Source organism: Protopterus annectens, chromosome 5.part0, assembly GCF_019279795.1.
Source record: "Protopterus annectens isolate FY-2018-M chromosome 5.part0, PAN1.0, whole genome shotgun sequence".
NCBI classification, from domain to species: Eukaryota; Metazoa; Chordata; order Ceratodontiformes; family Protopteridae; genus Protopterus; species Protopterus annectens.
In genome coordinates, this window is record NC_056735.1 from 831,289,080 (window position 1) to 831,361,168 (window position 72,089).

Below are 72,089 nucleotides of genomic sequence, written 5' to 3' on the forward strand. Positions count from 1 at the left end.
AGTGTAAGAGTGAAACCTACAGACTATGCTGGGACTGTGCTTGTCACAGACCAAGGGATTGGCTTATGTGTATGATACGTGTGTGCATGCATCATCCTAAGATAGTGACTATTGTTTTTTATGTTTTTAACAGAAAAATAAAATGTATTATTCAAACATAAAAAAAACTACATCTTCTGCACAGTCCTCATGCATGGCTCAGTCAGCTTTCTCCTTGCCACTGGCAAGTTACTTTAGCTTATGTATATGATACATGCATGTATGCATCATCCTAAGATACTGGCTATTTTTTTTTAACAGAAAAATACAATTTATTATTCAAACCATAAAAAACATTACATCTTCTGCACAGTCCTCGGTATGTATGCAATGATTATCTTTTTATATGAAGCTTACAAATTCAGTATATAACAGTAAATGTAATGCAGTCTGCTCTTTTCTTACTCTTTCTCCTAACAAAGGTTTATTACATCACTCAATAAGTGCATGCTTTTTCAGCAATCCTCATGCATGGTGCTATTTTTGGTTATCTGATAGCTGTTATCTTTCTATTCTTTCTGTGCATTTTCCATACCTGTCAATATATGCAATTTGATGCAAGCTGGCACTTTCCATTACCCAACAATCTTATACAATCTTTTCCTTATATTCCACTGTAAAACCTTTCATCCACATTCATAACTATTTATAATAAACTGTAACAATTAAGTGACTCCTGTTTCCCCTTCCCCTAAGTGTATATTTCGGGTACATATTATCTTATTAAACTTTTAAATGTTTGAATGTCATTAAAAGTTTGAACATTTCAACGGAGATCTCTGTATAGTGCAGAATGGGAAGATTTCCCTTTCCTGCACTGTAGTGTGATCTCTGAGTTGGCATATTTAAAGGGGGGGGTATGGGGGCACACCCCCATGTGAGGGGTGCAGGGTGGCTTTCCCCCTTTTTAAAATGGTCAGGTAGTTTTTTTCTGTTTATTTATTTATTTATTCGCTTTTCAAACTTTTAAAAGTTCAGTCATATGGCTTCGACCATATGACATTCGAACTTTTATTTCCCTCTTCTCTTTCTTCCAGGAGACTTGAGTATTCTCTTTAGCTTACATCCCTATCTCCCTTTATTACTATTCATTTCCATCCATTATCAGCTTAAATCTTTTCCTCTGTTATGACTGATGTTTTCCTTTTCTTTCCACTCCTCTTTTGACTTTTTCCATGTTTCCATTCCCTCTCTCATTAGTTAGTCTGTCTCTAGTCAGACTAATCATCTTCTTTGAAAGTTTCTTGTATTCTTCTGTTTCACTTCCCTACTTTCCTACTGCCTTGTCTCATCATTGTATCAACCTCTTTGCCTGTAGTGGCCTGTTGTTTTATCCACTTTTTAGTTATGTTTTATCCCCTAGTGATGTATCTAACCCTATTATTCTTTTCTTGTTTCTCCACTACCATGTCTTTATATCCTAGGATAAATAGTTTCTTTTAATTATCACCCCCCCAATATCAGTTGTATTAACTCTATTTTAAAATTATCTAATGCACACCATCCCAAATATGTAGCTCCATGTTCCTCCATCTCTTCCACATCTGCAGCAGTTTACATTTGACGCTGGGAACATTTGTGCTAAACTGGTTGGGTAGTAAAAGTATTTATATAAGCGCTTCCATGCAAGCATTCTAAACTTCCTTGCTTTAGTTATATATCTAGGTGACTAAATATCTTTGTCCATTCTTTATCTGTGACCTGTTCTCCAATTTCTTCTTCTCTTTTCCTTCTTAGTTCCTCTCCCTTTTGCCTCCCTCTATTAATCCAGTCTTTCCCCACTAGTACTCTTCTAATTCTCTTACGTTTCAACCTTCTGCCTTCTATTTTCCATACTATTTGTAGTACATGAGATGTCTCTATTCAGACTTCCTTAATTTTCTTCCATACCCTCTGCAGACTTTGGTATTCCCATTCTAAATTTGCATATATCTGACTTTCCTCCACTATGTTTTCTTATGTTTTCAGTCTCTATCCCACCTGCATTTGATCCCAGTATATTATTTTGTCCTGCCTTCTGCTCCATCACCATGGTATCATCTTATTCTCAATACTTCCTTCAGTCTCACTATTGCATTCTTTTTATTTTCTCTTTTTTCCATATTTTTAAACTTCTCTCTGAATTAGAATTGTCCAATCTAATTTTAATTCTTTTTATGGTGCTTCCAACAATGAATCCAATAATGTCTTTATCCTCCCCAGCATTTGCCCCTTCTGAATGATCATTTATTTCCAGTCTGCTATGTATTTCCTGTCTACATATCTTAATATGCTTAAAAACAGCCATGCTTACAGGTGTGCTGACCGTGCCCTGGCCCAGCAATCAAAGAGCCTCAATCCTCACCACTAACACCAGGGAGGTCGTCTCCTAGAAGAGGAAAGGATAACTAATATACACAGTAAAGTACAATTTCCCTTACGTGCACACATAGATCACAGTCAGTCTGGGGCTGGCTGCTCCCTTGCTTATCAGGTCCCCAATAAGACTTTCCACTGGCACAGCTATAGGGTCCAGGTCTCAGCCTAACTGGGCAAGCTAAATCCTCCAGTACCCGCTCTGTCCAACCAGTGCTTCGTGTCCCTGTCCAAGTAGCTGACACAACACACACACACACTTTGAGATAAGTATTTATACAACTTCACAGAAACTCCTGGGAAAGGCTGACATAGATTCTCCAACTCTGCCCCTTTACCCAGACTATACAGTAGTAATTACTGCCACCACCTAGTTAATAATATCAGCTACTAAAAGGCCCTTAAAAGGGTGTCCAATTATTACTGTGCAATATTAATATCCAAAGGTAATGTGGCTATACAGTCTAAGGCTTATTGGAAGGGCTTAGACAGTAAACTCGATAAATATATAATGTACTCTAAAGCATACTTCATCTCTACACAAACCAGCCACAGGTAGAAGGTTTTAAAAATATTTAATAATAAATAATTAAAACACAAGACAAATCTACTACACCACAGAGATATCTAAGAATTCACAGATCACACAGAAACTTAAAATAATACAGTAGGACGGATCTGGTTTCAAAGAAAAATACCTAATTAATCTTTACTAGCTTTAACTATTCCTACAAGATATCACTGTGCTAAAAACTTACATGTGAGCATAAGCAGAGTGCTGATAAGTTAGATGTCCACATCAAAATGCTCCAGGTCTCTTGTCAGAAATAGTATTTAAACATTACTAACAAACATGTCTCTAATGCCCTCCCAAAATTACATAATTTTTGACACTTATGTTTCCCCAGTATTCATATTGCATCATCTTAACACCTGGTCTGAGTTCTCAAGCCACAAACTGCATTATTTAGCAATCTAACACCTGCACAGAAACTTACATTAGAAGACATTTCACATGTATACACTAACAGAAACTAAAGCAATAAAGCACCTTCCACATCTAAATTCTAGTCATAAACTTTAGCCTTAAAACAATGGGCATGAAATCTTTATCCAGCTGCCCTCAGGCCAAATTCTAACATGAAAGGGTACAACATGCTTCACTAGGCCAGTAGAGTGCAATGTTGTCACATATTTTGCAGTTCCATATTTCACAGTGTTTTTTTACATTTAAAAACACAAGCCTGTATTTTACATTTATTTATACAGTTGATAGAATTATATATTAAATTCTATTTGACTAGGCTGACAGCCTTCGCCCATCTCTCCCCGATTGTCACAACAAGGCTTCTTTTAAGTCTGGAATTCCTTAACGTCTCCTCCCTTCCCTGTTAATTCTATTAATCTTTCCCAAGCCACTCTTGGTTTCTTCCTTTCCCATATGAATTCTTTAACTGATTTGTTTAAGTCCCAGAAAGCCTACCTGGACAACATAATAAACATTTGCATCACTTGGATTCATTGAGCTGTCTTTAAACTCACTATCTTACATCTCTGCAGTGTTAGCCTAACTTTCTCATATATATCTTCATAAGTGCATCTCCTAGAGTCAGCCACTGTACTTTTCAGCGTTAGCCACAGATATTTTATCTCATCTCCTAGTACATTCTCTGTATCTCCACCTAAGTCAAACTCCCCTCTTCTGTTCAGCAGCAAGATTTTTCTCTTTTCCTGATTTATCTTGTTCTGTTAATACCCTCCATACTATTTTAATGTCTTGTCCAAACTGTGTCAGAGTAACTAACATGTTGTGTATAGGGATATCTTTTTTTCTCATCCCTCTCCCATACCATTTCAGGTTCGATTTCCTTGTTATTTCTGCTAGTGGCTCTAAATTCTTATTGCAAACAATAGTGTAAATAACGAGCATGCTTCTGTAGTCCCCCTTCCTATCTCAGTCTTCCCTTATAGTCTTGTTCTAATATGAAGGTTGACACTTGATTCATCTTTGAATCTCTATTCTTTTAACCTGTCCTTCTAGAAATTCCTGTTTTCTCATTGGATCCCTACTGAAATGTCGGCACTTGAATTGTTTAGTGCAGAAAAGTAAAAAAAAAAATAGTCCAAAAACCCAGAGAAGAGCGAATCTCAAAAAATCAGTGTTCTCCCTAAAACCTGTTTTTGCAAGGTGGGGGAGACCACCTGGGCACACCCACTTGTGGGGGGCAACCAATCTACACCCTCCAAACTTATATATACCAACTCTAAAATCACCATGCCTCTGAATAAAGGGAATATTCTGAGTAATGGTATCTTATAGGATTATAGGATCATAGGAGGTTACTAGGCTAATGGCCTCAGGGCCCTTACAAGTCTAGCCAATTTCAATCCCTGTTCCCAAGAGTTTCTGGTTCAAGCAAACACTAAAATCAGCATCTATTGCCCTGCTCAAGAGGGATATAGGTGGAACCCCTGGGGTAAATTTGCTGTCACCTATCCAATCATCCAAATTACGCTTAAATAGGGCAAATGAGGGGCTTTGTTTAACATGAATAGGAAGCTTGTCCCAAAGGTGGGGCAAACTCTGTGAGACAAATCTGTCTCTCCAGCACATTCTGTTGATGTCACATACCAGGTTAAGGCCCTTTGACTGAGTGACCCATGTGCCATTTGACTTGCAAATGTGCAGCAGTTCCATTAAAGCTGGGTCACAGATTGCTCTATATGCACAGCACAGGTTGCCTCTGTGCAGTCTCTAAGACACAGAGTAAAGCGACAATGATTTCTGTCTGTCCACATAAGACAGGTCTTGAAGACCCTGAATTTTCTTTGTAAGGAACCCTTATGGCCTCGCTAATTGCTGCAGGTGTTTAGTAAGGAACACACCAAAGGGAGCATTGTACTCTATTATTGGCCTGTTGAGGGAAGAGCACACAGGGCTTATAACGTTTTTTCCAGAGGCAATGCTCTTACTTATGAGATGAGCAATATAAAATTCCCTTCTTACCACTGTGGAGACATGGTGATCAAAGATAAAGTCGCTGTTGACCTGTGTGCCCAGCTCTCACACCACTAACTGTGTGCTTAGGATATTGCTATTGATGTGGTAGTTTGCAGGAATATCACCCTTGCTTAATGGGATGATAATGCATTTTTTTTGCATTAGGTTTAAGACCATGACTTTGGCACTAGTCAATAGTCTGCATAAGACCTCTTGCAGAATGTTGACATTGCTATGGGTTTCAATAATCGCTCCCAGTTTGAAATAATCAGCAGAATTTGTCAGCCATAGTACTCTGGTTTTAGCTTGTACTTTAGACAAGTAGATTCTGAACAGTAAGGGTCCCAGATCCAATCCCTGTGGAACACCACTGGTTAGTGGTCTGCTGGAGGAGGTGGAATCTTCTATTTTGACAGTATGAGCTCTATCAGTGAGCCCACCTGACAATAAATGGGTTGATACCCAGCTGGGTGAGTTTATCAATGATACCTAAGTTGAGGATAGGCCATGGCTAAGTCTAGGTAGGCCGTATGTGTAGATTTGGCCTTGTCTAGGGCTTTGGTGTCTTGAAGAAGTCCACCAAGTTTAACAGGCATTATCTCCCCTTGACAAAGGCAAATTGGGTGAGGTCGAGTCCTTGGAGATTTTCTATATCTTTGTTAATAAGGTCCATGATGATTCATTCCATGGTCTTGCAGGTAAGGCTGATCAGGCTAATGACTCTATAGTTCTCAGGTTCCATGGATGCATCCCTTTTGTGCTAAGGGATGACAGTAGTTGTTTTCCATTCCACTAGGATATAGCCAGTGCTTAGTCTGTGATTGAAAAGCATGACCAATGATGATGCTAATTCCTGTTTTAACCCATATAGAACCCAGCCCAGGATGTTGTCTAGTCCCATAGAGGCAGTATTTTTGGCCTTGGAGATAGCATTTAAGACCTGCTCCTCTGAGATACTAGGTGGGGGACAGGTGTTAGATCTGCTTTGCGGTATATGTGTGTGGACAGGGGAATGAAGTTTTCACTGAAGCTTTCAGCTGGCAGGTTTGTTATTCCCCATGTTTTGTATATGTTGTACCAATATCTATGAGTTCAGCACATATCTGGGCCTTGATTTTGAGGTTACAGATGTAACCATTATTACACAGCAAGCTACTTGGCATCACAATTGATGACAACATGAAGTTTGATAAGCATCTGTCAACTGTTATAAATAAATAAAGTGTACATAAAATTAAGCAATCTCTACAGATCTAAACCATATCTCACTGACTTCCCTAGTCTAGTGAACAATCTATTGCCAGGGCTAATTTACTGTCTCCCCTCCTCTATGCCTCTGCCATCTTCACCAACCTGAAAAAAAAAGTGATCCAGCTAACCTAAATGCTTGCTATAACAAGTTTGCTAGATTTGCCAATAACTCCCCATACAGATCACATCACTGTATTGCCTTACAACAACTAAACTAAAATACACCAGCAGCCACAGAACGCTGAAATCACATTGTGGTAAATAAATTAAGACTGCATAATGCTTTGGCACAGCATATTACGGTGAATCCTATGTACTCTTTTAAATGTATGGTACTGTATGTACAAAAAGTGAATATAACAGGAGGGAATATAAGTCATGAGACTGAATATAGTTAATAAAATGGATAGCCGACCTACAAGCAGATCAGCCACCAGGGCTTAATGGTGTAGTACCTCTAAAACCAGCCCTAAGAAGGCATAGACCCAATACTTGATTTTGATTAGCTGTTGATTCTTTTTAACTAGATTTCAAATGCTGTTTTAATATTGATCTGATGAAGAGCTGTTTTTGCTTGAAAACCCTCATCCTTGGTTTCTTGAATTAAAGTTTTATAGTTTTATGCCGTGGTGGCCTGAGTGTTTTTTTTTTTTTTTACTAATAGTGCAGCAACTAAACTGGTTGGAATTGCCTAACCTCCATACAGTCACCCAACTTATAATAGCTCACAACATAATATACTGACGTGAAAAATGCCCAGCTCTTCAAGATCTACTTAAAACCCCATCTAATACAAGGCAGCTCAGATCTTCTGACAAGCTTCAGTTATAAGTCACTAAGGCTAACAACCTCTATGGAGATTGCCTCTACTTCAATTACATCTCCAGGGCATGGAATTTAACCCCTCAACATATAGTAACATCTACTAACCCTTCAAAATTTAAAACACTTCTCAAGTCCCACCTATCTAACTCCTGGGTTTGCTCTTGTCTAAATCCTGACTGAACACTCTCTCTATTTAATCCTTCCTGAGAAACTCCGCAACAGATCTTGAATTTACTATGCTACCCTTAAATCTCTTACTCCTACTTTTTTAACTAATAAAACATATATCTAACCATGTTTCTCTAAATATTATAATGTCCTTTGTACGTAAGCGTGATGTTGTTTCTATAATTGTATTATGTTCTTTATAACACATTTATGATTATTATTAACCAAAGGAGCTAAAGTTGATTACCTCATCATATGTTTTGTATTTTTCTTATATTACATATGTATTTTTTGTAACTTATGGGACTTTTCTCTGTGGGGTAATTTCTGTTGTCTCATCCTATGACTGTAGTTTCTTAGATTATGTTTTCTCTGTAACTAGTGGGGCTTTTCCCCTGGGCCTCCACTGAAAATGGATTATCCACTCAGTCAGATTGTCCTGGTAAACAAACATAAAATAAAATAAATAACTTAAGAACACCTTGTGGTTATCCCTAGTTAGGGAAGCTAATTTGGATTTGTAGTTCGCTTTGGAGGACTTCACTAGGAGTCTTATTTGCTTGTTTAAGTTGAGCAGGGAGTGTTTCCAGTTTTGAGACCATTCCTTCCTACTTTTAGATTGTCAGTCATCCACTTCTTTGTTTTTCCTTGAAGACCCTGCTATCAGGTACACCATAGTCAATACAACTGTACATGTGCTAGTATAAAGCATTGGTGTATAACTCAGGATAGGTGTCTGTTCCTTCAGTGGGGGAAGGGGCTATGAAGCTTTTTATGCTGTCACACAACAGGTTGCAATTGACCTTGGAAAATTATTTTAGAGTAGCTGTTTCTAAGGGGGGGGGGGGTCTTGTGTTATAGTTACTTCTAGCGAGACTAATTTGTGGTCAGATATCATCAGGAATGGCCACACACTGTGGGTGGTGCAGTAGTCCCCTATGTTGTTGAGCACCAGATCCAGAATGTTTGAGGCCCTTGTGGGGGTGGCAACCAGCTGATCCAGGGCATTGGTGTTTACAAAGTCCAGGAACCTTTTGGCAAGTGAGTTAGAACACATATAATATACATAGCCAAAGGAAGGGTAATTAAAGTCACCAAAAACTGGGGTGTTTGGTTGTTTCTTGATTGACTCAAGTACATCCAAGAAGGCTGAGTGGATGTCCTCATTCATGGAGGGGGTCCTATAGCTGGCAATGACCTGAAGAGGGGTCTTGCATACAGTCAGTTGCACCTGAAGTAATTCAAGGGAACCATGCTGTTTAAGCAATCTAGAGGTGTATTTATCTTAATGAATATTGATACACTACCTCATTGACTTCTTATGCCTTCAGTTTGTGGACTGAACTTGTGGACGGAAATGTAACCTGGTATAGCTGGGGTGGTCTCCACAGCCTTAAACCAGGTCTCAATATCTGCACAAATGTCAGCATCTTCCAAGGTGAGGACTACTCTCAGTGACTGCAGTTTCTGGGATAGACTCCTACCATTTAGCAGCATAATCTTGAGATTGTTTTTAGAGGGTATTTTTATGTCAGGAATTTTGTTCTTGTGACATTGCCTAAAAAAGGCACTATGGTGGTGGCAAGAGCCTTAGCCAGTAACCAAAATCCCAAGCATGACAGATGAAGACCATCTCTTGCAAAGCATCTAGGTCTGTTGATCATGTCATCCCAGGTTGACAGATACCGGAAACCAGAAAATAAGCCAATATTTGAAGTCAATCATTTTTTCTTTGTATTGCGGTATCATCCTAGGTGAAGGTAAAATGCTGCTTAAGACTAGGGACATTCATACCTGAGACACATAAACATAGATCTTAGTCATGTCTCTCTTCATATAGTCAAGTGAAGTATGTCTGAAGTTGTTCACACCAACATGGACTATGATGGAGTCATAACAGTGCCTGTTGTTGAGAGACTTGAGTCCGTGTGTGATGTGGTGGATCCTGGCACCAGACAGACAGCTGACCATGACTTTTTCCTTGTCCGAAGTGGTGAGAGGAATATCGGTGCATCTCATAATTGAGTTATCTATGACTAATATATTTGTTTTTATTTTATGCCTTAGGGGCTTGACTGGTAAGACACTGGTGTATGACACATTATGCGCACTATGTTCTGTAGATGATGTATTATGTGCATCATGCTTGTGTTTTTGAGGTCTCTGATGTTTAGGTAAGCTTCTGGTAAGGACATCCACATATGTAGGTTTATGTGTTGTTGGTTTGGTAGGTGTAGGAAGTGAGGTGTGCATGCTGAAAACCTGCTTAGTATCAGGTGAACTGACTGGTGAGTGACAGAGCCTGGATTCTACATTTTTGGTATAGATGCATCTCTCATATAAAGAATTTGTGTGAACTAGAAGAAGTGGGTTGTCAATATACATGAGGCAACTGCTACATTGCCTCAGGATGTTCATGTCAACCGGGCTGGCTAGAGAAAATGTTGGAAATTGTCCATCAATAATGCTAGGTAAACCGATGTGGTCAGAAAACAGGGAAAGGACAGGAAGGACCAGGTAAAGTAAAGAACAGAAGATGTGGACAAAAAAAATATGAAGGGCTAGTGGGTAATATCTGTTTTGGTACCTCGGGAACTTCGCTGAATGTATCATCTGTCAGTGAGGCACAACTGTGAGAACTTACTGATGGAGCACCAGCAGTGTACTAAGGGAAAATTTGCAATCAGACGTGTTTGCATCTATAACCACCAAATGTACACACCACTGCTCAGCAGTACATGATATGGAAACAAGCTCAAACCTGCACAAACATGGTGCTTCTGTAGGAAATGAGAGCAAACTGATTTAAACAAATTAACCAACATAAAAGCTCAAAACTGAACTGTGTTCCATCAACCTTCAATCAGATGAGTTCTAATTGCACACTCCTGCCACTAGGTTGCAGGGGAACCCTCTCCAACAAAAGATGTCCTGGTTTAGTGCTCAAGTTATACAAAAAGAACTAGATTCAGCAAGTCTGAAGCTAGTCAGTCCTACAGCAAGCAAAATGAACAATTTCAGAAAAAAAAAAAAAACAGTTCAAATAAGCAGGCACAATAAGCCTTCAACCAGCAATTCTCAGCTCAGAAGGGTAGTGCTACCCAGAGTGTAGACCGCAAACATTCTTAATGTAAAATAACTAGCCTGGAGCCCAAGTGCTTAACCAGAACTAAGACACTTTTAAAATAACATATACTCTAAGCCTTCAACTACCGATTCTCACCATGTAAGGATGTTAAGCTACCTCTTCTGCCATAAGGGTGTAGTTACAAACCTTCTTAATGTAAAATAACTAGCCTGAAGCCTAAGTGCTTAAGCTAAAACTAAGAGGCTTAGAATAACATTTATAATGTAATCAAGCTACTAACAAGCAGTAATAAATGCAGCAGAATAAATGCAATTGAACACTTTTAAGAGTAAGCAGCAAAAGCAAAATAAAGTAAAACAGTAGGAAGAAACACAAATACATTAAAACAGCTGAATAAAGTTCATTTTTTAATTAAGTGGGAAGAGAGGAAACAGAAGACAATTCAAGGTTAAGAAACTTATGATGGGTCTTCCCTAATGATCTCTCTGTACTCAGGAGAATAAGCTGATGAGATGGGACTGGAGGAGTGTCCAAAATAAAATTTATAGTATGGGTGGGCAATTCAAAAGCCACCAAGTTGTGTGGGTCGGTGGAAAAAATAAAATGCAGACAGAGATCAGCAATATTCAGGCAGAGTACAACAAGCAAGACAAACAAGCATTGTAGCTAAATAGAGATATGGCTAGGTAAATGAGAAATGGTATTTCTCAGCTCCTCCCATTAATTAGCTGATTTTATTCACTGTTTCCAAAGGAATTCATTGATAACTTTTCTAACTAACCCTATCCAAGACCTCTTCAAACTCCAACAGAACAGAAAACTTAAAACAAATGTAATACAAGAATAAGATACAAAACAGAAGTAACCAAGCCTTAAATTAAAAACTTCAATTCAAAATAAAATGCAGACAGAGATCAGCAATATTCTGGGAGAGTACAGATTACTAAGTCAAATCATTCGAGCATTCAGTCTCTGCAGTTTGGGACTCACTGTAGCAGGTCCCAGCATTTCGAATGTCACTTCTATGAGGTATTTCCATCCCACCCTATCAAATGTGTTCTCCACATCCTTCAATACCAATGCCAGCTCCTTATGTCTAAGTGGCACGTCCTGGATTAACATTAGTGTTCACATTAATTTGCCCATTATTCTTCTTCCACCCACAAAGCCTCTTTGGTCATTGCATATTAATCTAGGTACATTTTTCCACTCTACTAGCCTGTATCACCATAAAGCACTTATAATCTTAATTTAATATTGATATGAGTCTATAATAGCATTGTTTTTAGATCTTTCCCTTCCTTATGTGTCACTGAAATTATTGCTTCCTTCCATGTCTCTACTATCTTTCTCCCCTTTCAGTATGTATTTAAACAGTTTTATCCACTTCCTTACCACTAGTGTTGTTGTCTTTCACATAATTATAATTCTACTGGGACTCTGTCAATTCCTCATAATTTCCCCTTTGTTGTTCGGCCCATGCTACTAACAATGTTTTTCTGACTAATTCCATCTCCTGTTCAGTTGCCTGAGAGAGCTCTGGTAACTCCCACTGTCCCACCCACTCTTCCATATTTACTATCTCTTCTTCCTTACTATATAACATTAGTAGTACTCAGTTCTATTGCCTTACCCTCCCCTTTCTTCCTTTCTAATTCATACATTACCCATTTCACCTCTCATTGTCTTAGTTTAGCTGGCAATACTTTTATTGTCTTAAGGCTGGTTTTAAACTACAGTCTGTCTACAGCTATTTTTTTGTTTTAAAATTCCTTAAATGTCTTTTTTATCACTACTTTCCTTCTCTTCAGATGTCTATTCTCTTGTTTTATCTCTTTCTGTACTTCTGCTAGTTCCTCCTTTATTCCATCCGTCACTCTCCTTTTCTGTGTTTCACTTTTCCTCTGATGCATCTGAATTTTTTCTCATATCTTCCTTTATGGTTGGTTTCACGCTTCTTCTGTGCCCAAATCATGCTCTTTTATTACTTATTTAATTATCGCCTTCATCTTCTTTTGACCACTCTTATCTTCTAAGTAATATCCTGGGATTCTTCAGTGCTTCTGCAGCTCACATTCCCTCTCCCACTCCACCTTTACTCCTACAATAGCATGGCCTGATATTGTAATTGGGTCTATTTACATCTTTTTTATCATATGTGGGTGTTATCTTGTGGTATACCCTCAATCTCTTCTCGGCCATGTTTGATGCCAAGCTGAATAATATGTATAGGTCCCTCCTACTCTTTTCTCTTTCTGCCATCTCTAACATTTACCCAACCTACAGACTGTAAAAATAACTTTAGAAATCTCCCTTCTTTGGTTAACCTCCTCACCCACAATCTTCAAATAACCTCTTCTCTTCTTACAGACAAATTCCAGTCTCCTATACAAATAGTTTTCCCCTCTGGAAACTTTACAAACTCACCTGTTATATTCCTTAGTTCTTTAATCTTGGCTTAGGGTGGTATGTTTGCCATCATGATCCGTCATCTACACCCCTCTGTTTATCACTAAATTCCTACATATGTACGTCTCTTATGTTCAATCTTTTGTTTGTCATTGGATAACTCTTCCTCAATAACATAACTACTCCTCTCTGCCTTTTATTGCAGAAGCACAAACATGCAACCATGTTATATCCACCAACCACATTTTTATGCCCTTGTGTATCCAGATGTTTTCCTGTAGGGGAATACCCTGTGCTTTAATTCACTTGGCATGTGCTAATAGTCTATCATTTTTACTTTATTCCTTATTCCATTACATTTCCATGCCTTGAAAGCTAATATCTCTTTAGACATGTTTTCCCATGTATTTTTTTCACTCCTTTCTTTTTATGTTGATGCAGTCCACTTTTTAGTATGATTTTCTTCCATCTTTCTACTGGAAACTTTTATTTCTCCCATTTTGTCTAAATCTATTATCTCTGTGTGTCTTCCTCTCTTCTCCCTGTCCACTTTTTCATTTCATCTCTGTTTTCTTATCTCCATTTAGCGCCTCTTACTTTCTATCTTTATTGCACCCTTCTCCCTCCCCTTCCTGTAAAACTATTTGCATATATACATCTGTGGTTTCCCTCCTTAGATGCTGATTATCCCCATTTGAAGCCATCCCCTCTCTCACTCATTTCCCATCCCTTATGTTTCAGTTCTGTTGCTGTTTTTTATTTTATATATTAAAATCTGTGTATGATTGTCAGCTTATTTCTTACAAACTAAGCCAATATTTTCTAACCTCTTTAACATTTATTTTGCTCATTTATACATGCTCAAATTTGTTATTACATATTTCCTCTATCTCCCATATCCTAGTCTCACACATGCTGTTGTATTATTCCTCTCCGTATTGTGTATGTCCAACATAGTATTACTCATGTGATTCATGTCGCATGTTGTTTTCCTTTATACCATTTAGACTGTATATAGCTTTCAAGCAGTTCATTTTTACAGATTTAACAGGCAATTTCCAGCCTGATTTCTATTAGTTTATTTCACTCATGTGAGATTATTTTAAATTATATTTTAGACACTCCCATTGTTTTACTCAGATCACCTCTCACAAGAGAAACAACTGTTTTCCGGTATATTTATTACTTATCTTTTTCTCATGTTAATTGTTTTGCTGCTTATGATCAATGTACCCTTTTTTCTTCTTCAGCTCAGCAACCTTTGCTCATTTCAATATCGGCCACTCTCTTATGTGTGTCTATACTGTTCACATATTTTCTCAGTCCATTTATTCACATTCAAAAGCCCACTGTTTTAACAAACTCAAAAGTTTTATAGTTTTCTTATCATCATCCTCTTTTCTTGTACCCATATTTCAAATCTGTCTTAAAGCTGTTTTTGTCAAGGGAACATATGGAGAGATTCTGACTCCTTCTTTTGTTGCACTTGAGCCCATTTTTTAACCTGGAATTTGTAATTCCTTATTTTCTCCTCCTTCTCCTGCTATATCCAGGCATAGACTTACTGGTCTTGTCAAGAATTCCATTGCTTCCTTTGGGTTGATGAATGGTTTAAAAGTGCTCTGTGCATAAACTTGCATTCCACTGGATAGATTATTATCTACATGGTGTATTTTTCTTGGCAGGCTTTGGTAACTGGAACCATATCATTCCTCATAACTCTTATGTTATAAGATAAATCATGTCCAAATGTGTACATCTCCCACTTTTAGTTTCTTCCCTGGCCTCCATAACTCTGCTCAGATTTTTTTCTTTGAGTCTGTATGTTTGAAATTTTACTATAACTAGTCATGGCTGCTTCTGAGTTTCTCAAGTGAGGTGTCATGCAGTGCAATACATCCTTTCAATCTTTACCTCAGCCTCTGAGATTCCAGTCCATTTTATGAAAATGTCTACCATCTCTTTAAGGAAATCAGCCCCTTCATTTTTGTCTGATATTTTCACTTTTTTGACATTCTTTCTTCTTGCGTGATCTTTCATGTCTGCATTTCTTGGCTTGAAACAATCTAATCTTGTCTCTGTTAATTCAGCTTGAGCCTTTAACTCTTTGTTTTCTACCAGAATATCTTGGAACACTATGGTATTCTCATTCAGCTCCTCCAGCACCTTTTTCATCTTTTTTTTTATTTGTGGTTATATTTTCTATCAGTGTCTGCTTCACCTCTTTTATTTCATACTGTATCCCTCCAGGGATACATACTGTCCAGGCTGAATCTCTGTTTTATCTGCTGGCATCATGTCTTGAGCTTTCCTCCTCCCTGCATGTTGCCTTTTTATTGATTTGCCTCTCATTAACGGCCCTGAGTTTAAGCAGTTATTTTCATTTGTTTCTTGCCTATTTGCCCCCACTTTAACTTTTTTTTCTTACTCTGACAGGACTGTGTATTTCTAATGTGAAGCCATACGGGAAGTTAGCATGGCACCTATTGTGAACATCATAGCTGCTGTGGGGAGGGTTTAGGCCAGCATCAGCTTTTTGTGTCATTTATGTTTCATGGTTTACTTCTGATGCTTGACTCCAACCTCATCAGCAAATAATTGACTTAGACTCTTGCCTTGATCAGGAAATAAATATGCCTCTTCTCAAATTCCCTATTTAAATAACTTCATTTCCTCTTTCCAAAACTTCACATATTTGAACCATTGTATTAAAGACATATTTTCTGTTTCCAATTGCATATACAAATGACTGTCTAGAAACTCATAACTTTAACAAAATCCTAGTATTGAAACAGCATATATATATATATATATATATATATATATATATATATATATATATATATATATATATATATACTTTTGAAAATGTAAGATCAGAATTCAATCAAGATTTTGATAATCTGTTAATTTTACAAACAGAGAATGTGTGAACACGGAGATAAAAAAGATATTTAATGCAGATAAGAAATCATTCCTGAATGATTGGAATTCTTAATAAATATCAATAATGATGCAATGAAAAATAAATCATATTTTTCACACATTTATAAAATTATTAAGTTATATTTCAAATGTTTAGACAATTCCTATTGGAATTATTCCTCAGAACTTAACAATGAAAACTTCTCTGAAAAATACAAGAGAATAATATCAAAATCTACAGATAAAACCACATCTTCAGTATATTAGAAAATTTTCACTTGGAAATTCTAACACAGAACGTTTGTCATTTTTAACAAAAAATGCTGGAGATGTGATTTTGAAATAATAGCTGATTGGACGCATGTGATATATGAATGTGAAGTCATTTTTCTTTTGGAAAGAAATTGATAGATTCATTCAAGCTCTATGGTCAGATAGATGTAATATTTTTAAATCTTTAGTTTTATTTTATGCTCCAATCCCTGAGATAATTCCAAAAAAACCCACATGTCTCTTCTCTGGTCTATTCTTGCTATAGCCAGAACAGTAATTACTAAAAATTGGAAAAGTACAGTTACCCACCTGGTATTGAATTTATTAGTATGGCAAAAATTGTCTGCAGTAGTGAATTGCATGCTATAAAGATAAGAAATTCTAATATTACACAGTCATATAAATCTTGACAAACATAATGACTTGCTTGAAAAATATTAATTATTGTTGATATGTATAACGTTGATGTATTGATCAGCTGTGGACTTATGTAAATAGTTATTCCTTTCTTTTATAATTCATTTATCTATTGTTTTAAAACCAAATAATAAAGGAAAAAAAGGAAATAAATATGCATTAAGATTTGTGCTTCACTTGGGGAAATAATGTCTATCTTTTTACCAGGAAAGTCTGTATCAGGTTATAGCATGCAAAAAGGAAGGCTTGAAGGTTATCAAGGATAAAAATACAGAAAAACACTTCAGAAAAAGGAGTCACATTAAACACTTCTGACAGCAGATGAAAGTCTGTATGAACAAGTCAGTCGACTTACTTTTCCTGTTTACTTCTCTCTGCTGTGTTGGAGCCTTCCATACTCCCAGAATCAGGAAATAAATATAGATGTGCATCCATTTACTGGTATTTTTTCTCTACAAGCATAAACTGACTGAATAGGGTTCATTGAGGAACAAGAATGAAGACTGGTCAGTTTATCACTTTTCATTAAACATGCCATGGTGGTACAGCGGTAGCATTGTTACCTAACAGCAAGAGGTTCTCCCGTTCGATTCTCGGCTTGGCTTGACATGCATGCATAAATGAGCGTGCCTTTTTTGAAGGTTGGGCATCGAGCTGGCACCTTGGCATTTCATAAAAATCTACTGCCAATCATTAGCGGACTGAAGTTCTGCTGTGGCAAACCCTTACTGGGAAAAGCCAAAAGACAAACAGCATTAAACATCAAATCTAATTCTGTAGCACATCCTAAAATAATATCTAGTGGTTGTTCTTCAACAATTCCTAAAGTATACAGTTATTTATCAAATTCTAAGGTATATTACAGAATTTTGCATTTTATTCTTTCCTTAATTACAGTATAGGTTGGGATGTTTTCCCTTAAAAAAGAGCAATTTGCAAATAGATAATAATACAGATTAGGGTTTTGCTGTATAAGTATTTGTTCAAGCTTCTAAAACATTTGCACTTGTATGAATTCATCAGCTCCATTTACCTACAGTGTTCACAGGTTCATAGTTTACTGCTAGATTTTTAACTGGGTTGAACCTTTGGAAACTAACCATGTACTACACACTGCTTCCTACCCCTTTCCATGAGTGTTTGTAGAAGAATCAAAACAGAGAAAGATTGCAGTTTTGAAATAAGGAAGTATGATAGTAGAAGATAGAAGGTTGATTAGTCTGGATTGGTACAAGAGCAGAGCCAGAAGTTGTTAAGATGTACAAGAAGTTGTTTTTTAAAAAGATCAAAGGAGCCTATAGAGGTAATGTGTGAGGGGAGGTTATTCCATATTTTAAAATTTTAAAATCTAGCAGTAAACTATGAACCTGTGAAGTTTTATATAGCACCTTAGTATTGTATTTTTATTAACAGCTGCTGGAAGACTGTGCTTCTATTCTGCACTTCTATTTACACAAATAACACTATAAAAGCAGTTAATAAAAAAATTGCTTCACTGTACAGAATCAAACCCTACCTTACACCAGAAGCACAGACCACCTTAGCACAATCACATCTTATCTCTACCCTACTGTATGCCTCCTCTATTTACACTAATCTCTCCAAAAGCAACCTGAAGAAACTTACTACATCCTACCACAATATAGCTCGCTTTGCCACAGCATCCCAGTATAGAACTCACCACTGTCTAAACTTAAAACACTTACACTGGTTGGAACTTCCTAACAAGATTATATATCAACAACTCTTAATAACACATAACATTCTATATCAACCATCTAAAACACCTGCTCTTAGTAACCTCTTAATCCCCTATAATAACTTGAAACAACTACGCTCTGCTGAAAAGCTTCAAGTCAACACAACTCGAATTACTAATTCTGCAGGTAACTGCCTTTTTTCCAACTCAGTAGGCAAAATATGGAATAACCTCCCCTCACACATTACCTCTATATGCTCCTTTGATCTTTTTAAAAAACAACTTCTTGTACATCTTAACAACTTCTGGCTCTGCTCTTGTACCAATCCAGACTAATCAACCTTCTATCTTCTACTATCATACTTCCTTATTTCAAAACTGCAATCTTTCTCTGTGATCACAAACGACCTAATGACTGTTCTCAAAAAAAAAAAAAAAAAAAAAAAAAAGAAAATTGTATATACACTAATATGTATGAAATGACCTGAAGGGAGTGTAGTTTTAAAAAGAATTAATGCCTTTCTCAATACGTAGATAGCACTATATGTTTTCTATTTCTTGATCTAGACTATTAAGTATGCATGGTAACTCAAACTTATTGTAAATGTTCAATTTCTATAACCTTGTTTTAATCTGTGGAGCTTTTCTCCCCGGGCCTCCACTGAAAATGGAAATTATCCAGCTGGACTAGCCCGGTCAACAAATGTAAAATAAATAATAAAATAAAAATAAATAAAATAAAAAATCTGGGTCACATATGAAGAGGGTAAGGTACTTTGTTTACTTTTATCTAAGACTTGGAGAGGTGTGGAGCTGTGAGTAACAAGCTTTTCCAAAAAAAAAAAAAAGAGAAAGAGAATGAAATTATTTTAATTATTTCAATTCTACTTTAATAATGCTTTGTACTTTTCTGCTCTGTTCCATCTGTTTGCATTTTTAAGTTTTATATAGCACCTTAGTATTGTATTTTTATTAACAGCTGCTGGAAGACTGTGCTTCTATTCTGCACTTCTATTTACACAAGTGGGAGGAGGATGTGCTAACATTTACATAAAAAACAATCATACCTCTAGGTAGGTCAAGGAGGATGACTCACTTGAGCTTCTCCACGCACAGCTGACCATAGACAAAATCCCCCACCATGAACCAATTTAAACTACTCTGCATACATGAATTACTAGAATCACTTACCATTCAGCTCAACACAATACTCATGGGCAATTTTAACCACTCATCCATAAACTGGGAAACACACACAGCCACTAATATGCAGTGTCAGAGATTCCTGGATTTTGTCAATGCAAATGCTCTGGAACAGATGGTCTGCACTCCCACTGGTGTCTCAAATATCCTTGACAAAGTACTCACAAACACAGGGGAGGAGTGTTGCATATCCCCAGCATAATGTCCTCATTGGTAAGATTGGATTATAAACCATTCTCCTTTGAAATATATGTAACAGTAGGTCACCCATCAAACCCTAAATAATTTTTCTGAGGCAAATTACCTTTATTACAATAAGTGATAGCATAGGTAATTGCAAAACTGTCCCTAACCCTGAAAACACAAAAGTCTAAGCTGAAGTATACATGACTGGCCTGTACAACCAATTAAACAATTGCATAGAAATGGCAGAACCTGACTTAACTAAACCCAGGTCTAGCCAGAAAAGCAAGGCACCCTAGTGGACTCTTGTAATAGATTATAGAACAGAAGGAAGAAATTCTTGTTTCAAAACAAGTGGGAGGGTGTACAACAGAGACAAAAAATAATCACTCTTTACTCTTAGCAGGTAAATTAGGAAACTAATCAAGTCCTCAAAAGCTAAATATGTGGCTAAAATACCAAATCATGTTCTGTTTAGTGATGTCATAGGTTATTTTAAAGCTCCCCTAACCCTGAAAACACAAAAGCCTATGTAGAAGTATACATGACTGCCCTGTACAACCACTTAAACAATTGCATAGAGACAGCAGTATGTGACCAATCTAAACCAAATTTAACCAGAAAAGTAGGTCATCTTGGTGGTTCCCTGGCATAAATAGATTCTACAACAAAAGAAAGAAGTTCTTCTCTAGAAACAAGTGAGAGTGTGCACAACAGAGAAAAAAACCCTCATTAGTCTCGATTGGCAAATCAAGAAACTAGTCAAGTCCTCAAAATCTAAATATTAGATGAAAATATCCACCCAAGCAAAGGGTAACCACAGAGTATTTTTAGTTATGTCTGAAATCTTAAGGGAACAATGGCTGACAAGCCAATCACAGCAAGCAGTCATTTGTCTGATGCAGGTCAGCTCTGACTCAGGTTTCAGTGGGGGGAGGGGGGAAGTGGAGAACAGATAGGGTCAGAATAGGTACGAGGGCTGAGGTAGGCTGGGCGGTCCAAAGGAAGAATTGAAAAGGCTGGTAACAAAGCAAATCAGTCTTTTTGATCTCTACCTTTGCAGCTTGTCTGATCAGCTTATCTGTGGATTACTGGTTTGTGTTTGAACTACATGTGTGATCTAAGAACAAGGTAGGGGCCTTTTGTTTGTTTTTGATTTAATCACAGGCTTTAGTGGCATTTATCTGTATAATCTGTACTATGTTTAGTTAATAGTGTAGGAAGCTTAGGGTATTGTGCTTAAAGGCATGCAAGCAGTTTTTCAGCAGATAAGTGATGCCTCTTCGATTTAGTGGTAAGATTTTTAAAGGGGTAATGTTGAATTGATTTGGTGTGTTATAATTGGATTTTGTTTTGCAGGCCTGTATTTTGTTGCTACAAGCAAGGGTAGGAATTAAGGCTGTACTTGTAAGGTTTCAAGTGAAAATTAGAACACCAGAAGGGTTTTGTAAGTAGTTAACTAAGGATTTGCACTGACTGAATTTAACCATAGTTAAAAAAGAAAAATAACTAGGGCACATGCTCCATGGAAGGCCTGAGGTTATACATGAGACACAGGAAGTGTTGTACAAGCTTTAAAAAAAATATGTACACAAGGGTGTGATATGGTTGAGGCTTAGTTGCAAGCAGTTGAGGGCTACCGTTAGTCACATGGCAGGGTCTGTGAGCTGAGTCCTGCAGCTAGCCACATGGCAAGGACTGGAACTTAGGCCTGCAGGTAGCCACATGGCAAGACCTTGAGATGAGGCCTGCAGGTAGCCACTTGGGGCCTGGCCTGTGAGCTGAGGCCTATAGGTAGCCACATGGCAGGGCCTGTGAGCTGAGGCTAGAAAGTAGCCACAAGGCCTTTGGAGAGGATCAGAAATAATTGAGGGTACTCAAGGACAGTTTGCCTTAAACTATTTTATTTACATGGGACAACGATTTTGTATCAAAGAAAAGGCTAGTTATGTTATTGATGATGTTTAAAGACATTTTGTTTTAAGAGCAGGCAGGCTGATTTTTTAAGTTAATATTTGATGTAATGGTTTTAGTTTGTGCAATGCTGTAATTCAAATCAGTTATATTTTTGAAATGCCTGGAGATTAGGTTACAAACTGGCTAGAGGGTAAAATATGTACTTGAAGGTATCAGACTAGATTTAAATGACAGAATAGGTTTAAATACATACTTCAAATAGGGTTTACTATGGGATTAAGGGTCACTTTAAGGCATGAAACAAAGGCACACATGCCTAAGTGTGGCCTGGGGGTTAGGGATGAGATGCAAAAGGTTTTAGCAAAAGCTGAACTTGTTTTTCTTAGCAATCTAGCAAACAATAGTTGTGGCCTGCAATTAATTAGATGGCTGGGGTCAGTGAAGAATCACATGGCAAGGCTAGTGAGTTGGGGCCTGCTTATATGCTTAATACAACATAAATAATGCTTGGTTCACTAACTTGTTGTGCATAATGCAAGTAAATCTTGTCTGGTTAATTTCTTAGAAAATAAAATGACATTAATAATAAACATAATACTACATAATTCAGCAGAGTGGGTCATTAAAGTTAATCTAGGTCTTATGGAATCTACAGCCAGTTGCAGGTTGTAAATGAACACAATGGGTAATTGTGGATAAAAAGGTTTCGCAAAAAGTGGAAACTCTTTTGTTCAGGACTACAAAGCCTATGCTTACGTTTGATAATCCTGTGGATTTATTTGTTGTTTATTTTACCTACTAACTAACATATTACTAAACCATGGTGGAGTAAAGAGCAGTTGGTTGGCTGGGATTCTGTGGCTAAGTAGCAGAATATTGTAACCATTTAAATTTTAGTGGTGTTACTTTCTTTAAGGAAGAAAAAGAAGAAGGGCAGAAAGGGCAATCTTCAAGTGTAGTACCTCGCCCTTAGTTCTGCGCAGCTGCTTTGGGCATGCCATTAGTGATCGGCATGCCAAATGGGTGGGGATATTGAGGAAGACTGACAGGCATGCTAATTCGCATGTCACATCATGTAAATTGCTAAATATTCATGCAGACAACAAACTCCAGCCTTGTAGAAATTATTACTTTTTCTCTTTTTTCAGGGGGGCAAACCCCCCCTGCACTTCCATGTGTGGGCACTACACCCCCACACCCCCCAATAGTGGTTGCATTGGAAATAGTACTGCGGTGGTGGTGCTGCGGTAACATTGTCGCCTCGCAGTTAGATGTTGCACGTTCGATTCTCAGTTAGAGCATCTTCTGTGTGTCGACATGTGTGAATGGGCATTCCTTCATTGAAGGTTGTGCGTTAGGCCCAGAAAGCCAGCACGTAAAAATCTACTGCCAATCATTAGCGGACGGGAGTTCCGCTGTGGTGACCCCTAACCGGGAAAAGCCGAAAGACAGTAGTGTAGTGTAGTGATTGCATTGGAAATATGGGGTGGGCAAATGAAAAAGAATGGGTTGGCTTCACTCGGACAACAATAGCATAGTACACATAGTCAATAATCAGCTGGGGGTAATGGGGTAGTAGGCAGGATGTTGAGATATTTGACTTTTAAGTGCTTAACATTAAATGTCACAGTGAAAATGCAACACATTCCAGGCATTGATAACTCATTAGCAGATTCCCTTTCTCATTTGTAGTGGACCCGGTTCCAGCTGCTGGCTCCAAATGCCTAACTTTTTCTGGTTCGAGTGCCAGACCATTTATGGGCTTAATAGGCAGACGTGAATGGTGGCTAATGTGTAATGCCCTCAGTGGAAGGACAATGGTAAGGTACAATAAATGCATACAGCAATTTTTATGAACCAGATTATCCAGAGGCTGGAAACTAGTATGGCCAATTCAACCTTACCAAATCAGGGCCTACATTTTGGTAATGAAAGAAAGAGGATGGATTTTGGGAAGGGTGAGAAGCACATTGTCAGCCTTAAATTGGTTTTATCAGGTTATGGGTTTGAAGGATTTAGCTGACACATTTCAAGTACTGACAATGTTTAAGAGATGGTGGAAAAAAACATCCAAGAGGCATGATAAGAGTAGGTCCAGCTATGTCTTGCTGTTTCAAATGTTTGTTTTTCTTTCTGTCTCAGTAAGGTCTTTTTGAAGGATGTCCATGTCAGCCGGAGAGTCAATTATGGCTCCCAGTTTGCAGTCATCGGCAAACTTGTTTAGCCATAGTCCTCCTGTGTTTTCCTGTACTTCTGAGAAATATATGCTGAACAGTAGGGGTCCCAGAACCGAGCCTTGTGGGACACCACTTGTGACTTGTTTAAAGTTGGACCTGGAGCTCGCTATTCTTACCGTGTGAATTCTGTCTGTAAGCCAGTTGGCAACCCATCTTGTGACATAGGGGTTTATGTTCAGGCTGGTGAGTTTTTCTATAATACCCGAGTGAGGAATGGTGTCGAACGCCTTGGCGAGATCAAGGTAGGCTGTGTGAACCACCTTTCCCTTGTCTATGGCCTTGGTGACTGTCTCGAAGAAGTCAACCAGGTTTAGTAGGCATGATCTGCCCTTAACAAAGCCAAACTGGGTTAGCAGACCCCATTGCTTTGTCAAGGATGGTCTCCACTACTCCCTTCTATGCTTCTGAATAATGGCTAAATCTTTATCCACCCCCACAGTGTTTATTTTAGGCAATGTCAAATTGACAGACCTACCGGCATAACAAAATCAACTCAACTGAACCTCAAGATGTTACTGTTCAATGCTAGCAGCATAAACAAAAACACTGCACTTTCTCCAAGCCCTCCTCACACTTGAGAATATAGGCATCTGTGCAGTTACTGAGACATACCCCATTAGTGCAAGGTTTTAGTGCCCCCCACACTTTTAGACCAGTAGCTGCACAGAATAGGGCTAAAAGAGGAGGTGTCACAATATAAATCAATAACAAGTATACCTTTAGGGTGGTCAAACAGGACGACATGCTTGAGTTTCACCATGTGCAGATCACCATAGACAAAATCCCATACCATATTAGATTGTCAAAACTCAATGCTCCTTCAAACCCAGAGATCAGAGCAGCCTATGCTGAATGGCTATAAGAAACTCTGTATGACAATGTCAGTGGCTGCATAGAGACTGCTTTACCTACCAGAAGTAAGCCAAGGCCTAGGCCTAGTAACAAACCACCCTGATGTCTTCCCAAATTAAATAGGATATACAACAAAAGGAAAAAAAAATATGGCAAAAATCAGGAAGGTCAATTCCAGTAAAGACAGAAACTCTCTCATCAAAGTAAATGGGCAACTAAAAGGGCAGATTAGGTCAAGCAAAGCCAACTTTGAGGTTAAAATAGCCTTGCACTTGAAAGATAACCATAAGGCCTTCTTCATCTATGTCAGAAACCTCAAGGGCAGCACACAGCAGTGTTCTGAACTTGTGGTTAATGATGCCATATTAACTGAACCTGGTGATATAGCAAACCTGTTAGCTGACAAATTCAGTTCCAACTCCGCCCTTCCCTAACCATCCCCTCAAAAATACCTTCAAACATAACCCTCTAGCTATAACTAAGGAGGATGTACTGGCTGCACTCACTAAAGCCAAGGGCATGGTCTTGATGGGCCCCAATAACATCCCAGGATGCCTTCTGAATAGTCTAAAATATAACTTTTCAGAAACCCTGGAGTCATTTTTTAACTATAGTCTTAAAACAGGCTTTATGGAACGTGAATGTAGAATTGCAATATTCAGCCCCTTTCAAAAGGGAGGCCCTTCAGGAGATTCTGAAAACATAAGACCTATTAGTTTGCCAAGTCTTATTTGCAGAGCAATGGAAAGAATTATCATGGAAATTATCAGCAAAGACATAGGAAACCCCCAGACACTGGATCCATCCCTGTTTGACTTTGTCATACTGAATCTGGTACACTTACTTAATCTGGTGGACTTCTTTGAAAAGATCACAAAGGAAATTAATGAGCAGAAAACAGTGCATAGTACCTACTTAAATCTGGTTAAAGCATTTGCTACAATGCCTCACTCAGTCTTTGTCAGCAAACTTATGGAACTAGGTGTAAACCTCTTTATAACACACTGGATAGCTTGATGTCTCACTGATAGGATGCAGAAGGTTAGAATAGGTGAGTCCACCTCCACAAAGAGACTGGTCACTAGTGGAGTCCCCTATGGGTCTGTGCTTGGTCCACTCCTCTTTGGCATTCATTTCTTGGACATCAAAGTCAGTGTTAAAGGCCTTTGCTGACCAAGTTGGCAGATGATTGCAAACTGGGAGCAGTCCCTGAATCCTCCCAAGATGAGAGCTCCCTTAAGGAAGGTCTAATACAGACACACGCTTGGTGCCAAAGCCATGGCTTAAAACTCGTTACCATGAAATGCATTATTGTACCTTTTGGCAAGTCTATTACCCTGGGTAACTATGTCATCAATAAAACATCCTTAACAGTTGACTCACTAGTCAGGGATCTGAGTACTCATGTTGATAGTAACCTAGCCTTTGACCAGCATTTGTCCAAGGAAGTAAGAAAATCCTTCTATGTTGTTGAACTTATAAAGAAGCACATGGTATCTGGGTCCAGAGAGGTCATCATACCACTGTACTCATCCCTCATTAGACCCATCATAGAGCATAATGCCCCTTTCAGTATGTACCTGACCAAACACATGCAGTGACTGCAATGTCTATAAAGGTTCCTTACAAAAAGAATACAGGGAGTAAATACTATGTCCTACACTAATTACCTTAAAGCCCTGTCTCTTTACTCGGTATCATACAGACTTCTGAGAGGTGATCTTTTCCTGGCCTGCAGGACATCCCTGGACCCTGTTTTGATTAACCTTTTGGACATCCACAAAACAACCAGCATCAGAACTTCTGGATCAAAGAGATACATTTTGCTTGCAACATAAGTAAGTCATGTTGAAGAGACAGATATGTTTCTCAGAGAATTCCCATTCTCTGGAACAGGCACTCCATCCAGTGAAGTAGAATGTTGACAGTCCCAGTGTCTTGAGACGAAACTCACCAAAAAATGGCAATTCAGCAGCTGAAATGTGTGTACGAAAGCCAGTGGAACAAATGAAACAAATGCCTTCAAAAACCAGTGATATCCACAGCCAAACTCTCAGCAGTTAAATAAATGTTTTTAGAAAGCCAGTGGAACAGGTAAAACAAATATAACAAGTGTCTTCAAAAACCAATGGAATCCTCAGCCAAACTGTAATTTTATTAAACGAAACACAGAATAATCCAAAAAGTTAAGAACTTTCACTTGCTAAATGGCAAGCTTCTTCAGAACAAGTTGAAACAAACCTCTCAGCACTTAAATAAACTTTTTGGTGCCAAAATTCAAAATACACAATGCTTCATATTAAAGGTATATGACACCTAAAAATTCACATAGTGCAAAACCTATTATTATAAAAATCCTATCTATGCTAAACACAATGTGAACAAATACAATGTATAATGCAGAGTATAAAATATAGATCTAAACCTTAAAAATATTTTAGTATTAAATATTTATATGTGTAGTGCCTGGGTAATACAGAACAAATTGTTACATGTCCGTCCAAACTGTCCTATAAAAACTATAAAAATCTAAACAATACAATATACAATGACCAAAATATATATCTTGTCCTATCCACCTGTCTGTAAAAATATTGTAACAAAATTGTACCATCAATGTGATGTGAATATATATGAATATAAATATGAATAAATATAAAATTTGGTATGCCTGTTTTGTGTCTTATAATCACAAATTAACTGTTGCATATGCCCCTAAACCCAAATTCAACCCATGGCTAGCAAAGGTTTAATATAAATAACGTCATTAAGTCCTGGTGGGGTTGAAGCATCCAATAAAACCTGTCACCTACTTGAAGTCCCCCCCCATGTCAAGTTGAACACTGTCAATAATAGCAAACTTGAAATAGTACCTCTTTCCACATTTTTTAATATGTCTAAAAAGAACATTCTTTTCATCTTTTGTCCTGATACTATATAAATGAGAATATATCCATTTATTAAATTTCCTCTCAGTTTTTCCTATATAAAATCCTGAGCATGCCATGCATTTAGCCATATATACAATCATCTTAGTGCAACAATTACCTTGTTTGAATATTATTTTTGTACTATTTATATTTTCCAATGTTATACATTTTTCCTGAAGAATGTTGCTGCACTGTTTACAACTACCACATTTTTTGTATAAGAGTCATAAGATATTGGTTTTAAATTCCTTTTCTCTAAATATTTCTTTATATTGTACCCCATCTTATACACAAATCTGGGTCCAGTCCCTAAAGTACTAACAAATTCCTCATCAATGGCAATAATATTCCAATTGATAGTCAAGATATTCTTAACTGTACCTATATATGGTCCATATTCCAACGCACAATATTTCCCATATGATGGACTATCTTCTAGGGAATGTACTGATGGATGATCAGTCAGCCCTGATGCATAATATAAACCCAACAATGGTTTATATTTAAATGTCCATCCTTGAATAGTTTGCTGACTAACCCTAGCCATCATCTTGTCATCATATCCTCTTTCCTGGAACATAGTCGTAATATGTGCCACTTCCTCTATCATGTCTTTATATACAGAAGTCATTTGGATGGCATGTATAAGACTTCAAGGGCCTGTTATCATACAAAGAGTATTGGTGGCAGGTTTTATTGGATGCTTCAACCCCACCAGGACTCAATGACGTTATTTCTATTAAACCTTTGCTAGCCATGGGTTGAATTTGGGTTTAGGGGCATATGCAACAGTTAATTTGTGATTATAAGACACAAAACAGGCATACCAAATTTTATATTTATTCATATTTATATTCATATATATTCACATCACATTGATGGTACAATTTTGTTAAAATATTTTTACAGACAGGTAGATTTAGGACAAGATATATATTTTGGTCATTGTATATTGTATTGTTGTTTAGATTTTTATAGATTTTATAGGACAGTTTGGACGGACATGTAATAATTTATTCTGTATTACCCAGGCATTACACATATAAATATTTAATACTAAAATATTTTTTAAGGTTTAGATCTATATTTTATACTATACATTATACATTGTATTTGTTCACATTGTGTTTAGCATAGATAGGATTTTTATAATAATAAGCAATTTCATCCTTTACTAGTTCTAACTTTCCTAACTACACTTATCTCTATCTATCTCCTGACCTCCTATGAAGAACCCCTTCCCTATACTCTCACACTCCCTCACAAACAAACACTAATATCTCCCCTAGCTCTATCCACATGTTATTACAATTCCATCTACACTACCTCCTACCTTCAACCTAAATATCACCATCTTTCTCACATTAAATACCCAACTTTTAGCCTCAAAAAACATTTTGACTACTACTTCAAAACTCCTCAATATTACAACCCTATATTAACCCACGCATTAATAGATGGTGACATCCACCCAAACGCTGGACCTAAGCTATCCCCACCACCCTCCAACTGCCACCACTTTAAAATCCAACCAACACCTCCTACTAAACCCCCCAAATCACTCCCAATTGCCCATTTAAACATATGCAGCATTTGTAATAAAATGCCACTAATTCATGCTCTCCTAGATGTCCAGCAGTTTGATATCCTCTGCCTAACAGAAACATGGCTCAAACCTTCAACACAAGACAACAAAGTTATCCCCCCAGGTTACAATATTCTAAGACAAGATCGCTTAAAGAAAAAAGGTGGAGGGGTTGCAGTTCTCTATAAATCTGGACTGCAAATAACTAAAGCAAGCTACAACCTACCATTTGACAATAATGTTGAAATAATTATTTCTAAACTTCAGCTCAATCCCCATAAAACAATCAACATTATCTGCACCTATCTTCCCCCAGGTAAAAACCTCACTACACTAGAAGACCTACTAAGCTGGCTTTCTCTAAATCTTCTACAAGAAACAATAGTACTAGGTGACTTTAATATTGACTGGAATTTATGTAAACAAACCAATCCATCCACCCTCATTAACCTGCATGGCTTCTCTCAAACCATTAACTCCCCAACAAGAAAAAACAAACCTAATCATAAAGAAAGTATCCTTGACTGGATACTAACAAACAGTCCTCAGCAAAAATATACAACTGGAACCCTCCCAGATGACCTTAGTGACCACTTACTAACTTATATTATCAGGCATAAAACAAGTATGACCATACCTACCCAAGTCAGAGTATCCCGTAACAAAACATTTTTTGACCCCAATCTGTTTCTAAACGAGCTTAGGCAAGTCAACTGGTCACCCCTTAAATCTCTTCCCATAGATGATGCTGTTAGTTTCTTTAATATCACTTTTCTAACAATCCTTGAACATCATGCACCTACGCGTGAAATACGAGATAAATCTAAAACAGCCCAATGGCTCTCAAACAATACAAGGAAACTAATCCTTAGTAGAAATAAAGCTTGGGCTAAATGGTGAACCACAAAAAACACAACTGATCACCTTATCTTTAGGCAACAAAGAAATATGACAAAAAAGCTATACTGCAGGACAAAAAGAATTTCTATACCCAGCTACAGCAATCATCCCTTCACCAACCAAAAAAATTCTGGAGTACCATTAACATGCTAATATCTCCTGGGAAAGTGGCCACACCAAATCCTTTAGGCTCAAATCCTGATTGCCCATTACAAACAGCTAATGACTTTAAAAATTTCTTTACTTCCGCTATATTAAAGCTAGCAATCCAACAAAGCCCTGATACCTCCAAACTATCAAGCCCAAACCCAATTCCTCCTCCATTTCACCTCAAACCCATACCCACCTCTTATATACTGTCCTTACTTCAAAAATTAAAACCCACAACCCCCTCAGCTGATAAACTACCAGCAGAATACCTCCAACTAGGTGCAAAAGCTATTGCCTACCCCATCTCAACACTGATTAACAGGACCTTAAAAGAAAGTACAATTCCATCAATCTGGAAAATCTCACACATCATCCCTCTTTTCAAAGGAGGTGACTCTACTGAATATTCCAACTTCCGCCCCATAGCATTACTATCTCCTCTTGCAAAAATAATGGAGAAATGCATCCACAAATAGTTACTTAACCACCTATTAAGCCACAATCTCCTAGCTAATTGCCAACATGGTTTTCGGCCATTTCATAGTACAACCACAGCCTTACTATCATTTATTGACTCTATTAACAATAATCGCAATAAGAATACTCTTTCCTCAGCATTCTTTGTAGACTTGTCTAAAGCCTTTGACATGGTCAATCACCAACTACTCCTCCATCGTTTAAAGTCCCTCTCCCTAGACAATTCAACCTTAAACTGGTTTACATCCTATCTGGATAATCGAAAACAGGCAGTTCTTTGGCACAACCATCTCTCTGATCTCCTCCCCACCTCTATAGGTGTCCCTCAAGGCTCTATCTTAGGTCCTCTACTGTTCTCCATTTTTATAAATGACCTTCATCTAACCACTTCTCTATCAACTTGTATTCAATATGCAGATGACACTACTATCATTTGCTCAGCCTCAACACAGTCGGAACTTCATTCCCTCACACAAAAAACCTTCTCGACAATAGAACAATGGTTCTCAAATCACTGTCTCCTCCTTAACCCCCAAAACAAAACTCTTGCTTTTACACCTACTCACTTGTCTCCCTCCCCTAATTTTACTCTTATATCTAGTAATGGTACCCTTATCTCTCCAGACCAGAATACCAAACTCTTAGGCATTACAATTGATAATCAACTAAAATTTGACACTCACATTAACGCTATAATAAAATCTACTAATAGAAATCATGGCTCTCTCTATAGAATCAAATCCTTCTTAACTCCTGAAGCCAGAACTACTATAGCTAGAACCCACTTAATTTCTACCCTATTATATGCCTCCCCTATATTTACTAATCTTTCTAAGTTTAATCTGAACAAACTAGCAATAACATATAATAGTATTGCCAGATATGCCACTAACTCTCCATATAGGACTCATCACTGTCACAATCTAAAAAAACTAGGCTGGCTTGAACTACCCCACCTTATTCAGCTTAACCAACTTACTATTGCATACAATGCCCTTTATCACCCTGACAACACTCCAATGCTCTCTACCCTCATAAAACCTTACACCAATCTGAGGAACCTACCTCCTCTAACAAAGTATTGATTCATACCTCCTTATCTAATAACTTAGCAGGTGACTCTATATTTTCCAACTCAGTTGGAAAAATTTGGAATCAACTACCTCAACACCTCACAACCCTAACATCACTCCCACTATTTAAAACTAACCTAAAACTCTTCCTATCCAACCACTGGCTCTGCTCGTATAATAACCCTGACTAATCATCTTCATCAATAAGCCTGACTAATCATCTTAATCTTCATTTCCTTTATTCTCATTTATTTGATTTATTAACATTCCTTCTTACTTAATAAATCTAGGCTACTAGATTTTCATCACCACACTTGATTCTGATACTCCCTCTACTAAATGACATATATCTTAATTTCTCAACCTCTAATGAAATTGCTTTTAGAGTAAACAATGTTCATAACTCCTATATTCTCCAGTACTACACTATTCTGTATTCAAATGACTTCACATCCTGTTGGAGTGTTACAATTCTGTTTTTTTCTGTATATTTTTACCTGTTTAGAAGTATTGTAGTAGAACATAGGCTTACAGTTCTGTGTATTTTTTTTGCATATTTCTTGTATAATCTAATATCTTGAATTTTTGATATTTTGCTAAAATTTTTAATCTCGTTAGTAGTATTGTAGTGGAGCTTTTCTCCTCGGGCCTCCACTGAAAATGGACATGTATCCAGTTGGACTAGCCCGGTAAACAAATGTAAAATAAAATAAATAATAGGTTTTGCACTATGTGAATTTTTAGGTGTCATATACCTTTAATATGAAGCATTGTGTATTTTGAATTTTGGCGCCAAAAAGTTTATTTAAGTGCTGAGAGTTTTGTTTCAACTTGTTCTGAAGAAGCTTGCCATTTCGCAAGTGAAAGCGCTTAACCTTTTGGATTATTCTGTGTTTCGTTTAATAAAATTACAGTTTGGCTGAGGATTCCGTTGGTTTTTGAAGACACTTGTTATATTTGTTTTATCTGTTCCACTGGCTTTCTAAAAATGTTTATTTAACTGCTGAGAGTTTGGCTATGGATAACGCTGGTTTTTGAAGGCATTTCTTTAATTTGTTCCACTGGCTTTCGTACACACGTTTCAGCTGCTGAATTTTCGTTTTTTGGTGTGTTTCGTCTCAAGACACTGGGACTGTCAACATTCTATGTTTTATTCTGTTCAGTAGTTGCTTGAAATGTTGTTTGTGCTGGTTCCTTCAGGTTTTGCCCATGGAGTCTGATCGAGACGATAATCCAGGCACTCCCCCCAGTATGCAAAGTGTTTTTTTGGCTCGAGTTCAGGCAAAGCTAACAGAGTTGCGGGGAGAAGTAAGCAGACTTTCTGACTTGTTAACTAGATTTGGTAATTTTGTCACAGCCAGTGGTAACACTTACAAAGGTTCCAACAATGTTGCACCAGTTTCTGTAGCTCTTGAAGTTGAAACCAATGGTGCAACACATTATAGGGACTTGAGGATGTCCAACAACAGTTTGGACAATTTCAGTAATTCTAATAGTACCACACATTCACCAGGTATACCAAACGGGCAGGGGAATGGTAATGATTGTTTGGAATTGATAGATTTATGAGCTACTTGTCATTCAATCAATAAAAAGAACAGTACCAAGCTGGGTATATCAGACTTCACTTTTGACTGGTCCTTTGTGGACCTGGATTTGGAAGCGAAGCGTGTGGGTACTAAACCAAAGAAGGTGATGTCCCAAAAGACCTATATACAACAAGAACCGTGTGTTGGTAATGAAAAAAGGACTGGGACTGTTGTGGAGTCCGCAAATATGACTAACAGAGAAGGTGGTCATTCCAACCACCTTTTGAAAACATTTTTGGACAAAAACTGTGCATTTGACAACAATAACCCAGTAATTGACAATGTTAATTCTTCAGTTCCTAAAGAAACATTAAAGGACATTATATATGGCCTGGGTAAGAAATTGAGCAATATTAATAATATTAAATTAGACAATGCATATTTTAACAAATGTATGGAACATAATATAGTCCCTATGGGACTTAGATTTTTTAAATGGCCTATGGGAATTGATTTGACTGACAACACTATACAACAGTTTAACACATTTTTTGATCAATGTGGTTTTAAATATATGCAAATGTTAATTAAATATAACAATGAGAAATTAGTGAGACTTATGCAGGAAGTGGAGGAATTGAATGAGATTATCAGGAATGATTTAGTGTTCCCGCAATGGGAAAAACTGTATGTTAAACAGTTCAATGTAGCTGATAATGCTACCAAACAAATATATTTTCGCAAAAATAAGAAGTTTTGTAGAGACATGGAATAATATAAGAAGGGAAGGGCATATATATGGGAGAAATATAAAGTGGATTATAAATATTCTAAAAAAGTTTCAAGTGAAGAATTTGACAATGTTCATTATTCATATGGGCATCAAAGGAACAATCAAGACTATCATTCTTTTCACACAGAGAACAGGAAAAGACAAATAGACTGGAAATGGGGAGGGAATTGGAGAAGACAACAATAGGAATATTAGGTACAGTAGTGGAATGTCAAGTACAAGAGAATTAAGTAAACAAGGGCCAAGGGTCATAGAGACGAACAACAAGGATTTGTCTAATAATAATAAAGTAAAGATTACACAGGAAGGTGCAGTATACAATTATAAGAATTTTAAGATTTATAACTATACCAAGTACCCATTACAAATGGTACGCTTTGATTTATTTTCTAAAGGGATGAAATTCATCCCCACTACCAAATTTAGACTTGTTGACTGCATCAGTGAAATAAAAAGATATATAGGAAAACTTAATGTGTCATGTTCAAAGATTCTACAAAGGATTCTAGTAAGCAAGACTACAAGTGCAAAGGGTTAAAAAAGAAGAGCACGTATGTGCCCCCTATGCATCCGATTATTTCAATTTATGACAAATCCATAACACAACAGGGATATAGACTACAAAATCACATTGGTGGTAAAAAGATTAATTATAATTTATCCTTGGAAGAACAAAAAGTCCTTACTGACTTAAGAAATTATGACGGCATTAGAATAATGAAACCTGACAAAGGGGGTGGTATTGTCTTTTTTGACAGTATGGTATATTCTTCAAAAATATATGATTTATTACATGTCGGGAAATTATGAAATTGTATCTTTGAATGAGATTAATACTGCTTATAATAGGATTGACTTACATATAGAATAATTCCTGCTAGATAACAGAATCACTATACACACTTATAATTTTATAAAAGTGGAACATCCCAAGTTAGCTTCTATAGTGGGAATCCCTAAAGTCCATAAAGATACAATAGATCCCCCATTTAGACCTATTATTTTGGGTAGTTATTCCAAAACCTTCCCTATGGGTTTAGTTAATGACTTTCACTTGAAAGATATTTACAACAAAATCCCTCATATGATGAAAGATACATGGGAATTATTGAAGAAATATCCTACATATCTGAGAAGTAACAATTTGTTATTTGTAACCATATATGTTGTAGACCTTTTCTCTTGTATCCCTAAAATTGATGGATTAGAGGCATTTGCTAACAGCATACATAAATATGCAGACCTTGAATGGGACAAAGCATGCTTATTAATGGAAATGATGTCAATTGTCCTTGAACATAATTACATTCAATTTGAGGGTGAATTCTTTAGAAAAAACAGGGGCATTGCTATGGGAGCAGCATGTGCTCCCATCTTCGCTAACCTGGTTATGTTAGACTGGGAAGAGACTAAGGTGTTTAAGAGCCAGTTTATGCAGTATATTAAATATTATTCACGTTATTTAGATGATATATATATATATAAATATATATATATATATATATATATATATATATATATATATATATATATATTATGGGAAGGGAGTTCAGATAGGTTGGACCAGTTTATAATATATCTCAATCAGAGTAGCAACTATTTAAAATTCACTTCGTACAGCAATGATTTTGGTGTACCCTACTTAGACACGTGTTTCTAAAATGGGATCTGGGTTCAAGTCAAGAATTTATAGAAAAAATACCTTTTCCAACAGTTACTTAGAATTTTCCAATTATCATCCAAGGAACAGGTTTATCAACATTTATAAAGGACAGATCATACATGCCATCCGAATGACTTCTGTATATAAAGACATGATAGAGGAAGTGGCACATATTACTACTATGTTCCAGGCATACCTCTCAACCTGGAAACATCAACAATCTGGGCAAGGCCCATGAAAAATAGGTACAAATCTGTACACTGATTAACATATAATTTGCATACATAATCACATAACTCCACCCACTCCAATGGAATTGTGGGATACCAACTTTCAAACGCAAACTGAAGAGCAGACAACCAAAATATGGCACCACAGTCGCCCTGCAGCCATTCCAATGTCCCATTACCTGGTTATTTTACCCCATTTACCATAAACACTAATCTGTGCATACTGCTTTACTTCTACATGATTATTTGGATTTTATTTTTACATTTTACAGCAGAATGCACAGGCACTAACAGAATATGCATCTGATAAACAAAGCAATACTGTCTCACAATGAAAACAGACTTGGCATTAAAACTGCTCTGCCCTTGAAATTCACATTCATTGAAACAGCATTGATACCCACACCACATCCAAATAAAACGCATCTGGCCAGTGGTGGATAAAGATTACCTTTGAGCTGTTTCCAAATCATTGGCCACTTGCACACAAAACAAGAAACATACATGTGTTCTTTTCTTTAATACACTTTCCTGACTTTATTAAATTATATCTTCCTTGTATAATACAGCACAGTTGTTAGACAGAGCACATTTTAAAATTTATTGTTTGAACATTTTTCCAGTATGCTGTACTGTAGGCAATGAAACAAAATGCATGAACCAATAATGACAAAACTGCCCAATTCAGAACATTTCCAGCATAAAAGTCTACTTTCACACCCACACAAAGCTGAGCAATATATTACCTCTATCAAAAAAAAAAAAAAAAAGCACAATACATCAATTGTATGATAAGGAAATCCCTACAAAGTTGCCTATGGGCAGTAAACCTACTGTGACAAGTAAACTTGTCACACACACACACACACACACACACACACACACACACACACACACACACACACACACACACACAGTGATGGTGCTGAATTCCTGAATGGGAACTCACGCTACAGCAAATACTGTTATTATCATGTAATGGTAATGATCCCACCTCTGTTGTCATGCCTAATGATTCTGGTATCTTTATGAATCGCAGTCAGGGCAGAGCACAGTACAGGAGGGACATCTGTGTACTTAGTACACAAAAAGTACGTCATTTTTCTCTTCTATGCACTACCCTCATGCAACAGAGCATAACAGAGCAGCTACTGGCTGTAGACAAGACAGAGATGATTTGGCTGTGAAAACTTATGTATGCTACTGTGGACAATTTGCTTCTGTGCACACTTTATAGAAAACTGTGGACACTTCTACACTGCCATCAAGAACTCTGATCTATATCAAGGAAAGACAATCCTGGTTCGAAGCATATAATACAAAGTATGCAGAATACTTGTAAACGAGCCCATGTCCCCATTGTTTAAAAACATTGTGCTCTATACCATACATACAAGATTCTCTAGTATACATAAACCCCCTAAAATGTGAGTGAGAATTTGCTATTGCTTTTTTCCCTTATGTCATAATACATTTGTTTCTCTTTAAATGCATCAAGCCTTTCATACCTTTTAAAGAAATATTGCTGTTTCCTCCAGCAGAGCATTATCAAAATCAATTGTGCTTGGATCCAAGGAAATCTTATAAATGTTAAGAAAGTTTGTGGATGTAATTTGCTGATTATATTGTGGATGATTTGTAAACACTATTTGTCTCTCTTTCTGCAAAGGTAGAAGAGATACTTTTCTGTGTGATAAGTATGCATAATCTGTATTATGATAAGCTCACTGCACTTTATAAAATATGTTTCTTCCCAGGTTTACATATTTAAATGGCTTCCTGTGCCTCCCATTCACTGCTGCCATGGGATACCCTGCTTGCATTTCCTTTGTTGCAGATTAACTATACTTTCAAGTTTAGTGATCCTTCCTTTGAAACTGAGCATGCTAATTTACTGCTTCATTCCTCATTTAGCCTTGAATGGGATATTTTGGCACATTATATAAATAACCAAGGGTGTCACAGCTCTACGGCAGTTTTGTTCAGCTACATTTTGTAGTTAATCTTACTACTAAAATCTTAATATTTTACAAAACCAGAAACAGTGGAAGACCGACCATATAAATCCAAGATTATTATCAAACATTCAAAGTGAAACGAATCACAACAAATCAGTTCATTCTAAGATAATTTTTAGTATGAACTCAAGATGTTGCATTTAGTGGCAAAATTAATAGTTTTGAGCTTGCATTGCTCTAAAATAACAGAGAACAGTATCTGTCCTCTTGCTGTACTGATGAATCTTAGATCACAAAATTCATTCTCTCTGTCTCTAGCTTGAAGAATTTTGAGCTGTTTAAGTTAAAAGACGACTTTCAAGACTAACAAATGTAGACTAGCATTCATTGTGCTATAGCTTGCTTCTACAACTTGTCCAATGTTTTTGCAGCACAAGACTGCATGGTTAATTGTATGACTATCTAGGTTTATATGTTAAAGATCTCAAATAGTTATATGCTTTACAAGAAAAAGCATTCATTGCAGTGCTGTGAAGCTATGTCTTTGCAGCTCTGAAAAGTAATCAGTACTTTCACAAAAAAAACTTGACTGACCAGCTGATATTGGCTAAAGTGCATGTATTATTAAGTAAACTATAGTTGAAGAAAATGGAATGTGACTCGTGTAAAGGGCGTATATACCATACAACATGCCTGAAATGTCAGTTTATATCAGCACATTGTGTGCTCATAATCCTTCATGCTTCTAAGTTGTTCTGGACTCTTCACAAAAGCAGTTTAGGTGCAGTGTCCTAACCAGAAAACACATATTTGCTGTCTCAGCCAACATCTTAACATGGATGATTGTCACTTTCATAAAGACTGACATCATTTTCACACACACACACACACACACACACACACACACACACACACACACACACACACACACACACACACACACACACACACACACACACTCTCTGTCTGGTAACCTTACCCGGCCTGGCTCCCATTCTGCTCCTTTCCTCATGTTGCTGCTGCCACTAATCCCGGCTCTCTATCTGTTCCCCATGCTGCTGCCATTAGTCCCGCTCCGTGAGCTCGCTGCTGCCATTAATCCCGGTGCCCGGCTCTGCTGCCGTTAGTCCTGCCTCCGCCATTAATTCCAGCTCATTAGTCCCACTCCATGGGCTCACTGCTGCCATTAATCCTGGTGGGCTCCTGTTCCCCATGCTGCTGCCATTAATCCTGCCATTAACTTAACTGCCGGAAATGATGATGTGAATGGCCAGCCAGCCGGAAATGATGATGCGAGCTCCTTGAGCTAAATTCCGACTGGCTGGTAGCCTGACGGCGCTGACGTCATTGCGCACATGATGACGTCAGCTCTGACAGCGGGATATTTTTAAAAATTTAGAAAACAAAATGACAAAATTCGGAAATGAAGGGGTGCCATTCGGGAATCGTGGCACCCCTTCATTTGGACCCCAAAACTCGGTAAAAAACGAGTAATTCAGAACGGTTGGGATGTCTGGTTCCAGAAAATAGGATATGATGACAAGATGATGGCTAGGGTTAGTCAGCAAACTATTCAAGGATGGACATTTAAATATAAACCATTGCTGGGTTTATATTAAGCATCAGGGCTGACTGATAATCCACCAGTACATTCCCTAGAAGATAGCCCATCATATGGGAAATATTGTGTGTTGGAATATGGACCATATATAGGTAAAGTTAAGAATATCTTGACTATCAATTGGAATATTATTGCCATTGATGAGGAATTTGTTAGTACTTTAGGGACTGGACCCAGATTTGTGTATAAGATGGGGTACAATATAAAGAAATATTTAGAAAAAAGGAATTTAGAACCAATATCTTATGACTCTTATACAAAAAATGTGGTAGTTGCAAACAGTGCAGTCACATTCTTCATGAAAAATGTATAACATTGGAAAATATAAATAGTACAAAAATAATATTCAAACAAGGTAATTGTTGCACTAAGATGATTGTATATATGGCTAAATGCATGGCATGCTCAGGATTTTATATAGGAAAAACTGAGAGGAAATGTAATAAATGGATATGTTCTCATTTATATAGTATCAGGACAAAAGATGAAAAGAATGCTCTTTTTAGACATATTAAAAAATGTGGAGAGAGGCACTATTTCAAGTTTGCTGTTATTGACAGTGTTCAACTTGACATGGGAGAGGAGACTTCAAGGCCCTGTTATCATACAAAGAGTACTGGTGGCAGCTTTTATTGGAGGCTTCAACCCCACCAGGACTCAATGATGTTATTTCTATTAAACCTTTGCTAGCCATGGGTTGAATTTGGGTTTAGGGGCATATGCGACAGTTAATTTGTGATTATAAGACACAAAACAGGCATACCAAATTTTATATTTATTTATATTTATATTCATATATATTCATATCACATTGATGGTATAATTTTGTTACAATATTTTTACAGACAGGTAGATTTAGGACAAGATATATATTTTGGTCATTGTATATTGTATTGTTGTTTAGATTTTTATAGTTTTTATAGAACAGTTTGGACGGACATGTAATAATTTGTTCTGTATTACCCAGGCATTACACATATAAATATTTAATACTAAAATATTTTTAAGATTTAGGTCTATATTTTATACTATACATTATACATTGTATTTGTTCACATTGTGTTTAGCATAGATAGGATTTTTATAATAATAGGTTTTGCACTATGTGAATTTTTAGGTGTCATATATCTTTAATATGAAGCATTGTGTATTTTGAATTTTGGCACCAAAAAGTTTATTTAACTGCTGAGAGGTTTGTTTCAACTTGTTCTGAAGAAGCTTGCCATTTAGCAAGTGAAAACGCTTAACCTTTTGGATTATTCTGTATTTCGTTTAATAAAATTACAGTTTGGCTGAGGATTCCATTGGTTTTTGAAGACACTTGTTATATTTGTTTTATCTGTTCCACTGGCTTTCTAAAAAAAATTATTTAACTGATGAGAGCTTGGCTGCGGATATCACTGTTTTTTGAAGGCATTTGTTTCATTTGTTCCACTGGTTTTCGTACACACATTTTAGATGCTGAATTGTCATTTTTTGGTGAGTTTCGTCTCAAGACACTGGGTCTGTCAACGTTCTATGTTTTATTCTGTTCAGTAGTTGCTTGGAACGTTGTTCATCCAGTGAAGTAGAGTTCTTCCCTATTCCTTTTTAAGCACAAGTTGGACCAGTGGATAGGTAATTGGAAATTCACCCTGGTCTGGCTACTATCTGTCTGATGGATAGAGGCAGTCTGTAAGTCACCACCTGTATAAATCAAGTTTATTGGTCACATTTGGGTTGCACTGCTAGGCTTACAAGGGCCTTAGTGGTCGTTAGCCTAGTATACACCTATGGACCTATGAACTATAAAGGGGGAATCTGTTTCACAGTAGATAAATTCTGTTAGTATGTTATATAGTACAGCAAGAGTTTTGCTTTATGTTATGGTGATGGTCAAAGTCTTCAATACTGTGTTTATTTTGCTGCTTGTTTTGAGACTATGAAGGAGGCCAGTTAGGGCAGTATCATTTAAGGGCTTGTTGTCCAAGATGATGTCTGATATCTCTACTAATGAGTCTGTATCTTACAGAGAAAATAGGTAAAGGTCTAGGTGTCCTGTATAATATATGAAATTTAGATCCTTGATTTTCTTTGTGAGGAGGTGTTGAGATCTTTCAATGTGGGTCATATAGTTCCACAGGTCAGGTGCATGCAAAAGGAAGCAATATATTCAATTAGGCACCTAATGAAAGTGGAGTAGAAAGGTATGATAACATGCTTTGACTTGGTGGAAATATTTTTAGTAATTCGCTGTGACAAATGGAAGAATTTACTATTAGCCATACTGCATGTTATCAAAGGAAAGCTCATTATTCATAACTATACTTAGGTCTCTGACAACTATGTCTGTTTTAATAGGGGTACTGTGGTAGCAGCAAGGGCTAACCTGTTTGTCAAAGAGTACAGTACTATACCGCATGGCATTCAGCTTGAGATCATGATCATGGCACAATTTATTAATGCATGCTAAACCATTCTGAAGAATCTTGAAGTCTTCAGGGAAGTCTTTGATGTTTCTAGGTTTGCAGTCATTGGGAAATCTCAGTCAGCCAAAGGCCTTTAATGTCTGTTTGGATATGAGAAATGTAAATACCAAAGAAAAGTTGCCTCAATACTGAGCCATGGGGGCACCTCTGGAAACTAGATTTTTGGAGAATGTGTACCAGTTCCTTTTTATTTCCTGGGTTTTGTCTGTGAGCCAGTTTACTTTCCATGGTGAGCTTCAATGAGACTTGGTATGACTTATCAGTCATGAAGAAGTAACACAAGTGCTTACATTTACATTAATAAAATTATTTGCAATGCTTGAATGAGGGATGATGTTTGGCCAGAAAGAGATAACCTATGTGCTGACATGCCCACATCTGGAGCCTCAATGATTTTTCAAAGAAGTTGATCAGGTTAACTTGGTTAAGAAGACAAGATCTACTCTTGACAAATCCTAACCGATTTGAATAGATAAACATTTGTTTATGAGGTACAGAATGATATGTTTCATTGCCTTATAGATAAGACTTTTGAGGTTTATGGGTCTGTAGTTATCTGGATTGGTGATGTGGCCATTCTTATGTAGGGGAATGAACATTGCAGATCCCAACACTTCAGGTACAAAGCCTGACAACAGGCTAAGATTATCTAGATTGTGTAGCAAGCTCTAAAGGCTGTGATTCTTACTGGTAAGGAAGCACCTTAACATGTTATTGTGTCTCACTGAATTTGTATTTTTTACCTCTGAGTCTTTTTTTTAATAAACAAGAAACATTTATTAAATTACCACACATCACATAGACAATCTTATATTTATATAAATGAAAACAAACCATATTGACATAATTTTAGTTGCAAACATTATGCATTACAGACATTGCAAACACTATACATCACTTATAATCTATCCAGTCATTGTCAGTTAAGCATTCCATCGCTCATTCAAATCAAGCGTTCTTTTAAATCTCATTCCTCCTGTGCATATGTTGTTCCCAGAATTTCCATTTTTTCCTATCTAGTTTGTTAGTTCCCTTTTCTAAAAATCCCAATTCCAGTTGTTTTATTATCTCTGTTACTATATTCACTATTTCTAGTAAATTTGGTTTAGACTTTGATTTACATTTTCTAGTGATTGTTTTCTTTTGGCAGCCACAATAATTAGACATATTAAGGCCTTACTATGTCTAGGCAATTCTGATTCTGTATCAAAGCTCAAAAATGTCATGTCCTTAATTACACCAATTTTCTCACCCATTATTTCTGACAGAGCTGTCTATAGGGAATCTTTAAAGTCTGACAACTCATTACCTCCCAGAAAATATGTCCCCAGTTACCTCTTTCTTCCCCATCACAGTCTGAAAGAGTCATGCTTGTTCAGGAGTGATGTTTTGTAGGGACTGTTGAGGCAAACCTGGTGTCTGGCTTATGTAGGCCTAGGTCGTAATAAGGCAGAGATGTCTTGAACAAAATGTATCTGCCACTTGGGCAACTATGTCTTCAGGGCAAAACAAGTAGAACTGTTCATAGGCTCATATGAGATGACTAGGATATTGACCTGGAAGTCATTTCAAGCCTAACTGTTTCATCCCAATGTAATGCCATAGGAATGTTAGTTAATACCCAAGATTGCATTTAATAATGACTGCCCATGTCCAGGAGGGTTATGGGCACTATTTCTGGTAAGAAGTTATGGTGCCCCACCCAGTCATCCAGGTTCCCTTTGAACAGTGTCATAGTGGTGCCCAGTTTCACATGAATAGGTAACCTATTCTAAAGACACAGCAGTCACTTGGAGATAAATCTGTCCCTACAGTATGTCCTATTTACGACACAGACTATATGTAGGTCCCTAGAAAGGGTTGCCCTAGTCCTGTTTGATTTATGGATATGCAGGAAGTTCATTAGGTTTGGGTATGAAATTGCTCTGTTATTTGGCAAATTGGAGTAGCTGTCTGCTATTTCTAAGGTTCAAGATATAAGTGAAGCACTTGTAATTGCCTTTGACAGAGGAGGCAGTTTTTAATTCATACTTCACCTTAACAAATCCAGTTTTACTTCTAAGATGGTAACCAAAAACGAATGAACTCTAAAGTGAACAATAAAAATAAAGAGCAGAAACCAAGCAACATATCTCACTACACAGTTTATTGAATAATTCATCCTGACTTACATAAACAAGAGATTGGCATAATGGTTAAGGTATTTGCCTTACAGTAGAAGGTACAGAGTTTGATTCTCACAGGTAGTAACTTGCTAGAAATAGCCCACAAGGGCAGTAAGCCTAGTAGTAATCTAAGAACCTATAATATTTCATCAGAACAATTTCAAACATAACTCCACCTAATAAAATACTTATTGTCTACCAATCAGAATACACTGATTTACATATCATAAATTGTAAATAATAAGTATTTCATTATAGAGCATGTATATTCTAGCATTATTCCAAAGGGTTTCAGTCCTAAACTTGGCACTGTATTTTTTTACAGATTCAGACTGAAATCTCATTGCAGGTGTTGAATGTGCACTAGACATAAGGTCAGTGCTGATGGGTACTACTGAAATCAATCTTTGCACTTTTCTGTTTTCACAGGTGATTCTATAGCTGGCACCACCACAGCAGAACTTCTACCAGCTGATATTGGAGACTCCGTCGAATCTCAGCATGATGGTGATGTACAGCTTGCATGGTCAGGGACCACAATATCAGTGTTAGACACTTTCCAGACCAAGAACACAGCCACACAGGGTAGGGTATTTCAAACATTCACAGTGAGGGTACTTTTTTCTTCCCCTGTGACAAAGTCATCAATATTTGCCGCAAGTTCCTTCTGATCATGAACCGATACTGATTGCTGTCCAGGAGATTATTTTCAACTACAAAAAGTGTAATTTCTTCCCTTACAATTATCTCAATGACTTTATCTACACAACTGATGGGCTAAAGGGTATGTAGGTATTTTATGTGTGTTATCCTCTATTCTCTTATAGAAGGGTAAGCTACTTATTATGGTTTGTTGCTCTGAATCTTCTGTCAAACACAGATACCTGTTAAAGATCATCTCCAGTGAATCTGCCAATGTATTGGCCATAATCTAGTCTTTGAACATTATCCTTCATTAGGGCAGCTAGCTCCCAATTAAATCCCCTCTTCTACACTATCATTTGTTCTAACTATTTTCTTATCTCCCTCTCAGCATAGCACCCTCAAATTGCTTTTGCTCATAAGTTAAGTCTTCATTAACTCATCTACTTTCCATTTTCACTAAATTGGAAGTAACTGCTCTTCCATTCTTTTTTTATGTCTAAAACAAACCTTTCCTCACCATGTTTACCCTTTCTGACTGCCCCCTTTCAGCTTATGTCTTTGTTATTCTTATTATTTAGTTGCCTTTTGGCATATCACCATGTACTCTGTGTCTATCAGTTCCCACTCCCTCCTTTCTACTCTGCTTTTGCACCATTTTCTGGCTTCAACTTCCTCTTTTTTCACATTCGCATTCATTTTGTCCTCTATTTTCCCATTTGTCAGTTTAGCAGTCCTTTTCATAGTCCTGAATATGACCTTTATGACTCATTACCATAGCTTGTTATTTTCTTTGTCTGTTCTTCATATCCTAACTCATTTCTTGCACTGTCCTCATAATCTATTCCCCTAAAATCCCAAACTGTCACCTATTCTCTTGTAGTGTTACCCTTCCTTCCAATTTCCTCCACTCAGTAACACGATTAGAACTGGCTAAGGATGTCTTCACCTGGACATCCCTGACTCTTGCCACTTTGGATTTGGACTATACTCATAATTCTGTCATTTTTGCCATTCTGATGGCATACAGGTGTAAAACCCTGACTATGGTCCAGGCTTCTTGAGTTCAATTAATGACTCAGGTGGCTGATGGAGTGGCAGAAGATATGGGGGGAGTCTGTCCATCCTGGGATAGGAGACAGTTATGTGGCACTCCTCTTAATGTCCCAGATGTATGATTGGATTTGTGTAGAGGAGGACACGGTCTGGGAGGTAATAGGGAGCAATGCTGACCTTCACTGGAAGCAGGTCAGGATGTTGCATGCTCTCATTGCATACCCACCCCATGATACTAACATGTAATTGGAGGGAGAAGCAATAAGGAATAGGACTTAAACCTCACAACAAATGCAGGCCAACATGAACCCCCTGGACATCCTTAGGATCCATTTCAGTCTTGATAAGAATTCTGTGTTAGTTTGAGGGTAATTAAACACTAGACCCAGTGTTGGATGCATAGCATTCTGGACAGTCATGGACAGATGTCAGAATGAAACAGAGGTGCAATAGCATGCCCAAAAAAAATATATATATACCATTTTTGCTTCAGTCCACCAGTACTAGTGGCCAAACACATCATCATTGCAGACATCAGTAAATATCAGTTCTCTTTCTACCCTGTAGCATGCAGTCCCCAATCTACTTCTGGCAAATTTATATTTCTATAGTATTCTTCATCTGAGCCCAGCTATTTATTCTTTCCTCCAGTCATCTTCCCTTGATGTATCCGAAGGTCAATGCACAAGAAGTATTTCTCTTTCATCTAGAAAAACTACCAAAGTACTTTATTAGGTTTTGATCTTTTTTGCTCTCTCATGTCTTTCATGTAGTCCTGCTCCTCTTCATCTCTGAGACCCTATTTTATACCTTTCTTTATTTAAGTCATTCCTGAACAAGATATACTCAAGCACCTCCTTTATATATCACGTCCTGTCACTAGATCAGAAGTGTTTACTTTACCTTCCTGCATTACTGCCTGTAACTCCACATAATCCTTTCAGTGCATAATAACATTATCCAGCCATACAGGGAGTCAATCTTGTATGTTCTTCTAATATATTTCTGTGCCTTTTCCCTTCTATCTGTTAACTCAGTAGCAGCTGCACTCTTTTGCTTCTGTACTAACCTGTTTATCTTTTGTGACACCAGCTTTCATCTCAGTTTAAGATGTGCCGTTCAGACTTAACTGTGAGCACCTCTTTTCTCTCTACTAAGATGAAGATTATCACTGGCATAGATCTGATGTCTTTGCCATGTTTCATTTTGAATACACTGTCCATAACCTTTCCCCTGCCATTTGCCATAAGTATCATTACATGCAGTCCTGTCTTTCATCAAGGTACTTGCTGCTAGCACACTATCCCATCTGAGAATGCTCCTTTGAATCCCATATTTTGATATCTACCGCCTCCCTTACCCTACATCCTACCACTCCAGCTATCTTCTATGACAGGTCATTGGGGCCTACATGCACCAGACTGTACATTATCTTTCCCCACACGGTAAATACATTGCTCATCTTTGGCCATGTTTTAGACTAAGCTTTTGTAGTAATTTCAGTATAACCTGGTACACCATGCATCCCTTTCAAAAATACATAAATTCCTTTGTCTTTTCCATCCTCACACTTGGTAGTCATCTCTTTCAGTTACCTCCTTGTACATCACATGCTTCTCTTTCTATCTTTCCTATACATTCCTTCACATATACAAATCTTCCCATGGCTCTGTCCCTTTTGTCGTTGTCTTAGCCTTCTAGCTTATTGACCCTTCTTGACACTTCTCTCCTACTCCCCATGTGGTTCTAGTTCCTTCATGACCTGTTCTGGTTCTGTATAATCATCATTATTTGTCTCAGCATCATGACTTGTCATTGCGGTCTGCACCTCTCCCTTCACACTGGCCTCATTCATATTATCCTCTTGTTCTTCACTGCACCCCTTACTTTCAACTTTTATTAAGTAATACCATTTTCTGTACAAGCTTCAAAGGTGTGCCAATGATCCTTTGTCTTGTGCCATTTTTACATCCAATTATATTTATCAACCTCCTGTTACCTCATTTTCTGCAGTCCTACTTTGAATTTTTTTACTAAAAAGGTCAATGCACCTACCATCTATAACTCCCATATTTTCCTTCAATACTCCCTATTTATGCAGCAGTAGCATTGTCGCCTCACAGCAAGAGGTTCTCCCGTTCAATTCTCGGCTGGAGCGCCCTCTGTGTAGAGTCTGCATGTCCTCCCTGTGGTCGAGTGGCATTTGAAAGACATGCATGAATGGGTGTGCCTTTGTTGAAGGTTGGGCATTGGGCTGGCACCTCGGCACCATAAAAATTGACTCCCAATCATTAGCGGATCGGAGTTCCACTGTGGCGATCCCTAACCGGGAATAGCCAAAAGAAAAACAAACAATTCCCTATTTTCCTGCAGGCATCTGCCACCCACAAGCTTCTCAATCCAAACTACTGTCCCACATCTGTAGATTTTATCAAGCTCTCTGATATTCTTTGTCTTTGGCTATCCCATTCTCTTCTGAATGCTGTCACATTCTTGGATTCATGTCATCACATTCTTGGATTCCTCATTTTTTCTGATTAGATTATTACTTTATCTAGGCCTTTCTGTTTTTGTTGATGAGTGCTTTATGAAAATATGTATAATTGCTATCTAATAGAGAGGTATGGTATATATTTTCTGAAGGTCATTGCCTTTTGGGGAAATGGCTTACATACAATGTATTGAGTGCATTAAACTGAATAGTTTTTGTTTTTACTTATTTGCATTTTATGCAGATTTACACTGCATTTACTTTACACTTGGTCATACCTCTCAACTTTATACATGCAAGAAATCTGGACAAAGCTAAAATGAATGGGAGGACAAAGGGCCACAAATAAGGACAATTTGTAAATATTGCACTTACAAACGTAGAAAGTTGATAAACTAACAGGTTTTGCATTACCATAGATTTTACAAAGGATATGAAGCCTAAAACTGAAAATTACTGTCATTATTTTCTGACTTTAGTCCCGAATGATTTGCCAGAAAACCACAATTTTTAGAGAAGCAGACCAAAAATATGGATATTCTGAGGAAATCTGGACAACTGAGAGGTATGCACTGGGTACATGCAGTACACAGAGCATGACTTCATAAGATCATGCATAACAACATAGGCTGCACATTTTCTTTGAATAAAGTTCAGTTGTGCAAGATCTTACCATAACAGTCATGTCCTACTGATCACTGTTGCTGTATTCCTGATATATGGGTTGTCACTGTTGATGTCCAGCAGGGGTACCAAAGTTTTGCCTTCCCAAGGTCATATGGCCAATGCACAACCTCAGCTCATAAGCATATGTGTATATAGACAGTTGGATGTGCATGCACCTCAGACTAGCTCCAAGTCAGCGGCCTGAAGACTACTAAGAGAGGAAGTCTGGTCATCTGGGAGAGGCATAGATAAAAAAGGTAAGTAAACTCACCCATTTAAGAAGAGGCGTAGTTTGAATATGAAAGTAAACTACCCCTTTCCATGCAGCAGTGTAGATCTTAAAGGAGAGGGGCAGAAAAAGAAGTGAAGAAAAGTTGGGAAGGAATACTACAACAGTGATCAAAAGCATATCTACTGTTATTATACAACTGTATTGTGTCATGACTGAAATCATTGTTGTAGTATTCCTGATATATGGATGATTCCCAGAGCTGAAGGAGGTAGAAAGGAGGGTGGATGGCTAAAGAGTAGATGAGATGTTTAGCAATGCAGACAAGACAAACCTTACAATAGCAGCCATCAACCTGGAGAAGGCATCACTTTTGTAGTGTTCACAGAAAGTGTGCACAGAGGACCAAGTAGCAGCTTCCAAGACAGGCAAGGCATCAGCTCCTTTGTCAAAGCACCCTGAGGAAGCCACTGCTGTCTTATGAAATGAGCTTTTGTGCAGGAAGGCAAGGACTTACCGTAGTGAGAATAGCCAAAGGAGATTGCCTTAGAAATCCAAGTTGCAATAGTTTGTTTGGAGACTGGGTGGCTCAGCTTAAGGCTCATAAGGGTATATAAAGAGCTGGTCAGTCTTTCTGAAGGATTCAGTTTTGTCCAGATAAAATCTCATTTGTCTGTGAGTGTCCATATAATGTACAATCCCCCCCACCACCACCACAGTTTTGTGAGTTTGGAAACAAGGAGTGTAGATGAATAGCCTGATTGAGGAACAGCTTGTTCACTTCCTTAGGCATGAAGGATGGATTAACCTTGATATTCAACCTAACCTTGTAGAAAATAAAAAGTTGGATGGCCATGAGATCTTGTAACTCAGAAATTTGCAGTGTGCAGGTGAGAGAAAAGGGTGGAATACTTTTCCAGGTAGAAAGTGTTAAAGAGGCAAAAGATACCGGTTCAGGAGGAGATAATGTAAGCATTTTCAGCACAAAATTGAGATCCCAAGGAGAAGAGATGAATTTCCTTGGTGGGTTAAAATGCAGGACTCCCTTCAGGAAAAGCTTAACCTCTGCTATAACCATTAGCAGGGGGTTGAGTGGCTAGCAGGTATTGATGGCTAACAAGTGAGCTTTGATAGAAGAATAAACCAATCCTGAATGAAGTGGTTCACAAAGATATTTTAGGATAGGAAGGACCTGTAATAAGGGTGGGTCCTAACTGTGTTTGCAACACCAATAAGATTTTTTTCCATTTATTTGTGCAGAATTTACTTGCAATAGGTTCATAGGTTCATAGATTAGTACTAGGCTAACTGCCCTTTTCGGTCATTTCAAGCCTACTCAATTACCCCATGCGAGAATCAAACTCTACACCTTGTGTCTGTAAGGTAAACACCTTAATAATTATGACAACCTCTCACCCCTCCTGGGTCTCCTGGCTTCCTCTATGACTTGAACAACCTCCTCAGAGAATAGGTCCCTTTGAGGGATTAGAATCCTATCATACACAGCATCAGGCTGAGTGAGGAGGGTGGAGAAGCAATACTTTCTTGCTGAGTGATGTCTGGTTGTAGATGTATTTTCCTGTAGTTTCCCTTTATCTGGTGAAATAACAGGAGAAAGCAGTGTTATCTTGGCCAGAAGGGGTCCAGTAAAAGGAACCTTTGAGCTTCTTTTTTGATGAAAAAGTTTTGGAAGTAGAAGTTGTGGAAGAAGACATAAAGAAACTTCCCTGTCCATTGGAAGGAGAGAGCATCTGTCCTGCAGGCTGAGGGACAAGGTTCCTCGGTGCAAAACTGAGGACGCTGATGGCTGGATGGTAATGAAATGAGATTCCTCTCTCTGTGGTGTGTCACACTGCTAACTGATCATCTGCAAGACCTGTCAATTCAGGATCCATTTGTGGGGATACTCCAAGGATCAGCTTAGGGAATCTACCAGCACATTATCCTGTGAGGCGCTGTATATAGCTGTAAGAGTGATGTCCATCCGAATGGCCTAGTTCCATGCTTCCTGTGCTAAGCTGCACAGTTGGTCCCTGTTTGTTAATATACCACATGACTATGGTGTTGTCCACGTACATTTCTGTCATTTCTATTTGTTTAACCATCATAATATATTGATGTGAACAATTTTTTGGCACCCTACTTTCTCTGGGTATACATTTTATTTCAATCTTTGACCACCAATTATATCGGTGTTTTTTTTACTGTCTTTATATAACATCATTTGAGGACAAACATTACTTTGGTTTGGTTGTGTTTAATGGTTCATTCCAGATAATGTGTGTTCATAAAAACCTATTACTACTACTATATTATTTTTTTTTTTTTTAGAGCCATTATTTTCTGGGATCCAACCTCACCAGTTTAGTTATGTACTGGAGATGTGATAAGACTTATACACATTACCCAGCCTGATTATAGATTTTTCATTTTTGTTATATATATAACATTTTTTTCTGTGTTCTTTTGCATATCAATATTTCATTGATAAGATTTTCTTATTAATTGTTAGATTTTTATCATTATATATTATATCTCTTGGTGGTTTGGTTGGATCTTGTTTGTGGTTAAAAATGACGACATTGTCACCTATAATACAAGGTTTATCTTCTAGTGGATGATTTATCTGTGTTGTTTTCAACAGACACACATCATCTCATCAACGGGTCTGACTGACTGGGTTAAATAACGTGTGTACAATTTTTTGTATTTTTTGAGCAAAGGGCAAAGTATAAAGGGTGTGAGGAATGTATGGTATTTTTTATTTAAAGCATACCAGCAGCAAGACACAACATTCACAGGGGGGGCCTAGGGTAAAGGGGTACAACCATAGTCTCAATATTGATGATCAATTAAATTCAGGATGGGGGTCAAAATTCAAGTTGGCCTCTTCCAAAATTTGTGGATCTGGCTGGCCACTTTATGAGTAAGTAGTCGAGACAGGGGTCAAAGATTTGGAGACTGTTTGTTTTTGAGGCCAAAAAAAGTTTGAAAGATTGATTTCTTTCATGACATGTGAAAAAACTTAGAAAGAGCCCAAATCTATTTTGAAGAAAAATTTTGGTTTTCTAGTGGGTACATCATCTGAGGATACCTCTTCTAACACAGAAGGTGAACCTGATGAATACTATCATACATCTAGGATAGTATTTCTGGATGTTGAAATCAGTAAAAGATCTGACTCACAGATTTATCTATTCTATATATACTATTGCATTGTTGCTTTGACTTCTATTGCTTGTATTTCTTTCATGTTTGGACTGTTGTCCACGTACACCAGGATTGGTCCGTGTTTCTAGAGTTGAGAATAGGTCTGTACTACTTTCAGTACAGTCTTCATTTCCTTCAAACTGATGTGCTACTTCTGACTGATGTGTTCTTTCAAGAATGTTGGATGCCATCTGCCCTGTACCTGATGTTATCCTGTCCTTCCCCTATATCACATACAAAGTGTTTGTGTGAATTTCTTGAAGAGGCAGGGCTGATGTTAAGGAAAGTCATGGATTGAGACTGAGTTGTTCCTTCCACCAAAGTAGCTTCTTTTTGAGGCAATGTAGGAGAGGGATCAATGTGTCTAATAATCGGGGGTGTTGGAACCACACAGATTTCAGATACAATTTCCTTGTTCTCTTCATAATGACCCATTGCTACCTCCATGTCTTCCTATCTTTTCTGGCTTTAAGGGAAAATCACTCTTTCTTCTCCAGCATCTGGTCATAATCCTTCCTGTCCAACCAACAGATGATATTCATAGCTTTACCCTTGATTAGTTCTAGTATTCTGACATTGTTTACCTTATATGGCCGCCAGAACTGCAGAACTCCAGACAGAACTCGAGTTGTGATATAAGCAAGGGTGAGAAACATTACCATTTTGCTTTTGGTATATCCCCCTGTGTATGCACCTCAGTATTCTGTTTGCTGTGGCTATGTCCCCTATTTCTGCTCCTGGGGGTCTAATTAATGTGTGATTAATGCCACCATTATCCCCTTTTCTGCTTTGTTATCATTTCCACTCCTCTAGGTTAATACTTCAGCCCACTGTTGATGTGACCTAAGTGTAGTATTTTGCATTTATTTGCACTGAAACTCATTCACCACTTTTCTGGCTGTTTGTTCAGCCTCACAGTTTTTTTTTATACTAGACTCTATACCATTTGTTTTTAAAGCATAAAGATAAATCCTATTTGCTAAAGCCTCAGTTATATCTGAAGCAAATGTGTTGAAGAGGTTTGGATATATCATTACACTAGTAACTTCTCTAATTCCTTATAAATATCCCTCTGTCTTCTACCTATCAGCTACTCAGCTCTCCAGTTATTCAGTCTTGGTCCCACTACTATCCCCTTCCATTTTCCCATGAGCTTTCTGGGTGAGATTGATTCAGGTACATTCCTGAAGTACAGGTATGCTATTTCTATTTTCCACTTGCCACGTTCATAAGTGATGCAGTCATAAGACTGTATGGTTGCTGTTCTCAAGATTATTGTCCACCAGAAATGTTACCTTCTCAAACAAGGATACTATAATTGTTGTTCTCTTACTTTGGGGTTCTTTTGCACTAGCTAGCGATTTGTTGATAATTTCCATCATGGGGTCTGACAACACAAAGACCAGATATCTAGACACACTGGGTAGCAGCTCATCTGATTCCTGTATATTATCCTGTTTAAGGGCAGCCAAATATCTCTGTATCTCTTCCCTCTCTATCCTGGAGTTTGCCCACTGTTCTCCTCTTTCTGCCCTGTTTCTCTTGTAACATGGCACCTCCCCCTTGCTTTCCTTTGTAAAGATTGAACAAAGTATTTATAGAGTACAACTACTTTTTCCAACACTTCTGCTTTCCTTCTCTCACTCCTGTATTGCATCTCCTGCCACCCATTCCCCCATTTCTTGCCTGATCCATGCTAGACTCTTTTGTGCTACTTCACTGGTTATTTCTAGAATCTTCTCACTTTTTCATTACCTTATAGTTTAGATTTCCTCCTGCTTTGATGCTTATCAGTTTGACACAGATCCTTTTACTATATCCCACCTAAGTCTAACCATCCATCTATGTTTTTCTGCCTATAGCTAAGTAATCCATGCTATTAATTTAAGCTGTACTATCTCCCCTTCCACTGATTCAGTTCAATATCATGCTTTGCATCGTTTAACTCTCAAATCCAGGAACTGCACATCAAGCTCACACGTAGGCCCTTTGTCCCATTTAATACGCTGTGGTCAGTCATGCACTTCAAAACTCCAATGTCGTCAGAGTTATAGACAGCCTGGACTCTCCCACCTGTTAGAAGAAACTACCAGATACACTGACTTCTCAGTTGAAAAAGGCATACTTCAGACCGCAGATGTATTTTCAGTGATTAAAGGCATGCTCTAACTGCATTTCTTTCCCCCCGATGATCATCACTCTTATCTAGTACAAATCTACTTGCATGAGAAACACAGGTCTGGAATAACTCATTTTTGAATATTGAGAAAGCTGTGATACTCTGGAAAAGTTTAACACATAGATTATAACAAGATCTTGCTTTTCAGTTGCGAGTGTTGGAGAGTATTACTGCAAACTCTCCAACTTCTCTATTAGCCTGCTTTCACTAGACTAACTTGGGCAGCAATAACTTTCATATTTTAGTTACCCAGTTGCATTTAAATTGACCAGTACTGCAGACATGCTGGCTATTCCTGTCAATACTTCCTATAACTATAGTGATTGACTACAGCTTGCAGGAGGAGTCTGTCATCACTGCACATGTCTGTAGTGATTCACAGTCTCCAGTTTTTAGAGAGGTGTGGGTCATTACTGGACATGCCTACAGCGACTGACTCTAACTTGAAGGTGGTGTCGCTTATTACTTTATATGTCTGCAGTGATTCACTCTAGCTTGCAGGAAGTGTCAATTCTGCATCTGATGAGATTAACTGACTCCAGTTTGCAGGAGACATCAGCCATTACCTTTCATGCCTGCAGTGACTGACCCCAGCTTGCAAGAGGTCTCAGTCATTATTGTACATGTCTGATGTGATGGATTCCCGTTTGAAGGAGGTGTCAGTCATTCCTGCAGATGTCTGTCATGCTTGACTGCAACATGAAGGAGAGCTTGTCTGCTTCATTTCACTACTACTGTCAATTTTTCTGCCACCCCCAAGGCTTTCATTTTTATAAACACTGTTCTCCACTGACACTCTACCTCTTCCAAAATTCCCATTAAGGACATGACAACTAAGTACCAAAACACCACAGTATGCAATCCTATTTGTCTCTCCTCACAATCACTCAAACAAAACCCTCCAGTTGAATTCACCCTTTGACCTTTACCCCCCCCTTGTTCCTACATATACTAACCATGATGTGCCATGATGCCCCCTGGCTTTCTCATTGTACACCTTCTACTTGTTGTTCTTCCTATCCACAAAAGGTCTAATTCCCCTTGTCATACATAGCTCACAGCTCCTTCTTCATTATCTGTGTTAATCTGTCATTCTCTTCCACACTCTTCAATGCTATTCGAATCAAAAAATCACCATTGCTTCCCATTCTGGCCTCCACTAAAATCTAAAACATAAATAGATTCTATTGTGCACAACTGCCCCCCCCCCACAACAATATGTACACTCATAATGTCCACATCAAAATCTCTAAACATCTTGAGAAATTTACCACAACCATTCTAACACTCCTTATCAGAGCCAGCATTGAAATTAACTCCAGACCTTACCACTATTTATCTCCATCCATAGACTGCACAAACTTCCATAGTTCCTGCACCCTCATCAATGCGCAAAGCATTGCCAACAATCTCAACCAAGAAATGCTTCCTTTTCCACCCACAGCCCAGACATCACAGCTGTCACTGAATCTTGAATTAAGGCAGGCAGCCCCAACTTTCAACAGCTCCTCCTATCATGCAGTTAAGAGTATGATGCAATACCTGTTAACAGGAAGGAGGAAACTGTCCATTACTTTACAAAAGCCATCTTAATCTCACTGTCATGGCAAAAGCCTACAGCAGATACAGATTCTAGCTAGATCCTGCTAAAATTTAAGAAAAACAAACCCTTACTTTTTGCACCAGCATATATTCCTCTTCCTTCATCGTTTTCTAAATTAAAATCCATAATCTCCAAAATCATTTCAGCTAGCAACTCTTTTAAGAAAGGACTCTGTAACAAAAATAAACATCTGTTTATATGGGGGATTTAAACATTAACTTTTCAGGTACCCCTCAAATCACATTTCTGAATTTCTAGATAACAAGAACTGAGTTAATGAAATCTGCACTGCATCATCTAAGCTCTTGACCTACATCACTAATAAATCAACTGTCTCAAAGATCTCCATTCTTCCCCCATAGTTTTTGCTCAGCAGTCAGATTTCAGATGATTAGCATTTTGTCTCGCCTATGTCCAACAGACACCAGACCACATAAATTATCACCAAAATGAAAAAAATATCTAACAACTTATACTTAGTCTACCATACAGAATATCCAAGGTCTCAGCCTGGCAGCTACCATCTCAGCTCATATACTCATCCATCTCTACTACAAATTCTTCCTCACCATGAAATGCATTTTTAACAAGAGCAAACCCCATGGCTCAGTAAAGAGATTAAATCAACCTTCAAGCTGTGGGACGAAGCCTGGCAGTGATGGTAAAACAATTCAACCCCTAGCAACTGTGCTATCTTTACTAACTCTGGAAATTGGCTAAAAAATTCATACATCTGCAGAAAACAGATGATCCCAAAACTATGTAACTTTCCTTCTTATATAAACCGTTAAAAGATTCACATGAGGCTGGTCTGCTTATGGGATGCACTTCATCTGTCAAAAAATTCTCTATAAACCTAATCCAGGCTAATCAAGGAACCTTCACTAGATCTGACCTTGTCTGAGAATTTAGACACTTCCCCAGGCTATCAGCAGCATCTCTGCTTCTCTCTTCCACAGCCTACTCCATTCAACCCCACTTTCTACTTCAGAAAAATCCCACTTAAAATATCAGTAACCTATGTGAAAATATGCCCATAGGTTCAGGCTACATTTTTTCCTGGTTTACCTCCCACTGCGGGGAATTTCTAACCCACTTTCTTGCCCATCTGATGACATTATCCTTATCATGGACAAAGGTAACTTGACAGGAGCAATATTCCCTGACCTAATAAAAGCATTTTACCTAATCAACCACCAACTTCCCCGTCACAATCTTCAGAACATTGGAATTAGCAACACATCCATCACCTGGTTCCAAGACTTCTTGTGGAAGAGATTCTTCAAAGTTCCGTTAGGGTCTTCCTTCACTCAAGTCGATAAATGTTTCAATGGGAACACCCCAAGGTTCTATCCCAGCCACTCTTTTCCTTTCTTTTCCCTAATAAACTACCTTATGACCTTCAACAAAGGAATGCAGAAGGTCAGATGGTAGTGGATTTTGCGAAAAGGATGGACATGGCTGTGGTGAATATGTACTTTAATAAGAGGGAGGAGCATAGGGTGACATACAAGTGTGGAGGAAGATGCACACAAGTAGATTATATCTTACGTAGAAGGGCCAGTCTGAAGGAGACTGGAGACTGTAAAGTGGTGGCAGGGGAAAGTGTAGTTAGACAGCATAGGATGGTGGTTTGTAGGATGACATTGGTGATCAAAAAGAGGAGGATAAATGTGAGGGCAGCACCAAGGATCACATGGTGGAAATTGAAAAAGGGTAATTGTGAGGTGGAGTTCAGGGAAGAGTTAAGACAGGCACTGGGTGGAAGTGAAGAGTTATTGAATAGTTGGGTAACTACAGCAAAGCTAGTAAGAGAGATTGCTAGAAAGGTGCTTGGTGTGCCATCTGGAAAGAGGAAGGAGGACAAGAAGACCTGGTGGTGGAATGAAGAAGTACAGGAGAGTATACAGAGAAAGAGGTTGGCAAAGAAGAAGTGGGATTGTCAGAAAGATGAAGAAAGTAGACAAGAGTATAAAGAGATGAGGTGTGTGGCAAAGAGAGAGGTGGCAAAGGCTAAGGATAAGGCATGTGAAGAGTTGTATGAGCTAGTAAAGATGTGCAGCAGGTAAGGGTGATAAAGGATAATGAGAGAAATGTACTCACAAGCAAGGAGAGTGTGTTGAACAGATGGAAAGAGTACTTTGAGGGGCTGATGAATGAAGAGAATGAGAGGGAGAGAAGGTTGGATGATGTGCAGATAGTGAATCATGAAGTGCAGTGAATTAACAAGGAGGAAGTAAGGGTAGCTATGAAGAGGATGAAGAATGGAAAGGCTGTTGGTCCAGATGACATACATGTGGAAGCATGGAGGTGTTTAGGTGAAATGGCAGTGGAGTTTTTAACTAGATTTTTTAATGAAATCTTGGAAAGTGAGAAGATGCCTGAGGAATGGAGAAAAAGTATTTTGGTACCAATTTTTAAGAATAAGGGTGATGTGCAGAGCTGTAGTAACTACAGAGGGGTTAAATTGATCAGTCCCAGCATGAAGTTATGGGAAAGAGTAGTGGAAGCTAGGTTAAGAAGGGAGGTGATGATTACTGATCAGCTGTATGGTTTCATGCCAGGAAAGAGCACTACAGATGTGATGTTTGTTCTGAGAGTGTTGATGGAGAAGTACAGAGAAGGTCAGAAGGAGTTGCATTGTGTCTTTGTGGACTTAGAGAAAGCATATGACAGGGTGCCTAGAGAGGAGTTGTAGTATTGTATGAGGAAGTCGGGAGTGTCAGAGAAGTATGTAAGAGTGGTACAGGATATGTAGGAGGGTAGTGTGACAGCGGTGAGGTCTGCGGTGGGAGTGACAGATGCATTTAAGGTGGAGGTGGGATTACATCAAAGATCAGCTCTGAGCCCTTTCTTATTTGCAATGGTGATGGACAGGTTGACAGACGAGATCAGACAGGAGTCCCCATGGACTATGATGTTTGCAGATGACATTGTGATCTGTAGTGAGAGTAGGGAACAGGTGGAGGAGACCCTGGAGAGGTGGAGATATGCTCTATAGAGAAGAGGAATGAAGATCAGCAGGACTAAGACAGAATATATGTGTGTGAATGAGAGGGAGGATAGAGGAATGGTGAGGATGCAGGGAGTAGAGATGGTGAAGTTGGATGAGTTTAAGTACTTGAGATCAACAGTTCAGAGTAATGGTGAGTGTGGAAGAGAGGTGAAGAAGAGAGTACAGGCAGGGTGGAGTGGGTGGTGAAGAGTGTCAGGAGTAATTTGTGACAGATGAGTACCAGTAAGAGTGAAAGAGAAGGTCTACAAGAGGGTAGTGAGGCCAGCTATGTTATATGGGTTTGAGACAGTGGCATTGACAAAAAGGCAGGAGTCAGAGCTTGACGTGGCAGAGTTGAAGATGTTAAGATTTGCACTGGGTGTGACGAGGATATACAGGATTAGAAATAAGTATATTAGAGGGTCAGCCAAGGTTGGAAGGTTTGGAGACAAAGCCAGAGAGGCAAGATTACATTGGTTTGGATATGTGCTGAGGAGGGATGCAGAGTATATTAGGAAAAAGATGGTAAGGATGAAGCTGCCAGGTAACAGGAAAAGAGGAAGACCTAAGATAAGGTTTATGGATGTGGTGAGAGAGGACATGCAGGTGGTTGGTGTGACAGAGCAAGATGCAGAGGACAGGAAGAAATGGAAACAGTTAATCCGCTGTGGTGACCCCTAATGGGAGCAGCTGAAAGAAGAAGAAGATGAACTTCATACACCACAACTCAACCTCTGTGTTGATGATGAGGTAATCGTTTGGTCCAGCCACAACCATTCAACAGTCAAAACACAATTGTGAAATAGACCTTAACTCCCTCAATTCCTGGCTCATTAACATAAATTAATGCTTAGTCCTGCAGAAACAAAAATGTATGCTATTTAGTATCACATAAAAAAACTTAAAAATCATGAAAGTTACTTAATGTCACTACCTTTTGTGTCATAGCACTAGAATCAACCAACTCATTCAAGTACCTCAGTTTGTGGCTATACCAGTCACTGACATCCAAAACCTATATTCAGAAATCAATGGCAAAAGTTAACTCTTTTCTCTTCTAGAACAGGAAAACCATCTCATTCTACCTGTCTAATCCAGCCAAATAAGTTATAAGTAAAGGAGTCCTTCTGTCCAATCTCAAATACGAACTACCCATAATAGCCACAAACTTCAAGTAAATCTACTCTACATACAGTCTGACAGAAACAAAATCTATTGATTTATCACTAACTCTCCCCCTTAAGAATACCACTTCCTCACCATTAGAAAAGCCAGATGTCTCTAAGTGCAGCACAGGTTAAACCTGTTACCAAGCTCTCTTATCTTCAGACTTCCGTAGCCTAACTCATTCTCCCCACTAGTTCCCAAACTTCATACTAAACACATACACTACAACCTCAGATATTTCTCCTCATCAACCCCCCCCCCCCAACACCAACCCCCGCAAACTAAGCTACACTACACCAACAACTCTTACTCCACCCTTGATCCTAAAATATGGAAGTACCTCCCACCTTGCCTACAGGAACTGCGATCACCCTCCCTCAGCTTCAGAACTGAACATAAAAAAATGCTGCCACATCAAAACAAAATGTATTTGCCACACAGCAGGCCTCATCAAGTAAGGGCCTCTCAGTCTCCCGCCTTACTTTCACTCTCATCTCATAACTCCATTTCCCTCACCCTCACCTGCCCTGGATCTTATTGCCTAACAAAATTTCTACAATGATGTTTACCTGAAGTATAATCTTATAAAATTGTAAAATGTGCATTTCTTTCATAATTCTTGCTATATCTATTTATTACTACTCTACAGTTTTTGTTATATATTGTTATTTTCTGTTCCATTTTGATAGTACAGCTTACTGGCTTTCTCTCCCACTTTTTTTTTTATTTTTTGTGAATTATTTCACCTGAGCAGTCTCTGTAAATGGCCAGTTATCATCAGTGCACTATCTTGGCAAAGACATGTAAAATAAATATAAAAAAAATAGAACACCTGCCCAAACTCACCCCTTCTTTCTTCCAACATGTACTTCTTTCTTTGTTATTTACTTGCTTATATAAAGGTACAGTATTGACTTTTTAAATTGCCTAACTGTTGATAAAAGGTAATGTGCTCTAGTTTATTTTCTGTCATTTAACAACTACTATGTCTGCTGCACTATTTATTGTGCATTTAAATAATTCAATTTCAATATAGCTGTCTGACGTTTTCTGCCCTGGATTTCCTACTAGTCTCTGTTCTTTAACACTGAGTAGATCAAGCAGGAAAAATAGAGTAAATGCAGAATTTGGTAGTTAGCAAATAATACTCATGAGGAAAACAAAGGGCCAAATTTTGACTGAATTTTATTAAGCATGGGTCTGGACAATTTGACAGTTGTTAAGTTTAAGAGCATAGTAGAACAGAGTAGGTACAGAGGAGAATATTACCATTTGATAGTATTTAAATAATGAGCAATATATGACAACTAGATAAAAAAAAACAAACAGGTGAAGTTTGCATGCATAAATTATTTGGTAACTTATTTTGCTCAAAGGTTTAGCACAGTAGATTTAGTAAGTGTGTTTTTTGTTCACCTTTAAAAGTATTTTTCTGTTGTACTTCTGTTTTTTTTTTCTTTATTCCTCCATAGGTAAGGCCATGTCTGAAATTTTCCCTTTCATTGTTCTTTTTTTTTTGTTGATGTTCTTCTCCTATAATTCTTTCCATTTATTGTTTTTAATTTTTGTGGCTCCACTGGTTGATTTTTGCATCAGTACTCCTTCCTGATTACTTGCTCCATATAAATGTTTCTACTGTCGACCTGAAGACTCTTCTGTCATGTTCGCATGGCAGAGAAAAGTATTTCTGTTTGAAAATGGGCTAAAAGGCTTTATGGACTTGAAATGTGTTCATAGAAATAATTATCAAAAAGTGAAAAAAAAAAAAAAAAAAAAAAAAATATATATATATATATATATATATATATATATATATATAGATATATATATACTTCGTTGACATACCACATAATCGACAATCACGTAACTGACACGAGAACACTGACAATCCACATCACCGACAGCTTAAATAACCGACTATGAAAACGCCAACATTCAAGTGCTAATAGCGCCTCTCGCTCCTACCATGTTCCAGGTAATGTAAATAGTTGTCTGTCATCAGCATAGCGTTATTTTCCTGTGAGTCTACTGTATGATTCATGCTGATGACAGACAACTATTTACATTACCTGGAACATGGTAGGAGCGAGAGGCGCTATTAGCACTTGAATGTCGGCGTTTTCATAGTCGGTTATTTAAGCTGTTGGTGATGTGGATTGTCAGTGTTCTCGTGCCGGTTACGTGATTGTCAATTATGTGGTATGTCGACGAAGTCAGGTAGAACCATATATATATATATATATATATATATATATATATATATATATATATATATATATATATATATATATATATATATATATGTATAGATAGATAGATAGATATATTTGCCTGTGTTGGAGCTTAGCCTGCATCACTGTGCTTCAAATTTCACATCTGTATCTTCATTATGATAAATTTTCAAGGTCACAAATCGTTCATTTAATGCATATTTTTTAAAACTACAACTACCCTGCTACAGGCCCCTTGAAGACCTCAGTGTATCTCCAGTAAATGTTTTACAATGGTATATGCTTATTTATGTCGAATTGTGTTACAAAGACATCTAATATGATTTATGCTTTATTAGTGGAGGTTACTATGGCATGCTAGCATTGTGTTTGTCTGCACCAAGTTATTTTTAGTATAATAGTATATGCTATCTGCATAGCTGCACCTTGTTAACTAATATTCTTGTATATGTGTTGTGCATAGACAACTCATACTGGTGTCTAATTATTGCTATATAATTGTGGTGTTAGTGGTGGATAGAGTCACATTAGAGACCCAGGAGAGAGTGCTGCTCGCTATATTTTTATCTGTGACTGCATACCTGTCAGCTGAGGTCCCTTCTCACTGATGTGTTTTTCCAATTGGCTCAGTATCTGCATATACTAGTAGTTGATTCAAGACATCATTTCCTGTATGCAGTAGCTATTTGCTCAGTTTGTTTAGTAATCTTTATAATGTATCTTTACCATCTCAGAAGTGCTTACTCCTCTCTGTACTCTTCTTTTCTGGACCTAACACCACTCTAAGTATTCAGCTGCTGTACCACCTTTACCTTTTATCCGACTGATTGATACATTGTTATAAGAAAAGCACAGTCCAGGTCTGACCTGTCTGCAAACACAAACAGCTTACCTCGCAGGCATACGCATAAGGTACCTCATGGTCTGGATTAGCCCCGCTCCTCTCGGTCTCACTCCGCACCCCACCTGCCCCCAGTGGTGCTTACTTGAAAGCTCAATAAACCACACCCCCCTTCCACAACCTGTCACAGATAGCCCATACTTACAAATACCACTCCTTCCTGCCACTAATCCTTCTGTATTCCTAATCCATAATCCTTAGCCAAGTGCTATGTTAACTATCAAAAGGAGACCAATAATGTTACTAATTCCAATAATGCTTGTTAGAAAAATCTATACATGCTGCGTAGAAAATATATTTACATACATGCTGCCTAGAAAAATATATTTACAATGTGTGCTGCTTAGGAAGATGTGTATTTAAACATTCAAACATATATAAGTTGTGTGATCAAATATATAGAGAAATGTGTGCTTTAGTTAGGAATAAATGTACTTAAATCCATAATAGAGAACAAAGTTTATGTAATGCATTTAATTCTGTCTTACTAGAATAACAGTAGAAATAAACCTGCATATTATTGCTTGAAGCACAAGCTGCAGTGTAATCAGAAATTTGACCTTGGCAGTTTGCAAACACAGTCTGGCTCATGTCTTTCAAGTAAAGATTATTTTGCAAAGTTAGAAAATAATAAATCTGTTCGCATGTGTGTCCTCTTTCCTGCCTCCACCGGGAGAGTAGCCTTGCGCACTATCTCTGATAGTGCAGCTGGGGAGGAAGACAAAGAAAGGCATTAAGGAAGACATACATCTATTGTATTCGAACTAATCAGAGAACCTTGAATTGGCTACATCCTCAGGAGGTCATCGTGACTGACCAGGTGTTTGCAAGGCTGTAATATTCTCATGGGAAAAGACTTTTGAGAAACACAAATTCAGCACTTTTTATGAATTACTATGATGTAAAGACCCTGTCACTGACCACACCAGTGAGGTGGGCAAAACTGATAATGACATGTATATAAGAAACGTACTTTGTGAATAAAATCAGTCAAAATTCTATACAAACTTTGTGTATGGTTTTTTGCCTCCTAATGTACATTAGAGCTTTAAGATATCTGAGTCCTCCTGCATTATTGTTTGTTATTAATTGACATTGTGTTTGAATAACTCAATGATTTTTACAGTCTGACTCTAACGAATTTATTTAACATTTTGGTCCTAATCGTGCGAATTCCCTTGGTAAGCTGCAGGTCACAGAGTGCATAAGTGCTAATAAATCTGCAGGAGAAGCTGCCGAAAAGAATGGTTCTTCTTAAAGTGAAAAGACCTCCGACTGAATTGTTGTGTGTAAAGAGGCTGTCCACTTTCTGATCTGTGGCTGAAAAGCGGAAGACTGGGCCCCAAGGATAAACAATAAGAGCAGGAGGCTCAGGTAAGAAGAATTTCCCTCTTTGTCTTTGTTTTAGATCAGGGACCAGGTTACACTGTGCTATTGCTAAGGTTTGTGATAGCAGGGAGAGAGAGAAGTATTGTATCTTGAGTCATAGATCAGGGAATAACAAAGCAAAGTAAACAGTCATTCTAGACACTACTGTGGATATGGGGAAATAAGATACCACGTGGTACAAAAGAAGGGTTACGTAACAGTCTTTTAAGACATGGAAAATCAGTGCACTAAGAGATCACGAGATCCGCCCTAATGGATAATGTGAAGCATATGCAATTACAGTAAGCAGATAATGTGAGATATTTTGCAAAATGTGTTAACAACTATAAATTTGATAGTAAACTAGATAAACTTTCACTAGTTAAACTCCTTAAACAAGCTTTAATCTGATGCAGGGCGTCAGGCAAAAGAAAAACAGAAGCTTAAAAAATTCTGAAACATTTTTTAGACAACAGAGTGAAAGGTCTAACAGACAGAATCTCTGAAAAATGAAAACTTAGAGTAGACTGGATTTGCATTAATTAATGCCTACAACAGGAAAATGAGACAGTAGATGGATATTATGCTAGATTATTAAAATGCTTAAAATAACAATTAAAAAAAAAAAATATATATATATACATTTTTAAAAGGTTGCATTGCCTCTGTTAGTAGTTTTATTACAAGGCATATGACAAATCACTGAACAAGCAGGCTGCAAGCCTTACTTGAGTATGCTAGACGTACTGAAAGACACCTTAATAGTAAAAAGAAAAGGCACAAGTCTTCACTGCTGAAGACGGAGCTAAAGTATTTGTATTACAGTCAGGTAAAAAGGGCATCTAGCTAGGGACTATAAACAAAATAAGAAAGCAATAACAGAAGATAAAGGAGATGTGGACTGACTATATAATAGTGATAATAACCAAAAATCATCAGGAAAGGTTAATAAACAAAAAGAAAATGTGAATGTAGTAGAGGGAATAGAGGAAGTACAAACAGATGTAAAGAATAAAAATGAAAATAAAATTTTAGATTTAGCATTGTTGAGCCTGGAGCTCTACCTAGCAAATACAAAACCAGAAGTAACACTTCTGGTGAAGGAAGAAAGGTCAAATTCCTGTGTGACTCAGGAGCGTCACGGACTTTGATACACCCTCCAAGTTACCAAAACATTCTAAATCACCTGATTATATATTAGTAAAAGCAGCAAATGGACAGCTATACAGGGAACCACTTTCCCATAATATAGAAATAACTGACCCTGTTTCAGGTATGACTCAGAAAAGTAAAATTGTAGTTTCTGCAAAAATATCCAGTAAACTTACTGGGAAAAGACCTTGTGCAGATATTTGGCATAGCAGTAGTTCCTACCATGCAGGGTATGGAAGCACAAAGACAAGTGAATGCTCTTGTGGTGTGATCAGAGGGTGAAGCCTATTATTGGTACAGCCAGGACCTAGTTATGATTGGTCCAGGGGCAGTAACCAAAGAACTGATAAACGTAGCCATCAGTAAGGTACCCTCCCTTGACACTGATCAGCAGCACTTGTTACATTGTACTCCATACTACTGTAGCACACCAGGACCTAATAAAAAATATAAGTAAAAATCCTGCTGACAAATTAATATTACAAACTTTATGCTGGGATACTGAGGGAAACAGTGTAGTAAGCTGTTCATTACCTCAGGAGTTCATAAAATTGTATAAGTCCAATAGACTGCCACATGTCAGCTTGACAAAAAACAAAAGTTTTAAATGGGCAGACTTAGAAAAAAGGTAACAAAATGGGAAAACAGACTGATTTAAAAATGTCAGGACAAGGGATATAAAAACAAAACTGAATTGGTTGACACAGACACATACAGCTGTACACTTGCAATCTAGTAAGGACAGCTGATTAGCATTTATTAAAAGAAAAGAATTGGTCTTGTGTAAAATTCCAACAACTCTGTGGTCAACAGGCAAGTTAAATGTAGGGCTTATTCAAGCAGCAGGACCAGTTACAATTACCCCAAAGTCAGCTTTTAAACCACAGAAAAAAACAATACATTTTGGAAAAGAATGCAAAAGTAAAAATTAAGCCTATAATAAGCAGCATTACTCAAAAAAGGAGTACTGGTAGAATCTCCTGATTCACCATGTGATACACCCCTATTTCCTGTTAAAAAAAAAGCAAACGGGGAATGGCAGATGGTACAAGATTTATAAGCTGTGAATAATGCAGTAATACCTAAAGCACCTACGGTGCCAGACCCACATACCTTGTTAAATTATTTAAAGCCACAACAGAAGTATTTTACTGTGGTAGATATAAGCAATGCTTTCTTTTCAATACCTATACATCCTGATAGTCAATATTGGTTTGCATTTACATTTCAGGGTAAAAGGTATACATATACACGACTACCACAGGGATATTGTGAGAGCCCAATAATATTTGCACAAAAAATGGCTAGCAATCTGGCAGGGTCTACCCCACCAGAAAGTAGTCAAATTTTACCTTATGTAAATGACATCTTGCTAGCAGCACCCAGCAGCAGTGCAGGGTGAATACAGTAGCATTGTTAAAATTTTTAGTAATACAAGGACACAAAGTAAACAAGAGTAAGTTACAAACTTTGGGAAAAAACACAGGTTAGATACCTGGAATATGTGATATTCAGTAAAGGTAAAATACTAAATAGTGGGAAAAGAGAAAAGGGGAAAAAAAACAGCAATTTTGCAAGCACCCAAACCAACAACTAAAAAGAAATAATGTCTTTCCTAGGTACAACTAATTTTTGTTGGAACTGGGTACCAAATTATTTTACAATGAAAACAAAAGCAGAAATGGCTTTCTGCAGGTTGAAGCAGTTAATAGCTTCTTCATTAGTTTTAAGACTTCCAAGTTATCACAAACGTTTTTTTTAGACCATAGATTGTAAGCAATGGTACATGACATCAGTATTAAAGCAACAACATGGGAATAAGCAATGCCCCATAGCTTACTATTCATTACAGTTAGACCCAGTGGTGCAATCTTTGCCTCACTGTGTACAAGCAGTAGTTTCAGCAGCAATGGCAGTACAGGCTTCAGCCTCAATGGTGTTATTCCACCCTCTCACATTGAGAATGCCTCATGCAGTTGCAATAATTCTGCCACAAGAAAAAGTTGCATACCTTTCTCCTGCTAGACATCTTTCATGTATGACCATACTGCTGAGTCAACCTCATATAAACAGTTAGCTTTACCTAGACAAGATCTTACAAATATGCCCTTGAATAATGCTGAGGTGACATATTACGTGAATGGCTCATGCAGAAGGGGTCCTACAGGGAAAATCTGGTGGGGTATGCAGTAGTTACAGACACTAAAATTTAAAAGCACAAACTTTGCCACACAACTTGTATGCTCAAGCAGCAGAACTGGTAATTTTGACAGAAGCATGTATTTTAGTAAAAGGCAAAAAAAAGTAAACATATATACTGATAATCAGTATGCTTTTTCTACAGTGCATGTGTTTGCACAATAATAAAAAAAATAGAGGGATGATTACATCCAGTAAAAGACCTATTAATCATGCGCAATTTATTTTGGAGCTATTAGAATCTATTCAGTTGCCTACTAAAGTAGCTATTTGTAAATGTGTAGCTCATACAAAACAACAGGATAAGATTTCAAAAGGTAATGCACGAGCTGATGCAGCTGCAAAGCAAGCAGCCTCAGACTCAGGAACTTTATTTTTTAATAAAAATTACAGCCCTTTGAAATTTTAAATTTAGACATGTTAAAAACAATGCAAATGCTTACTACAACAGCAGAAAAACAAAACTGGGTAAAACAGGGTGCAATTTTTAAAAATGGACTGTACATTTCCAAAGGAAAAAACAATATTACCGTCTAATTTATTTAGAAATGCAGCTTTGTTGAGCCATGGGCAGAGCCATGTCTCAACAGGGGGGATGGTACAGTTAGTAAATAAAATATTCCAAACATATGGATACATAAATTATACAATAAAATTTTGTGCAGCTTGTCATACTTGTAGCAAGCACCATGCACAAGGAGCATTTAAAACAAGCAAGGGAGTTTCCTACACCACCATATCCATTCCATACTATTTGTATGGACTTCATAGAGTTGAATAAATGTGAAGGAAAAAAATACTGTTTAGTGATCATAGATATGTTTTCAAAATGGGTAGAAGCTTTTCCTTAAGGAATCACTGTGCTTACCACCCACAGTCAGCAGGACTGGTGGAGAGGTACAATGGGATTTTAAAAACAAGTTAAGAAAGTTGATGAGTAAGACTCAGAAGAATTGGATTTGCTGTTTACCTCTAGCATTGCTGAGCATGAAAACAGTAACAAATGTGAAGGGTTTAATCCCCTTTAAAGTAGTATTTGGAAGGGCATATTATGTGCCTCAGTAAAAGCTCTCATGCCTGCAGGGCTGGAGGCTGACAGTTCACTAGCTAATTAAATAAAGAAACTGTTATGAATAAATCTGTTTTGCAGTTTAACTCTTTTTCAGACAAAAACTTTCAGCTGAATAAAAACTTTGTGACTGATACACAAGGGCAAAATGGCCAAGAGTAAAGAAGACAAAAAGCAGAGCAACCCAAGAACTATTGCATAATTATTTTAACTATGTATTTGTTAACTATAAGTGTGACAATTTTTCTCTTATTGTGGTTTTTCCTGCACTCAACCACACAAGTGAAAGTGAGAAGACGTGATGAACTGTTTATAGACTGGCATCCAAATTTTAACACGTACCTGGCCATGAAGCAAGTGTATACAGAAACTATGCACATTTCAAATTGCTGAGTTTGTACAGCTATACCAACAAAATATAATAGACTTTAACGTCCTCTGTCCCTCTGGGGATAAAATAAGACTTTGGAAAGTTTTTTTATACAGAAACTGTGAGATCACAGGACAAAATTGCTTTATTTTTACCTGTTCACACAAAAGGAATTGTATGTCTCTACAAAGTAATACCCTCCAGGTGGGCTGGAGTAATGGTAATATAACAATGTCTTATAAATGTTACATTAAAGTCAAAAGTGGGGGTACTGTTTGTAATACTAACCATGATTCATATCTGAGTTCAATAAAAACTACATTAAATGCAGTATGTGACAATCTAGTCTTAACTAAGCAATTGTCTATTAAGAATAGAAAAATGTTTCATGCAGGGATAACACGTATCAGTACCAAAGTAATGATTTTATTTGTGGAAAAAAGGCATATAAATGGTTACCTGAGAATTGGTCCGGCAGTTGTTTTTTGGGTTATCTGGTTTTAGCAATAAGACATACTGCAGAATTACCTTTGGGTAAAATACGAAACGTAAGGAAAACAGCTCGAGAATCTGAAGGTCCAGTGGGAAAAAAAAAAAAAACCTGTGAATCCAGTTGGTAAAATCGAAGCTGGTTGAAAAGGCCATAATTCAGTGAAAGACAAAAGTAAATTGACTCATATGAACTTGGGCAACAGTGTTATATCCAGGGCAGGAATGCCACCAGCCTATGGAGCAGTCAAATCGATCTGGGAGCTAAGGAAGCTGTCAAAAAGTCATGAGCAATGCAACTTTTTCCACCCTAGAATTGGTGACTAATGAACTGAATGCAATAAAAACTGTTGTGCTACAAAATCGAATGGCTCTTTACTTCACCCTAGCGGCAAGAGGTGGTACACGAAGAAGAATGCTGTGCGTACATTCCAGACAACCAACATAAAATCAATGACCACCTAGAGGTAATTCAGCAAGTATCAGCAATGACTAAACCAGGCCCAAACCCACTGACGGACTTTTTCCAGAATCTGTTTGGGGGGGTGGGGTTCCATCCTATTAAACATTTAATTGCTATTTGTGTGGGTATACTCCTAATAGGAGCATGTGTTTACTGTGAAATTCCCTGCATGAAAAGATTAATCAAAAATTTGTTGATATATCTGCTACTGAAACTCTTTACCAAAGTGTTGAAATTAAAAGATTAATTTCAAATGATGCTTTTTCTGAAATATAAAACCAATGACTTACTTAGCTGAAAGCCCTTGAAAGGGAAAGGCTGAGGAATGAAATAATATTGTTTATGTTTTAAACAGAATAAAATGCATTAAGAGGAGGGAGAATGTTAGAAAAATCTATACATGCTGCGTAGAAAATATATTTACATACATGCTGCCTAGAAAAATATATTTACAATGTGTGCTGCTTAGGAAGATGTGTATTTAAACATTCAAACATATATAAGTTGTGTGATCAAATATATAGAGAAATGTGTGCTTTAGTTAGGAATAAATGTACTTAAATCCATAATAGAGAACAAAGTTTATGTAATGCATTTAATTCTGTCTTACTAGAATAACAGTAGAAATAAACCTGCATATTATTGCTTGAAGCACAAGCTGCAGTGTAATCAGAAATTTGACCTTGGCAGTTTGCAAACACAGTCTGGCTCATGTCTTTCAAGTAAAGATTATTTTGCAAAGTTAGAAAATAATAAATCTGTTCGCATGTGTCCTCTTTCCTGCCTCCACCGGGAGTAGACTATCTCTGATAGTGCAGCTTGGGTACGAGGAAGACAAAGAAAGGCATTAAGGAAGACATACATCTATTGTATTCGAACTAATCAGAGAACCTTGAATTGGCTACATCCTCAGGAGGTCATCGTGACTGACCAGGTGTTTGCAAGGCTGTAATATTCTCATGGGAAAAAGACTTTTTGAGAAACACAAATTCAGCACTTTTTATGAATTACTATGATGTAAAGACCCTGTCACTGACCACACCAGTGAGGTGGGCAAAACTGATAATGACATGTATATAAGAAACGTACTTTGTGAATAAAATCAGTCAAAATTCTATACAAACTTTGTGTATGTTTTTTTTGCCTCCTAATGTACATTAGAGCTTTAAGATATCTGAGTCCTCCTGCATTATTGTTTGTTATTAATTGACATTGTGTTTGAATA